Genomic DNA, 72,089 nt, shown 5'->3' on the forward strand with positions numbered 1-72,089 from the left:
TCTAGAAGCTGTCTGAATAAGCCTATCTACAAATTCAGTGTAAGGTTCATTAGTTCCTTGTATTAACTTAGATAATTGGCCTTGTAAATCTCCATGCCCCTGTAAAGTTTTCCATGCCCTAACTGCATCTACAGCAATTTGTGCGTATACGCCAGGATCATATTCAATTTGTTGTCTTTGACCCTCAGAAGGTTCCTTTCCTAATAACATATCTAGATTTCTTTGAGGGTAACCGGCTTCTGCATTTCGCCTAGCTGTCTCCATGCAAAATTCCTCATTGGCAACCTTCCATAACAAATATTGTCCTCCATTTAGCACAGATCGACACATGTTAGCCCAATCTGCTGGTGTCATGTCCAAGTTGGTAATAGATTCGACCATACTTATGGTAAAGGGTGCTTGCGGACCATAGGTTGTTACAGTCTCTTTTAATTGATTTACTGTTTTGAAATCTAAAGCACTGTGAATTCGTGCCCTCTTGCCTGCTCAAGTACAGGGCATGGTAATCTTTGGGGTCCTGCCTCAGGATTCCATCCATCAACTACGGGAGTTGAGGGCCGCTCAGTGGTAGATGGAGCTGTTGGTTGAATTACGCCCTCTGGTGATAGAACGGAGTTAGTAGCAGCCTCCTGTTGTAATTCTCCACCTGATGGCTGTTTTTCCTCTAAGCTTTCTTTCTTCAAATTTTCCTCTGTCTGACTAGCTCGAGAGACCTTCTCTTTTGCTTGACCTAACATGTTTTCTACAATAGTCTGGACCTCTAACAATTTACTTAACAGTCTTTCGGTTTGTTTTTTACTAGATTCTAATCTACTATTAAGGTAACACAACCCAATAAGATAGCATAAAACAAAGCCAAAACAGAACGAAACAAAAACGGAACAGAAAACGGTTGTATCAATTTTCTCTTTCTCAGGGCCGAATAACTTCAAACCTTGAACCAACCATTTTTCCCAGTTTGCCTGAGAAAATTCTAGGGCTAGGGAGCTTGAAACAAAAACAAAATAAATCAAAACAAGAACACATTGTTTTTTGAAATGGTCACCCATTCTGTTGCCTTCCCTCAGGGGCGAGCAATTTTACTCACCTCTAAGCTTCAGGTGTCCCCCGCACGGGCCACCAATTGCCGCAGTCTGGCTGGGCACAGAATCACAAGACACTCAAGCAGGAACAAACTTTATTTTTGAAAATGCCACCAATACCCCGTACACGTCTGGGAAGAAGCCGGTCCTTCCACGCGGTGGTGTTCTACCGGAACCCCAGAACAACTTCCTGCCCTGGAATTCCCTCCTACTGTACTTCCCCAACCAATGGGGACTCTCCAGGAGTCCTGTAGCAGGCCGAGGTGAACAGCAGGAGTCCAATATCCATATGAATGCAAATCTTAACATAATCATATCATCTCAATGGCTAGCTGGCATCACCTTACAACCCAAAGTGCCATGCATCATATTACTTGGCTGTGGCTCTTAGCAGTTATAATAGTTCAAATAGAATTAATGTTTTTTTTTTTTTTATTCTAGATTTTTAAGTATCATTATATGATCATGGATTTTCACTGACTCACTGTATTTGAAACAGTGAGTCACACCATTATTATTTTAGATGCTCAGATTTTCTCAGTTTTACCCATTGGGGACTCTACAAGTGGCTGCTAATCTTTTCAATATAATCTCAACATATTTGAAAATTATTTGCTTTGGAACAAAAAAGATATCCTAGGTTCACTATCTTTCAATGTTAGCTTTTTGTCTCTGTGACAAAATAACAGAAAAACAACTTAATGGAGGGAAGATTGAATTTGGCCCATGTTTCAGAGGTCTCCAGAGTAACTTCACCCCAATGCTATGGGCTATGGTGAGGTAGCACATGGTGGAGAGAAGCTAGGGGAACAAAGCTGCTCATTTCACAGTGGCTGCCAAGCAGACAATGAAAGAGCGAAAGAGGGGAGGGGAAGGCATACCCTTGCAAGGCATGTGCCTGGTGACTTACTACCTCCAATTTTAAAGTTTTTTTCTTTTTTCTTTTTTTTTCTAAAGTACTTTTATTATTATTGCATTTAATTATACAGAATAATGGGTTTCATTGTGGGAATATTTGCATATGCATATGACGTCAAAATGCATTCTTCCTTTTTTAACTTAGAGCTTTATAGTTACATGGAAGTTGGGTTCATCCTGACACACTAATACATGCATGGAATTTAATTTCAGTTCATAATCCCACCCTCTTCCCACCCTTCCCCCCATCATCTTCCTCTACTCTCCTAGACTTCCTTTTGCTTGTCTATTTATTTATATTTGATTGGTTCTTTTTACTTACACATAAAGGTGAAATTCCCTGTGATGATTTTATATATTCACATGATATGAGTTTTAAAGATTTTTTTCCAAAGGGCAATGACTTTTTTTTCTATAAATTGAAAATAAAATTCAAGTTTTTTTTTTTTTTTTTTTTACAAAATGTCTCTTCTCTCATAAGCAGTATTGTTATTTGTTTCATACATGGTTTCTATTTTTTAAATGCAAGATTATGTGTGTTTGTGTAAAGAACACACACTTTAATTTCCTTTGTTTCTTACATAAAATAATCATGCTGTATTACTATTTACTTTGCCTTTTAAAATCAATCATGTGTCTTCCATCCATCAATTGATAAAGATCCTCCTCCTCCTCCTCCTCCTCCTCCTCCTCCTCCTCCTCCTCCTCCTCCTCCTCCTCCTTCTTCTTCTTCTTCTTCTTCTTCTTCTTCTTCTTCTTCTTCTTCCTCTTCTTCTTCTTCTTCTTTTCTTTGGCTATATAGTGCATGACTGAGTGTGATTATATTATTTAACAAATCCTTTGGTTTTTGATAGTTGAATTATTTCTATCACATTGTAATTAAAATGATATCATAGCAATGTACAAATATCCATGGAGACTTTCTGTAATGAAAACTTAAATACTGTCCATGTTTACTCTTTTGTACTAAGTGTACTTTGCCCATTCACCAATTTTCTCTTTGTATCTTTCTCATTTTCCATAATATTTACATAAATTGTAGTGTTAGTGGTGAGCATTTTACAATTTTGTTGTTAGCTGATGTGATATTTAAGTCTGAATTGTCATTGAAATAGATGAGGTATTAAATTTATCTACTGATAAATTTGGTGAATAATGGGACTTTGGAGGGTAAATATGTTAATTTTTAATTATAAAGTTTAGTCTCATCATAATAGACAGAATTTGGTCATTACTGTATGTATTGTAGGATACATTATTGATGAAAATAAGTTGATTAATCAAAGAGGTGGGCTATAGTGGCTATTTGTTTGCTCTAAATTCTATTCCTAGACAGCCATAATCTCCTCTCTGTAGTATGCATCTGGAAGCATGCAAACTATATCAACCAAACTCTGTTGCTAACAGAATTTTCATCAAGTTCTCTCAGTGGGAGGCAAAATAAAGAACATGGAAAATCTAACAGAATTTTCATCAAGTTCTGTCAGTAGGAGGCAAAATAAAGATCATGGAAAACAGAAGAATGAAAACGTATTTTCTGACTAGCAGTGCATTTGTTAATATGAATAATGACAAGCAAATGATGAGCTTCCCTTCAAGGAGCAATTGTCTAGTAGTATCTAGATACCTTCAGTGGTTTCAGCTGGAGTATGTTTGTGGGCTTTATCTCCAGTAGCAGCAATAGCAGGTACTGCTAACACTTCAGCAATGGCAGTGATAAACAAATTCAAGCTCGTGGACTTCTGCATCAAAGGGCTTTGGTTTGGGGATGCTTGTATTGCTAACATCATCAGTGCAAGGTGATCATATCTGGTAACACCATTTTCATTTTATGTTCCTGTTATCTGATCCTGATAATGCCTTCGTAAAGTTATTTAGTTTGGAATAATCTCACCTCACCATTTTCTCTCCTCCAACTCTTTCAACAGTTTTCTAATTCCTGGTATTGAGTTTTCTTCCTTTGACAAACCTGAAAATCTTTCTATTTTTCTGTCTGTGAACCTAATCATATATATTAAAATTCAGAGCTTAGTGTTCTTTTCACTCATAGTTACCTGATATATTTTTATCCAGGTTTTTTTTTTCAATGTCTCTGTCTCCACTATGAACCTGTACATATGCCAAGCTTTTATTTTACTGTTTAATTCCTTAGAGTTTCTGTATTTAACTTTATCCCACTTAAATATATTTTAAGTCCCCTGATAGAGTAGGAATAATTTCTGTCACCTTCTTTATATCTTCCTTTTAAAGCATCACATGTTTTTTCCTCCTTTACTTCTTCTTTCCTGGTCCCTACAGGTTTGATGTACTTCTGCTGATTTAAAAGTTACCAGTTCTATTTTTAATTTCTTTTTAGCTTTGCCTAGCTTCTTTCATTTCTGTTATTGTCTCCCTTTCTACCTTGTGATTAATCTTTCTTCTGGTTATCAGCATTATACCAGATTAACTATAAGGCAAACTGAAGTTTCAAAACCAGATTTAGACAAAAGAAATTTGTTTTCAGGGCTGGGGATGTGGCTCAAGCAGTAGCGTGCTCGCCTGGCATGCATGCGGCCCGGGTTTGATCCTCAGCATCATGTACAAACAAAGATGTTGTGTCTGCCAAAAACTAAAAAATAAATATTAAAAAATTCTCTCTCTCTCTCTCTCTAAAAAAATAAAAATAAAAATAAACTGAGATCTTGATCTCAGAGTCCTGCTCATTCATTCTCACTTTCTTTAAAAAAAAAAAGAAATTTGTTTTCAGTTTTTTGATATGCTCAAATTTCAGCAATGCTATTCTCTAAGGCTAGCATAGAGGTTTACAAGCTAAAAATAATATATAGAATAGATATGCATATTTTAAACTGTATTCAATGGTGTTTAATTAAGCGTGTTACTCATTTAGTCTTCTGGTCTCTGTTTGCCCAATTACCAGCATTCAATAAAACCAGCTACCTGGCGTAGATTTTAAAAATTAATAGTATTCCACATATGGACACATGATAGATTCTAGGTAAATGACAGCAGCAATAACTTGTGCTAGTAATGTCAATGAGTATAGCAAGGATTTTTTTTTTCTTAGCTACTGAGTATTCCATGTGATTTGATGTGTTCTCAGTGATAACTAATAAATTAGTCTTGGCGGGGTTAGTACACAGCTTTATTCCTCTCTTAATTCATCTAGAATTAACTGGAAGATCATTCTATTTACAAATTGTATGTCTCTAATATGAATTTTTTAATTAAAAAAACTGTTAGAGACATACAATATTACAGATTTTTTTTCCTCATTCCCCCAACCCTCTTTAGCAAGTTATAGGTGTCTGTGACTGGATATTCTACTTTCATAAATTTTTAGAGATCACTTTATTTGATAGTTTGTTCTTGAAACAGGCTGTAGTTTATCACATTGCAGGCCTCTTTCTGTTATGATGTCTTCACAGCATGTATATTTTTGGAATCCCTGTTCAGAAGTACAAGACAAACAAACTATCATCTAAGACATATAGTGCTTTACATAAGCAGCATAAATCTCTTGTGCTTTCCCATAAATATCCCATTGTGACTGGATCTTGGGATTTCCTAGTGCAAAGTGAGCCTTTCATAATTGATGCTCCTCAGCTAACATCATTAATCAAATGAGTTTGTGAGCAAAAAGCATAAAATGTCCATTGATATCTTTCTCTAACTTGATAAATGGAAAGCAGACTTAAACAAGAACTGCTAGATGACTTCGAGATTTCCAAGGGAATTTCCTGCCCAGATCATCTACCCACCCCAATTCTTATCCCTTTACCCCAATGGCTCCTCTTCCCAGAATAGAAAAAAAATTATATCCATTTTAAAAATATGTTTTTTGAATTTATAGGATGTTTTCAACTATGCTGATGAAGTAGAGAACATAAAATTTGATGTGAGGCAGCAAAGTAGCACAGTGGTTTGTGCATGAGTTCTGAAATCAGACTACCTGACCGAAAATCCCACTTCCAGCCCTTGGTGGCCGTGCATTATTGCACAAATTAAGTAAACTCTGTTCATTGTTTCATGTCTTTAAAAATTAGAATAATATTTAGCAGTTTCACAGGGTTAATTAAAATGCAAATAAGATCATTTATATAATGTTCTTGATTGTGCATCTGGTTTGTAGTAAAACCCTTCAAATTTTAGTTTTTATTCATATTTAAAAGCAAATTTTTATATACTTCAGTGTAAATTCTATTTACCTGCTGAAAATATTTGGTGGCAGTACTTTGATGTGATTAAAGAACCAGATATCAGAACTGAAAATGTCAAAAACTAGACAGAAATGGGAAGGGAAGGAAAGAAACAGCTTTGCATGTTTATAGTACTGAGACAAGACTGTGATCAAAAACTTGTTGGACTTTTCTTAATGCCCTAAACATTTTCTGCTTCATACATATTTTTAAATACATAAAGTACAGTATTATAGAAAAATAAAAAAGTTAAGATAGCCAACTAATTAACTATTTAAGGGTAAAGCACCTCAAAATTCACTACTCAGGAGGAGCAGAGAAAAATTGGGTGAAAATCTTTTAGCCCTAATTGTAGAAAAATATTTTTCATGTAAATTAACATATTATTAAAGTAGTCCACACTACATGCTGAATTGAATTTATCATTTGAAATTCATTAAAGTATTTCCATATTCATAAGACTTAATAGATTCATATCATCATATTCAATGACTGCAGAGGGTATCAGTGTTTTAGATTACATAAATTATTTTCCTAATCCCTTATAATTGGATATTAAAGTTATTTCCAATTTTATGTTAAATTTAACACTGAGCTTCCTGCCAGGCTACATCTAGGGCTTCTTATTTGTAGGTAGAGCAACGTGGATTTATGGAAAGTTGATTGATTTACATGGAACAGATAAAGCCAGTTCGGAGCAATGAGAAGCGACTATATGCTTGCAGGCTAGCTGCCTTTGTATGTTCCCTATGCAGCTGATGCTCATTATTCTCAGATTCCTTATTTACAGATTTGCTAAGAGCCACAGCCAAGTAATATGATGCATGGCACTTTTGGTTGTAAGGTGACGCCAGCTAGCCATTGAGATGATATGATTATGTTAAGATTTGCATTCATTTGGATATTGGACTCCTGCTCTTCACCTTGGCCTGCTACAGGACTCCTGGAGAGTCCCAATTGGTTGGGGAAGTACAGTAGGAGGGAATTCCGGGGCAGGAAGTTGTTCTGGGGTTCCGGTAGAACCGCGTGGGTGGACGGGGTATTGGCGGCATTTTCAAAAATAAAGTTTTGTTCCTGCTTGAGTGGCTCGTGATTCTGTGCCCAGCCAGACTGCGGCACAGATTCAAATGACTCAACAAAATTTACTTTAAATTCCCAAATCAATACTCATGGTGCCTTTGCAGTCATTTCCAGGCATGCACAGAGTGTTTAAAAACATTGAGTCACAAGAATTTCACTTTCTCACCTAAAGCTCAACAAGACAGCTCTTTGCTTCCTGTTTCAGCTCTCATATTGTAAACAAGGATCCTTTTTACTGCTTATTTTGTACAATGTTTTTCGCATATTTTGTGCTTTTTTTGTGGGTAACTTTGCTGTTGAAAATAGCCACCACCCATAGTGTTGAAGTCCCATCTTAGTGATAACAAGTGTAAGAAGGAGGGGCTATGCTTTACAAACAAAGTACATGTGCTAGAGAGCTTTCTTCAGATATGAGTTACAGCTCTGTTGACTGTGAATCCAATGATATTGAGCAAACAATATATACCAAAGTGCTTCTAAACAGAGATACATGTACAATTCCATGTTTTAATCAATTGATGAAAATATTGTGACCAGAGACTTGTAGATTTGAACCTAACCTTATATTTCTCCTCTGAAGATGGTTCCACGTATTCTAATTCAATGCATGTACAACATTAGAAAACTAACTACAGTACACAACAAGAACCTACTGTTTCTGTTCAAGTTCTCCTCTGCATGGATGCCTTCTTTATCTTGTATTTTAAATACCTTCAACATGCTTCTTAATACTTGCTCCAAAACAGAATTTGTAAGTTAATGCCCTTAATTGCTCATGATAACTATTATTAATTTGTTTTTATTATAATGTCATTAATAGAAGGATAGAGTTCTATAACCCTCAGGTAATCTGGGCTTCTATCCTGTTGTATACTGTTATATGAATTCAACCTGTTTTGTTTTTTTTTTTTTTTTTAATCTGAATATTCACATACTACACCTCCATTTTCCACAAATCTTTCTGTTAGACATATTATCCTATATCCACTGGTCACTACATTCTACTTTTACCAATATTATACATAATATTGGAAATCATGCGTAAATTTCATGATATGTCAATATAATTATTTCTACTTCCCTTATATATAAGAGTACAAACCAAATTCTAGGCAGATTTTGTAAAAAGGATACCAGTTCTTGCGCCTGTTCATAGGAGGAAACCAACAAGCTTTCAATTCATAAGTTATCTGTTTCCAAAATCATTTGCTATGGAGCTTCTGTTTTTATTGCTATGTGGGATGAGCAAAATGTGGGACATCTGATGTTTGGAATTACAGAGTTGGTGGCAGCACTTTACCAGTGGTTGCAAAACAAAATTCCTGGTATAAAACCTTCATAAATAGGCAGAGACAGCAAGGATTTATTTATGGTTCATTCAAGTACCAGATTTAATATTTTGCCAGATCTATTGGCTATTTTGGGACTTGGATCTTGGGCAACTTGCTTTACAGTTGTTTTGAGAACTCTCTCAAATTCTGTGAATTGGCATACATCACTTAAATAAATTTCTTCTATATAAAAACAAGTGAGATTATCTTCTCTTGCTCGTAACCATGAGAGTCTTTTTTTTAATTTTTTTTAATATTTATTTTTTAGTTTTCGGTGGACACAACATCATTATTTTATTTATTTATTTATTTATTTTTTATTTTTATTGGTTGTTCACAACATTACAAAGCTCTTGACATATCATATTTCATACATTAGATTGAAGTGGGTTATGAACTCCCAATTTTACCCCAAATGCAGATTGCAGAATCACGTCGGTTACACGTCCACATTTTTACATACTGCCATATTAGTGACTGTTGTATTCTGCTACCTTTCCTATCCTCTACTATCCCCCCTCCCCTCCCCTCCCTTCTTCTCTCTCTACCCCATCTACTGTAATTCATTTCTCTCCTTGTTTATTTTCCCATTCCCCTCACAACCTCTTATATGCAATTTTGTATAGCAATGAGGGTCTCCCTTCATTTCCATGCAATTTTCCTCATCTCTCCCTTTCCCTCCATCTCATGTCACTGATTAATGTTACTCTTTTCTTCCCACTCTTCCTCCCTGCTCTGTTACCATGAGAGTCTTGACTCAGACTATTTTGATTTTCTGCTGTTGCCTTAAAAAAGAGAAAAAAACTTTAGAATCTTAATGGCTTAATAACACACACACATTTATTATTTTAAAATTCTATAGAAGTCTGACACAAAGTCTCATCACCTAAAACCAAGGTGTTGGCAAGTGTACGTTCATTTCTGAAGGCTTTAGCAGAATAATCTTTGTCACGCTTATTTAGGTTGTGAACAGTATTTATTTTCTTGTGGTTATAAGACTGAAGTTCTTTTCTCCTTGCTAGCTATCAGCTGAAGGGAATCCCAGTCCCTATGTGTCACCCACATTTCTTAGTTCTCAGCTCCCTTCCTTTATTAGGACCCAGCAATAGAGGATTGAGACCCTCCCATGTTTTGAATTTCTCGACTATTCTTTCCCTTTATTTATAACAAGGTTGAATGATATAAAGTTAATACAAAATTTTTAATTGTTTTCTTATATACCAGAAATTGTAATTTGAAATTAAAAACACAATACTGTTACTATTAATGAAATAATAAAGAAATAGGCATAAATCTAATAAACTATGTGTAAGAGCTGTATAAGAAGAAAGATAAAACTCCTATGAAAGAAATACAAGGCCCAAATAAATAGATAAATATTTTATATTTATGGATAGGGAGATTCAATATTTTTAAGATATGGGTTGTTTCCAAATTTATATTTAGATTCAATGCAATCTGAAGTAAAATTCCAATATGTTATTCTGTGACTATCAGCAAAATAATCCTAAAGTTTCTAAGTCAAAGCAAAAGATCCAGAACAGTTTGCTGGAAAATGAATGGAACTAGAGACCATTATGATAAATGAAATAAGTTGAATTTGGAAGGTTAAGGATGATGTGTTTTCTCTCATAGTGGAAGCTAGAGAGGAAAAATGAAAAGAAAGATGGGAATAGATCTCATAAAAATCAGAGAAAGAAGAATTAAAGAAAGCTAAAAGGGGATAAGGAGTCGGAAGAGAAGGGGAAGTGCTGGGGAATGATATTTGCTAAGTTATATTGTTAAATTGTATAGTGTGTGCATGCATGTATGAATATGTAAAAACAAAAATATGTACCAATTAAAAATGTGGGAAAATTTTTTTAAAAAATATAAAATATTGGGGGGGGGGGAGATGATCCGGAACAGTAAAGATGATTTTTCCCCCCCTTGGTACCAGGGATTGAACATAGGGGTGCTTAACTACTGAGCCACATCTCTAACCCTTTTATTTATTTATTTATTTATTTATTTATTTATTTATTTATTTATTTATTTAGAGACAGGACCTCATTAATTTGTTGAGGCTGAGTTTGCATTTCTTGATCCTCCAGCCTCAGCCTCTTCAGTCACTGGGATTAGAGGTGTGTGCCACTGTGCCCCTTACTTGGCATAAAGATAATCTTGGTTGGAATAATTAACCACAGTCAACTTTCCAACTTAATCTACAGTAACCAAAACATTATACTATTAGCAAAATAATATAAAAAATAAATAAATGAAACAGAATAAAGAGTAAAAATAAAGTGATGAAATAAAACTAACTCCTCTTTGGCAAAAGAGCAATAGAAATTCACTCAAGAAATAATTGTCTGCTCAATAACCAGGGCTGGAACAACTGAATATACACATATAAATAAAAAAAGAAAGAAAGTAGAAAAGAAAAAAAAGACCTTACAGACTTTACAAACATTAACTCAAGATGGATCACAAACCAAAATGTGAAAAGCAAAACTACAAAGTCCTAGAAAATAAATGAAAACCTACATGAATTTTAGTTTAGTAACAATTTCTTAAATACAACACCGAAAGTACAATCATTGAGAAAAACATATCCATATGATGCACACCATAAAAATTAAACTTGTTTTGCAAAGATACAGTTATGAGAATGAAAAACAAGGCATAGAGTGGGAGAAAATCTTCACATTATACTTATCTAATAAAGGATGGCCTTGCAAAATAAACAAAGAACTCTTAAAACTCAACAATAAGGGAACAAATATCACAGTTGAAACAGACCAAAGTTCTGAACACATGCATCACTAAAGAAGATATTCAGATATTCAGATGGCAAATAAACCTATGTAAAAACACTGATAATACTAAATATTGACAAAGGAGATGTAGCAACAGGGATGTACATTTATTGGCATGGTAGTGCAAAATGGTACAATGGTTTGAAAGTTTGATTTTTTTTTAATTAATGTAGCTAAGCATAGTGTTTTTTTTTTTAAATTAATGTAACTAAGCATTCTTCTGTGCAATCTAACAATTATACTCTTCTGTATTTATCCAGAGGAACTAAAAACTTAAAATCATGCAAAAACCTGAACACAGATGATTACAGCAGCTTTATTATTAACTGCCCAAATTTGGAAGCAGCCAAAGGAATCATTCGAAAGATAACTGAATGGATAAACAAATTAGTATATTTGTACTATGGAATATAATTCAATGGTGATAAATTAACTGTCATCTTATGAATAGTTAAAGACATAAGAGAATTTTAAATACACATTTTTTTTAAAGAAGCCAATGTTAGCACAATATTGATACCAACTACATGACATTGTAGAAAAGGTTCAACTACAAAGACAATGAAAAACAGAAATTGGCAGAGGTATGTGGAAGGGAGTGGTGAATAGACAATGCACTGAAAGTTTTAGGGCACTGAACATAATAATTTGTGTAATATTATAATGACAGATGTATGACATTATTTATATATCAAAATTATTTATTTATCAAATATATAACATTATTTATTTATCAAAATATAACATGATCAACATCAAGAGTGAACCTAAATGTAAATTATGAACTTTTGTTCATTGAAAAAAAATCCCTTACTGGAAGTTATAAACTCTAATAAGAATCCACTTGAAGAGAGACATAGTGAATTTGAAAATAATGTGAACTCAAGCAAGCTTAGTGAAACCAAACAAATAGCAGAGATGAGATCTGGAGGATCAATCTGAAACTTTATCACATGTATTATAAGAAGTCCCCAAAGAAGAAGATGGTTAGAAGGGAGATAAATAGTATTGAAGGTCAACTTGATGAAGTTTGAAATCAAGTACCTTTAAATCAAAATTGCACTCACAGAAGAAAGAGGATGCTGATACACTGAAACAGCAAAACAACAATAAAGAAAAATATAAAAATCCTTCAGAAAGAAAGTAGAGAGTCTATAAAAAAATCATTCTTAGGGAAAAAAAAAAAGTCCCTTCAGTAAAAAAGTACAATAGAGAAGACAATAAAATCTTAATTGGTTTGAGAGAAATAAATCTCAACATCGATTATTACACAAAATAAAATGGAATTTCAATATATGGGCAAAATAGAGATATTTGCATTTATATAAAGACTAACAGAATTTACCATTACTTTTCTTCAACAAAACAAATACTGAACTTAGATTTCAACAATAATAAAAGTAAGATGTTTGAAAGAAAAAAGTTTCAAGAAACTTTAGGTATGATTTGTCCAATTCAGACAATTTAAAACTCAAGGAAAATTTGGATTGGCAAGGCCTAAAGCTGGTGTAAAATCATTGTAAGAGAGAAGTAAAAAGAAGGAGGAGACCAGGCAATAAATATAAAAATCATTTATATATTAGTGTTTTTGTTCTATTTGTTTTTACCATCAGCATTTAAAAAAAATGATTCTTGATTTTGCCCATTGCAAACAACCACTTCTAAAATTGTATATAACTTTGAAATCTCCTGCATTTTCTAAACTAATTACATTAAAATTTTACTCATTAATGTTTAATAAACCCAAGCCATTAAGATCCAGCAGTCCCCAAACACCTTCTAATTCCAGAAGTCATTTACATACTGGGTCAGGCCAATGTCCATCAGCATAACCCTCTGTGGAATCATTTGAAATGGACATTCCATTTCCAAGTATAAGAATAGTTAAGCTGCATTTGAGCATTATACATTTGGCACTTCCTCTTTCTTTCTTGAAAGCTAATCTATAGCATCATTTCCATTTTTTTAGGTTATCCTGCTTGTTTTGAATCCTTTCCTTGTCTCATACTTATTTCAACCTGGTTATAATTGTATTCTGCTCCTCGTCTGTTTAGCCACTAGATATTATTGAGTAGCTATCATTTATAGTTCTCATTTAGCTATGCCACACCTATTGTGGTTTATTTCAATCATTGCCCATAAATCAATCCCTCTCTCCTTAGAAAACTGAATAAAATACTGTGCCACTTGCTTTCTACTTTGATGGTTTTTCTTACAGAGACTGGAATAGCAACTCTTAGTACAAAATTGCAGACCTTACTTCAAAAACTTACCACTGGCTTAAAGGACATGGTAGTTTAACAGCATTGCAGAAAGACCCTTAGTAAGTGACATTTCTACAAATTGTTTGCTGACCTAATAAGCAAATCAGTTCCTGGTGGTTCAAGGGGAGACAGAGGGAAGGATCATTGTGAACGACTGTTACATGGTTTTATACTAGCTGGTAAAATGATGTGCAGAGCTAATGAGAGAAGGATTTACATACTTTTTTCCACTTATTTTTATGCTTATTTTCTGTTAAGTTTTGGTGCCATAACTACATATCAGACACATATTAAGAATTCTAACACTAATGAGTAGCTTATCTTTTCCTAAAGTTTATTTTACCTCTTTAGATGAAGCTCTCTGTTTTATTGTTACGCAAATTAAAGACTTTAATTAGTATATTCAAAACTTTCCTAATAATCATCATGTAGAATTTCTTATTTCACAATCAGAAATTTTCTGTATTTTCATTAAAGATATCCTCAAGAAAATACATGATATTTCAGGAATTCAATAACTAAGTTATTGGATTTAGAATAAAACAATCTTCCATTAGGCAAAGAGCCTGGCATGATGTTGGTGTTTAAGGGATGTGGGAAGATGGTTGGTTCTGTTCTCTACCATCACTTACCTTCCTCTGCTCTGTTTTTGACACTAAGACACCTCATGTACTGCATTCAAACCTTTCCCCACAAAGACTCTCTGGTTCCCCCAAAATAACATTGGTCAATTTCACCTTCTCCCTTCTCCCTATGGTGTTTGCTTATTTACTCTAATATTTACAGGCAGAATCCCGTTTTTTCTCTCTAATTGGAATGCATGATTTATTTTAATCATTTCTCCCCGAACTTGTTTCAACCTGACTAAAATGACATTCTACCTCTGGGATATTCATTCTTTATGTAAATGGAACACCTGTCATGCATAGCTCATTTAGCCAAGCCACACCTATTGTAGGTGTTTTTTGTTTGTTTGTTTGTTTGTTTTTGTTTTTGTAATTTTGGCCCATAAATCAGTATATTTGTCTTTAGGAAACTGAATAAAATAATATATCACTTTCTCTCTGTTTGATTGTTTTTCTTACTGAGAATGGAACAGCAATTCTCAGTTCAGGCAGACTTCCCTTAAAAATTTACCATAACTGCAAAGGAGTGATGCAGAGAGAAACTTGAATCCTTTCCAAGCTACTGTCCCCAGGACCAATACTGTAGGAGAAACAAAGGATCATAGACTAGAGAAGACCAGGGGTATTTTCCTATGCTCTTCTTCTGCTCTTTGCACCCATTTCTTGCCATTCTGGGAAGAATCTCATTACCTAGACTGGAAAGTAAGATGTCAGAATAAGTAATAGTCTTAATGTTGACTTTGGTAATAACCTTGTCCCTGTTTTGAAATGCCAACAAGGCTAAGATTTATAGATGCTTTCTGGTCATACAGCCCTAATCCTCTGAAGGAGAAGAAGCATTAGGCTTCAGGAAGCAAAGTTCTAGAAATCCGACCTGATGTTAAGTTATGGTTTTGCCAGTAAATATACCTGTGTTTTATTTCCGTTTTCCACTTATTTTCTGAAGTTCAGATGTTCCATGTATTACTTCATAGGTTCCAATGTATTGATCAGGAGTTTTCAAGAGTAAGAGGAAGGCAATGGTGTAATTTAAAGTGGTTGGCAAATCCATATATACCCCCAAAGACTTGGGTAAATACCAATAGAGAAAATAACTTGAAAATTCATATATTGATTTAATGAATCATTAAATGTACTCTGTCTATTTTATCCTTGAGTGTTTTCTAAATCTGTATAAACAGAAAATATGTGTAGTGTGGTGGTGCTGACAAAAGAGCCTCTACCTCAGAGCAAAGCCTGTCCAAAGAAGGGTGTGACCCTTGTCCTTGGAAAAACCCACAGAGCACTCCTAGGCACCACCCACCCTGCTGAGTTGTTTATCTACAAATAACAGGAGAGGTCTGAGGTGCCAGGTGTCCCTGACTCAGGCTAGGTGAGACCCATAGCAACCCCCTAGCAACCACCAATCATCATGAGACAGGGAAAATACCTGGGATGCCAGATGACCCTCCCAGTTTATGGTGGTTGATAATATGTTGGGAAACCATGTAGTTCAGCACATCATGTTTTAGAGTTGTTTTATGATTTTCCCACGGTGTGTGATGATTTGCTACCAGATGCTATGATGTATGTGAAGTCCCTGCCTTCCCCAAAAAGTGTATAAAACTGCTGCAAACCCTGGGCTTGGGGCCTCTCAGCATCACCAGTTGCTATGTGCTGCACGGAGGACCTAGCTAGCTCGCAATAAACACTCTTTGCTGCTTACATTGATCTTGGTCTTTGGTGGTCTTTTGGGGGTCCCGAATTTGAGCATAACAGTGCATACCTATAATTCCAAGTAGCTGTGGAGGATGAGGGAGGAGGATCGTGAGTTCAAAGCCAGCCTTAGAAAAAGTGAGTCACTGAGCAGCTTAGTGAGACCCTGTCTCTAAATAAAATACAAAATAGGACTGGGGATGTGGCTCAGTGGTTGAGTGTCCCTGAGTTCAATCCCTGGTACCAAAAAAAAAAGAAAAAGAAAAAGAAATAAAGAAAGAAAATACAACTTTTCTGTTTGATGTTGTTAAAAATTCATTGTTTAATAAATTATATACGTATGTGTGTGTGTGTGTGTGTGTGTGTGTGTGTGTGTGTGTGTGTATACATATATATATCACTATGAATTGAACCTGGGGTGCTTAACCACTGAGCAACATCCCCAGCCTTTTTTGTTTTGTAATTTTGAGACAGGGTCTCACTAAGTTGAGTAGGGATTTAATAAATGGCTGAGGGTGCCTTTGAACTTGCAGTTCTCTTGCCTCAGTCTCCCAAACTTATACAAATTATAAAAATTCCAAATGAGATTTTCTCTATAATGCTTATCAAAAATTGAAAGATTCATGGACACTCAATTGATCAGTTTAGTCAAAGTTGTGAGTTTAATTTATTCTTGAAATCACTAAAACAAATTTGTATTTACTGTAGATCTCATTGTGTTTTCAAACAATACATCCGAATTTTCATTTTCATTTTTTTATGGATATTCTAACAATAAAAATATTACTTATGTATTATAATTTTTTGTATAATGTTTGCTTTGTAAGGCTACCCAGTATTCTATTCAATGTACTTGAAGCATTTCTTTCTTGCCATAATGGTGATGAATTGATACCTAAGCATTAGGTCGCTGAGGTTTGTCTTGCTTTGGACATCCAAACACTTGACTTTTAATTGAGTTCGAATGCAGGAAACATGTGCTCTATCCCTGAGCAACAATATTATTTCAATAGCCGTCACATTAACAGTTATTACAGGGCATCTAAGTGGATGCTGTGCAGTAAACAGAAGAGGATGGACCAGAGCTAGCCAGGCCTTGAAAATAAAATCGGATCAGAACATTGAAAAAACACTTCTGAAGAGCAGGGCACCATCATTTTGACAAGTCTGGAAGCCATAGAAGTCTACAGATTTTCCCAGTCTTTATGATCCCAAGTAAGATGTTTGGGAAGAATTTTGTTTGAAAATTTAGAGAGAATAAAAGTCACTGTAATGTGTTTTACCTTTGTTAATTTATCTGTATTTTTTGAAACAAACAAACACCTACTTTCTACATACTAGTCTATAGTAATACTTTTATTTATAGCAATTCTGTGTGTGTTTATCCACCGTGCACCCATCACTATCTCAGGTATCAACAGGACAACTTATCCCTATATCCCTACATCACTATCACTATAGCAGGCATTAGTATAATATGATAGTATATTAGATCTTTGTATCTCTAAAAAATTTATGATCTACTTGAGAAAATAAAAAATTATCATGGGATATTGCTTGCTGAATGCATCCATGTACTAGAAAGTAACTAAAGAAGGTCTGGAAAGTGCCACCTTTATTCTTGGAAATGACAATATATTAACTCAAATAATGTGACTTAGAATATTTCAAAGAGAGTAAACTGCAAAGATTGACTAAGTTTTTAGCAAAAAAAAAAAAGATAAATAATCTCTAAAGTATTCTCTTATTTACTTTTTTGTTCCTAGCAATTTTTTTTAAATTTTTTTAAAATTTTTTTTCCTTTTTTTATTGGTTGTTCACAACATTACAAAGCTCTTGACATATCATATTTCATACATTATATTGAAGTGGGTTATGAACTCCCAATTTTACCCCAAATGCAGATTGCAGAATCACGTTGGTTACACATCCACAATTTTACATAATGCCCTATTAGTAATTGTTGTATTCTGCTACCTTTCCTATCCCCTACTAGCCCCCTCCCCTTCCCTTACATCTTCTCTCTCTACCCCATCTACCGTAATTCATTTCTCTCCTTGTTTATTTTCCCATTCCCCTCACAACCTCTTATATGTAATTTTGTATAGCAATGAAGGTCTCCCTTCATTTCCATGCAATTTCCCTTTTCTCTCTCTTTCCCTCCCATCTCATGTCTCTGTTTAAAGTTAATCTTTTCTTCCTGCTCTTCCTCCCTACTCTGTTCATAGTTTCTCTCATTATATCAAAGAAGACATTTGGTATTTGTTTTTTAGGGATTGGCTAGCTTCACTAAGCATAATCTGCTCTAGTGCCATCCATTTCCCTGCAAATTCCATGATTTTGTCATTTGTTAGTGTTGCGTAATATTCCATGGTGTATAAATGCCACATTTTTTTTATCCATTCATCTATTGAAGGGCATCTGGGTTGGTTCCACAGTCTAGCTATTGTGAATTGTGCTGCTATGAACATCGATGTGGCAGTATCCCTGTAGCATGCTCTTTTAAGGTCTTCAGGGAATAGTCCGAGAAGGACAATAGCAGGGTCAAATGGTGGTTCCATTCCCAGCTTTCCCAGGAATCTCCATACTGCTTTCCAAATTGGCCGCACCAATTTGCAGTCCCACTAGCAATGTACAAGTATACCTTTTTCTCCACATCCTCGCCAGCACTTGTTGTTGTTTGACTTCATAGTGGCTGCCAATCTTACTGGAGTGAGATGGTATCTTAGGGTGGTTTTGATTTGCATTTCTCTGACTGCTAGAGATGGTGAGCATTTTTTCATGTACTTGTTGATTGATTGTATATCCTCTTCTGAGAAGTGTCTGTTCAGGTCCTTGGCCCATTTGTTGATTGGGTTATTTGTTATCTTATTGTCTAATTTTTTGAATTCTTTGTATACTCTGGATATTAGGGCTCTATCTGAAGTGTGAGGAGTAAAAATTTGTTCCCAGGATGTAGGTTCCCTATTTACCTCTCTTATTGTTTCTCTTGCTGAGAAAAAACTTTTTAGTTTAAGTAAGTCCCATTTGTTGATTCTTTTTATTAACTCTTGTGCTATGGGTGTCCTATTAAGGAATTTGGAGCCCGACCCCACAATATGTAGATCATAGCCAACTTTTTCTTCTATCAGACGCAGAGTCTCTGATTTGATATCAAGCTCCTTGATCCATTTTGAGTTAACTTTTGTGCATGGTGAGAGAAAGGGATTCAGTTTCATTTTGTTGCATATGGATTTCCAGTTTTCCCAACACCATTTGTTGAAGATGCTATCCTTCCTCCATTGCATGCTTTTAGCCCCTTTATCAAATATAAGATAGTTGTAACTTTGTGGATTAGTCTCTGTGTCCTCTATTCTATACCATTGGTCCACCCGTCTGTTTTGGTACCAGTACCATGCTGTTTTTGTCACTATTGCTCTGTAATATAGTTTGAAGTCTGGTATCCCTATACCGCCTGATTCACACTTCCTGCTTAGAATTGCTTTTGCTATTCTGGGTCTTTTATTTTTCCATATGAATTTCATGATTGCTTTATCTATTTCTACAAGAAATGCCATTGGGATTTTGATTGGCATTGCATTAAACCTATAGAGAACTTTTGGTAATATCGCCATTTTGATGATGTTAGTTCTGCCTATCCATGAACAGGGTATATTTTTCCATCTTCTAAGATCTTCTTCTACTTCTCTCTTTAGGGTTCTGTAGTTTTCATTGTATAAATCTTTCACCTCTTTTGTTAGGTTGATTCCCAAGTATTTTATTTTTTTTGAGTATATTGTGAATGGAATGTTTTTCCTCATTTCCGTTTCAGAAGTTTTGTCGCTGATATACAGAAATGCCTTTGATTTATGTGTGTTGATTTTATATCCTGCCACTTTGCTGAATTCATTTATTAGTTCTAGTAGTTTCTTTGTAGACCCTTTTGGGTCTTCTAGGTATAGAATCATGTCTTCCGCAAATAGTGATAATTTAAGTTCTTCTTTTCCTATTTTTATGCCTTTAATTTCTTTTGTCTGTCTAATTGCTCTGGCTAGTATTTCAAGGACTAAATTAAATAGAAGTGGTGAGAGAGGGCATCCCTGTCTTGTTCCAGATTTTAGAGGGAATGCCTTAAACTTTTGTCCATTCAGAATGATCGTAGCCTGAGGCTTAGCATAGATAGCTTTTACAATGTCAAGGTAAGTTCCTGTTATCCCTAGTTTTTCTAATGTTTTGAACATAAAGGGATGCTGTACTTTGTCGAATGCTTTCTCTGAGTCTATCGAGATGATCATATGGTTCTTATCTTTAAGTCTATTGATGTGGTGGATAACATTTATTGATTTCCGTATATTGAACCAGCCTTGCATCCCAGGGATGAATCCTACTTGATCATGGTGCACAATTTTTTTGATGTGTTTTTGAATTCGATTTGCCAGAATTTTATTGAGGATTTTTGCATCTAGGTTCATTCGAGATATTGGTCTGTAGTTTTCTTTTTTTGAGGTGTCTTTCTCTGGTTTCGGAATAGGCAATTTTTTTTTTTTTGATAAGAGAAACAGTGTTGATTAGAGATATTTTTCTTATAAAAGATTTGGAAAAAAGCAGTGATGAAACTCAAACAAGTTGTTTTATTAATATCCTTGTGTGTTCAATAGATAGCATATTAATTAAATATTTAGCATTAATGATACTGCTGGGTGATGAGTTCTGCTCCCTCACCTGTCAAACTTTGAACATTAGAGAATCATGCTGAGGCAGGCATATAAAACAGGGTTTATTTAAAAAGGGGTAACATAGACTTCTCCCAGGAGGGAGAAGGGGGCCATAACTGGTATCCCAAAAAGCCAGGTGTTCGCCCTTTTTATGTGTCCTAGGCTTCCTTTGTTCTCCTGCCCTCTTCCCCTTTTCTTTCTCTTTCCTGCATCCAGGACTAAGCATTGGACTAGGCTCAGGAATGCTCAGTGGGATGCCCAAAAGTTGGGAAACAGGTGGGCTGAAGGGGGAAGGGCTGGATGGAGCAGCCAAGGACATATTAATTAACAACTTTGTAGCTCCCTGTAGGGAGTGGCAATTCCTGCAACCTGCTACCTTAGCAACTGGTTGGAGCAGGGGGAGGTTCTTGATAAGGGTGGAGGAAGGGCTCTAAAGAAATTTACATTTCAATCCTTCAGGGGACAGTCTCCAACTTGCAGGATTCACTCCAAACTGGCCTTCTTGATCAGACCTGACTGGATTTACCTATCTATACTGACTGCCTATCTAATTCTGGCTTCATTAAGAGATGAGAAATTTTAACTGTAATAAATTATTTATTTATGTATTCTTCCTGAATATTGGCATTAGTTTGAGATACTTTGCAATACAGGGTTAGTCACTATGTGTCTCTGTCTATCTCTTTCTCTCTTTCATTCATTAGGTGCTATAAATAGTAAGTAGAGAAAAATTAATTTAAAATCATCAATATTCCCAAACTAATAAGACAAAAACACCTGCTATTTTTAAGGACAAAAATTTAAAAGTGGCATGCTGGTTAAGAATGGAAATATGCAAATAATTACTACCAAATCACTACATAATAACATGGTAAGAGGTTGGGTGTTGTAGATGGGGACCATGGCCCAGAATTCAGTCACAAAGTCATTTTTGCAGTGGAAAAATATTATGATTTGGCACTAAATAAATAAGCAACCATGTGAGTCCCTGGAAATGCTCAGAAAACCAAAGGGCATGAGGAGTGACCACCGTGAGCACAGAGGCCCACCTGGCTAGCCAGCTGCTCATGCACAGTGCTGCAAAAGGAGGGAGTGTCCCCTTTTCTGGAAACCTGAACCAATCACTCTGGTTTCCAGGGAAAGGCAAGGAGTCTTCTGGGTTGTGACAGCAGCATGGGGGTTTAACATTTTCGCAGTCCAGAAAAACTTCTTGTGAAGCTTGTGAAAAAAGAAAAATATGGCAATATTCTACACGTCAGTCTGTCCCCTAAACCCACTTCAGATTTTATGATTCTCACTTGAAGGAAGACTCCCAGGACTCAGGCTATGTTTTACTACAGCAAAAAACGATGCAGAGCAAAACCAGCAAAGGCAAAAGGCTCACAGAGCGAAGGCCAGAAGAAACCAAGCACAAGTTCTCATAAGCATAAGTGGTCTCACACATGATGTGTTTAATCCCAACAAGCTGTGACAACACACGTGAAATGCTCTCTCACAAGAAAGGTTGTTAGAAATTCAGTATCCATGCTCTTTATTGTGGGCTATCTTCATAGGCACCTCTGTTTAGCACATATCCAATAGCTAGCCTGGCAGAAAGTGTTATGCTTGAATTCGAATTCGGGACCCCCAAAGACTACCAGAGACCCAAGATCGATGTAAGCAGCAAAGAGGTGTTTATTGGGATCTAGCTCGGTCCTCCGCACACACACACACAGCAACTGGTGACGCTGAGAGGCCCCGAGCCCAGGGTTTGCAGCAGTTTTATACATTCTTTGGAGAGGGCAGGGACTTCACATACATCATAGCAAATCATCACACACCGCGGGAAAATCAAATAACAACTCTAAAACATGATTAGCACATTCACTGGCGGGACCAAGTTGGGTAGGGGTGATTGGTCAGTACAAAAGGGGTATTCGTTTGAACTGATTGGTTTGATCCGAGAGGGGTGTACGTGCTGAACTACATGGTTTCCCAACATGTTATCAACCACCATAAACTACTGGGAGGGTCATCTGGCATCCCAGGTATTTCCCTGACTCATGCTGATTGGTGGCTGCTAGGGGGCTGCTATGGGTCCCTACCTAGCCTGACTGAGTCAGGGACACCTGGCACAGCAGATCTTTCTGTTATTTGTAGATAAATAACTTAGCAGGGTGGGAATGTGCTTAGGAGTGCTCTGTGGGTTTTTCCAAGGACAAAGGCCATGTCCCTTCCTTGGACAGGCTTTGCTCTGAGATAGAGGCTGGTTTTTCAAAAGAAAGCATTTATTCAGTATAACCCATGTTATTCACACAGTTTAGGCACAATGGACCGCTTCTGTAACGCTGGGAATGGTACAACCCTTCTGAAATCCAAGTTCCCAGATGCCAGGTGAAGGTCATCTTTGTAAACAGAAGCTTACAAAGAGGACCTTCTGGAACTATTTCAAAGATAGTAGTCAGGGTTGCTATGCTGACTTTTTCAGTATACCCATTACTAGAAATTCTATTTTTATCTACGCAAGTTAAACAAGTTTTTCCCCAATATCCTCTCATCTTGGAAAAAAAAACCAAACAAACGTAGAAATGGATGATAGTTTAATATCCCCTAGTCTTATTCAAAGAGGTAGGAAGACTGGACTCCCTTCTCTTTTGCCACCAGCTCCTCAAAGGCCTGAATGTATAACCACATTGGCACACACAAAATCTATTTGTGTTACACTGGTATAGTCTCTGCCTGGAAGAAAATATTGAATTTGAGCACAAGAAGACTATCTAGAAAAGAGTTCTTTGCAATCTCATTTTCAACATTGAAAAATCATAGGCCTTAAAGTATATAAACAAAGGAATAAATTAGTATTTTATATTAAAACATTATGACACATTTCCAAAAATGAAAATAAATGGTCAAAAGGAGCATATATTGAGATAACTTTTATAAATATAAGATTAAACGAGAAGTATTAGGTTGCAGACCATTACTGTAGGCAAAGCTACAATCCTGCCAACAAAATAAAATATCTGAGTGCTTGCTTATAGAAGTTGGAAAAAAATACATGGAAAAATTAAACAACAAATCCAGCTAGCTTTTCATTTTGGGATGAGAGAAGAATAAAATTGGAGAAAGGAAAATAAAGAATTGCAACTGTTTCTCTAATGTTTTGTTCTTTAAAAAATTCTGAACAACTATGGAGAAAGGCTAATATTTGATAAAGTTGGGGGGTAGTCACATACATATCTATGATTTTGTTTTCTAAACTGAAATGTCTAAAAATGTCTTTTGAAATCAATTCAAAATAAACATTAGCACCTATATGTCCATTTAAAAACATTTTAGCCTCTCTTACAATAATTTAAAAGACTAGTTGAAGCACTGTTCATTGGTTTTTGGCACAAAGTGGTTCACATTTCTAAGCATTATGATGGTATTAGAAAGATTCCAGGTGAGTTAGAAAACTATATTCTATGAAGTCTAAATCTAGAAATGGTATTGATTATGTAGGGAAAAAAGACCGTAGATGGTCTTTAAAGTAGAACATTTAATCAAAATACATGTATTGCTTTGAGAAGTTAAAAATAGCTTTTATTAATTCTAATTTTAATTCTAGTGAGGCAGGCAAAGAATGGATGAAGGAAACCTCTAAAGACCCATGTTCTGTCCTTCACAAATACTATTCCTGCAAATGCCGTATGCTGCCACTTCTATATATAATTTTGTCTAGAATAATTTCAGCTCTCTGTACTGTGACTCTATTGTCATCTTACATTTTCAGTGCATGTATCACTTTCTCTGTCAATATTCTATCAGATGACAGGGCACATAGCAATAGAAATACTATGCTTCCTTTAGTTTTTACTGTATGCAAAATCTAATTTCAAGATATTCACAATTATTAGAATATTTTAAATCTTCCCTTTGATGTTAAGAAATCAACTCCAACAGAACCCTTGATGCAATGTGACTCTTTTCTCCCTTCTAACATTGCCATTTATTCCAAGGCAAAAACTTCAGATTTGCATTTCTTTCACACTTCACACATAGCCTATTCAGAAGACTCTAATCTTCCACTTCCAGATGACTTCTACATTTCTGCCCCAGATTTTGACCCAGTCTCTAAAATGTACCACTCAGACTTTGGAATATTTCCCTGTCCCTACCTTTGACCTTCCTATGTTCAACTGTCCAAATCAGGTGAAGAAAAAAGTCTTATTATATGACCTGATCATGGAGATAGATCTTCTCACTATGCTGAGAGTGAAAGCTGAGGTTCTTTCAAGGCACTAAGTCATCTATCCTCTGACCCTTTCTAATCACAGATTCTTTTACCTTCCTCCTGGCTCATTTCATGTCAGCAGCATTGGTATTTCTGCAGATCCTTTAACAGATCATTTCAAAACCTTTATACCTTATTTTTCCTCTGCTGGAATCAAACTTTTCCCTAAGGCATCCATGGCTTGCAACTTCAGAGGTGACTTTCCTTACAAATCCTTTTCCTTTTATTGTTTTTGTTATTAGTACTTTCACTGATATGTACCTATCTGTTTGTTCCCAATGTCCTCTGCTAGAATACAGTGAATGAAGACAGGTTAGAGATTGTTCAGCATTATATTTTAGAGCCTACAAGGTATCTAATACCGTTTATTATTAATACCGGTTTAATAGCAGGGACTTAATATTTGATGAATACACAAATTTATGAGGAATTCATTTTTATAATCTAAAGTTCACAGGTCAGAAAAAAGCACAAAAAGATTAAGTAAAATATCTAGCAAAGAAAGAGAAGATTCAAGATTTAAACCTTCATTCTGAGCATATACTAGAGCTGCTTATAAAAAAGAAATTCATGCATAGAATTATTTTTTGGCAGGGATTTAGGATCCTGAAAACTCAAACATGCAATAATTGATCTCCTGTAGTAACAAGCTACAAGACAGTTTATACTAATACAAGTGTCTTCTCAGTTCTGTGTTTAAAATTTAATGCAATTTCTTTGTGTACCAGGCTGATCTCTGCAGGGCAGCAAAAACTCCTTTCACTGAAACTAGGCAGACAAACTCCAGCAACTAAATAGGGCAAGAAATTCACTTAGGCTCTTTCCCCCTAATCTTATTTCCAGACCACAAACCTCAAAACATTAGTACTCCACTGAGAAGATGTAAGGATAATGAAGTAAAGAAAAAAAATCTTTCTTTTGGAAAAATAATAGAAGTAGATGAATCTACTACTCTAGGTCTTCTCAGAGATGTGTTCCTTCATATTTGAGTAGGTTCTCATTTTGCACTAATTCCTTGGATGCCCAAGGCTCCAGTGTAATGAATTCCAAGAAAGTCTGCCACAGAAGAGGATGAAGAGTCCTAAGAAATACAAACTCAGTCCTAGAACCTGGGCCCTGCCCTGTTCTTTGACTTCCCCCATCCCAGAAGCAGGTACAACGGTGAAGGAACCTGGGGCTCCTCCTTGTGGTAGCCGCCTGCCATGAAGGATCCTCTTCAAGTTTTTGAGGAGATGGGTAAATGAAGGGTTTGAATTATCTTTGACTTAGACAACAATTAAGCATTCAGACTGTAAAATGAAAGCCCAACTGGCCTTATCAGCCTGAGCAATTTAGTTAATTTTTTATTCAAGCATCTAGCAGAATGTAATAATCTCAGGAAATCCAGACTTATAAACCCAAATCAATAATTAGCACTTGATAAAATATCGATCCTGTCTTTGAATTATCATGTATGTTATTTCTGATTTCTATTCTCATCAAGTAATTTGAGCATTATCTTTTACACTAGAGGAACTGAATGTAAAGGTTTTTAAACAACAATTTGGAGGTCATCGAAAGAGTAAGGATCAAAATCAGGATTTAAATCGTGGCTTGTCTGATTTCAAAGCCCTGTGTTCCTTTCTACTATGCCATGCAGCTTCCCTACATTAGGACAAAAATGTCCCAATGTTGAGAAAATTAAAAATGTATCATTGATGTTTCATATTTCCGCATAGTTATTATTGTTGATGCTGTTGCTATTTATGTGAGGATGGCTGAAAGGGGAAAAATATGAGTCACTGTATATACATCATGTTACTAATGTAGTCACCGTCTCCAGAGCCTGTCACTGCTTGTAGCTCTGCCACTTTCCTTCACCAGCTGTCCAGAGCTTTTGCACAAAATGAGCTATTCCATATCTGATCGCTAAATTCCCAAGTTCCTTGGCTGCTCTTCCCCTTCAAGATTCTGCAGTTTCTACTTAGTGCTTCAGGGTACCCACTGAATGCACTGTAGATCTATTTTGCATACCCAGCGCTATACCCAGCTCTTACACAGCAAGTTGGGCAGTGGAATCAATGCTACCTGAAAGATTTAATGCTCTTCCAAAGCTGCCTAAAATTATTTGCCGGAAAAAAATTTGGCATGCCCTGCGAGAAATCAATCCATGTATTATGATACAGAAAATGCTTTAGATACTTAAAACCAATCCTTTAATCCTTAAAAAGTATTTTCCCCCAGAGTGAGTTTAACAAATAGTGGGAGAATCACAAATACCACATGTATGACATGACAAGTGGCTGCTGCGTCGAAGGCTTTACTAATTTACTCTTGGTCATGTCCAAAGGTCATTCATTTGATTCTCACAGAGTGAGAGAGGGGTAATGTGCCCTTGTGACAGTGCTGGAGGTGGGAAGAGGATTATTTCTCCCAAATGACCCAGCTCTGTGATTTTTTGAAATTTGAAGAGCAAACTCCAGAAAATTGATTCATTTGCATCGTTGCACACTGTTTCAACAAGACACAAGCTTGTCCTGTTCACTTGCAGAATCTCTCGAAGTAGAGGTCACGTGTTGTCCTTTCTTCATGCATTCCTTGCTCAAGTGAGGTCAGGGAGCAGCAGGGCAAAGAGACGTCAGAGAGCTTGGCAAGTCATGCCACACCTGCGTGCCTCTGGTGGCAGTTGGGGTTCATCTGAAGCATCTGAGCTGGAATTAAAGCAGCCTCGCTGCTGAGACTGGGCAACTTGTAATCCTTGCTGTGAGATAGCACAAACTAATTTAACTCCACGGTTGGTCACAAAGGCCGCAGTTTGCCTGAGTTATAAAAAGAATTGTATTGAGCCTTTTCAGATGCTGACTTTTGTGTGGATTCCTAAGCATCAGGATTTTGTCAGTCTATCAACAGAGTTCATCAAATGCTTTCTTTCTGGGACTTGCTTTGCCCAGTGCTGGATGGAAAGATGTGGAGATTAATTTGAACTCTAATGAAAATTAGCTGTGCTGTTTGGTTTCATGTTGTGATTGTCATCATGGAGGTCAGTGCTAATGATGTGTCAGGCTCTCTTCGACAGTGTGCATACAGTTACGGTTTACTCAGAGCTCAGGAATGCCATTCTCAGAAGATGAGCAGGTATTGAACTGTCAAATGAGGACTACACAGGTGACAGCTGATGCATTTTAGATCACCTCCCTAACAAAGTGAGCAGGCTTTTCCTTCTCTCCTCCTTCTAAGAGTAAAATAATTTGTGTTATCAAAGTCACTGTGTGTTTATGGTAAAAATTGTCATACCAGAACTTTAAAAAAATCTTATGAAAAGAAAGGGAAATATAATCATTGGCAAACTTTTTAGAAATTTTAATTGATAAATGATGGATACAATACTACATTGCAACTTCATTATATTAATGCTGCTTGAGAATGTAATTTATTTCTGTGGACACAAATGTTTTAGTTACAAAAATACAGGTACATACCTATATTTATAAGAGTGTATGTGTATTTGGTAATGAGATAATTCCATGTTAATGGATTTTATAATTTGATGTGATTCAAATAAACTTATATTCATTTCAATATTCAATAATTTGAAAACAAATACTACTTATGAAATAGAATTGGATTTTAGGTCAATTCTTACTCCAGATTACCAAGAAAAAGAGATGAAACAATCAAGAAACATCAGATACAAACATTTATCTTTCATGTAACAAACAATCCAGATGGCAACCATTCCTGTTTTGTGCACCGTATTTTTTAACCCCTATGCATGAATCTCCAGGAACTCTATGTATTGAGTGACAAAACTTTTTATGTACTGATTTCTAATTTAGGGTGTCATCTGAAAAATACTCTTGTGTCCTTTGGAAAATGCTGGTTTGCTTTTGGATTTTAATAAGTAACATTCCATTAGAGAAAATACAAAGTCATATTCAAAATGTAAACTATTGTCTTTTATAATATTTTAATAAGTGTTCATGTGCATGCATAAAACTATTTTATGAATTCTATGTGATTTAAGTTGTAAAAGATTTATTCCATTTTTATACATAAATTTACTTTATTAATCTACACATTTATTTTTGGAATTATTGGAACTAGATTTGTGACTTTACAAATTTTATATTAACTAAATTATGTGAGACAATACATTTCCATTTGGACATAAATGAACATAATAGAATTTTTGCTGAAGTCACTTCAATGGTATTCTCTTTATCTGCAGGGCAGTAGGGAATGCAATACAACTAGAGATGATTGACGTTTTTCCTAACCTTTCTGTCCTTTCCTCATGAAAATGCTTAGCTACTCTTGGGAAGCACAGCTGTTGAACAAAGAACAGGGTCCAAGGCTATGCCTTTGGGAGGGCTAACAGAGAAATTCAGCCAATCGAGTGGCAGGCTGAAAAATGTCAGATCAGATATGCCAATCACCATAAAAAAGGTGATGACCTGAAGAGGTGATAGTGCCAACTTGATGCTGAACTCAATCTATAAAGCACAATCCTCTAGCTACTGATTTCATTTATTTCTTTATTTTTGGTATTAACAGGAATATTTGCAGAAAATATAAGATGATATATAGAATTTATGCCTCAAAAAATGTTGAAAACATTTCTCTTGTAAAGAAAACTGAACTTTCTTTTATCAAAAGAAAAACCTTAGTGCATATATATGTAAAAAAAAAACAAACTCAACCTTTTTTTTAAAAAACTAAGTAAAAGAAAAAAGTATGCATGTCATCTCCTGCCTTTAATGCAGCAGTTACATTATCAGGACATAAAAAAATCTTTAACAAAAAGAGGATAGGACTTCTAAAAATATTAGAACATTGCCTTTTAGCCTAGAAATGGTCACCAATTAATTCCAAATAAGCATTACTATGCAATACGGATAAAAATTAAAACACACATAGACACAAGGCAGGATGATTATTGGATTAAAGAATCAATGTCCAATTGGAAAGTAGATGAGTTTACTCTATACTGAATTGTTTGAATTTCCTTTTTCACTTTGATTTTCTTTTTTATTTGATAAAAATACTAGAACTCACTGCTACCTACTTATACTTGCTACTGAATTTACATTTCAATTACATCTTTGCTTCTGTTTTTTTTTATTTTTTTATTTATTTTCAATTACATCTTAACATTAGAAGCAAAGCATACTGAATTGTAGTGTCACCAATTACATTGTTAGTAGGTTATGTAATCTGCCAATTACAACCAGAAATAAATGCCAGGTGTTTCGATCCCAAGTCATTAAAATTGTAGGATGGGCTGGCACTTACCCTGGGGCTCTCTTACTGGCATATAACATAAAACTCCCAAAAGGAAGGAACCAAAAAAAATAAGCACACGGACTGAAAGGTGGGGAATAGAGGGTAGGAGAGAGAAAAATGTCTTCAATCTGTGGTTGGTGTTTTCCCCTGCTTGTCTGTCTCTCCATGTACTCTTATTTATTTATTTATTTATTTGGTAGGTGTGGACAGACAGCATGCCTTTATTTTATTTGTTTTATTTTTATGTGGTGCTAAGGATGGAACCCAGTGCCTCACACATGCTAGGCAAGTGCTCTGCCACTGAGCTACAGCCCCAGCCCTCCGTATACTCTTCTTGGCTTTTCTTTTGTAGTTGTACTATGACCAGTAGTAGAACATGTTTTCCAAACCTATATATGGTGATACAAATATTGGAATGTGTATCTTCTATCCAAAAAGGGACAACTGAATATCATAAGATATTAGAACATTTTCTTCTAAATATAAGAAGGAAAACTATGGGTAGAAAATCCAGAATGCGTCTCAGGGCATATCTATCAATTCAGAGTGTGAGAAATTAAATAATTCAAATTTGCAGATGAATTTTGAGTGAGTTTATGCTAACCATATATTTTTTGAATTCTCTCTTTTTTTTAAGAGAGAGTGAGAGAGAGGGGGACAGAGAGAGAGAGAGAGAAAATTTTAATATTTATTTATTTTTTCTTAGTTCTCGGCGGACACAACATCTTTGTTGGTATGTGGTGCTGAGGATCGAACCCGGGCCGCACGCGCGCTCGCACGCCAGGCGAGCGCGCTACCGCTTGAGCCACATCCCCAGCCCCATTTTTTGAATTCTCAATTGTCTTTCAGGAAATTTAGAATCAGCAATTTTTTAAAAATTTTAATTTTTAATATACTGTAATTTTTGTTAAGGGGTGTTCTCTTTAGTGGCTTATATGAGAACGACAAATTTTATTTTATTTTATTATTATTATTTTTAAAAATATTTATTTATTTATTTATTTTTAGTTTTCGGTGGACACAACATCTTTGTTTGTATGTGGTGCTGAGGATCGAACCCAGGCTGCGGCAGCACACATGCCAGGTGAGCGAGCTATCGGTTGAGCCACATCCCCAGCCCTAGAGAATGCCAAATTTTAAAATGCTCAGCATATGGCTGCTAAACAGAATGGATAAATGTGGGAATAAGCTCAACCTTGCTAGATATGTGGTATATAGTTCAAATCCATATCAGTACTCCTTAATTTGCCTTGCAAGATTATACGTGATCCTGGCTCTAGCTATCATATAATTTTGTTACCCTCACCTATTCAAGGAAAGCACTCCGGCAACTATAGTCCCATTGCATCATCAATTGTTTCATCTTTACTGTACTTCTCCAAGATCATACAAACATACCATAGAATATCTTACTTCAATAAAAATGGACCTCATATTTCTTTATAGCTACTGTGTCGTTTCCCTGCTCCCATTTACTGTAAAAATACCCAACAAATGTACTTTGTTTCTACTTATTATCTCTTAAACTCACACCAGTTAAGCTTTTTGCCCCCAAACCAGCCACTGGGAAAGTGCCCATCAAACCAGTCATTGTGAAAGTCACAAAAGTATCTTTCAGATTTGGTAAGTGCAATTTTCAGTGTTTAAGTAATATCTGACTCAAGTAAGCAAAAGCTATTGGCATAGCTACTTTACCTTCCTCTTGATGTATTTGCCCACTTACTGCTCTTTATTTGTCCTCTTTTCACTGTTCGGTTGCTTTTCTTACCCTTCATTCTTGGTTCCTTCTTCTCCCAGTCCTCCGAACTGGTCTTTTATACACATTCCTATCCTAGGTAACAGTGTGACCTCTCTTGACTATGTAACATTTTATTTTTATTTATTTATTTTTTTAATTTGATGACAGCTAAATATAGATCTTCAATCCAGAGCTCTCACCAAAGGGCGTTACCATGGCAAAATTAAGGCAGTTTTATTCTTTGGTTAATCAGGCCAAAAAAAACCCATGCAATCATCTGTAACATTCATCTTGCTCTTGTACTCTACTTTCTAATGTTCATCTTCCTCTCCTATCAATTGCAATCCATGAGATCTAACCCTCTTTAAACTCTTAACCTGGGCATTTGTTCTTTATCTGATTTCCCTATTGCTACCTTGTCCCGTCCTCTCCATTCTCTTCAAGAGAGCCAGAATTATTCTCTTTAATGAATAAGTCCAATCATATAGCAATTCTACTCGCCCTCTCCACTGACTCCTACCTCAAGTAATTCGGGAATCTTGTAATGACTTACAAGGTTCTTCAGGATGTGAGGACTCGCAGAAACCATCTCAGCTACTAATTCTTTACTCATGTTGCTCCAGCCATGAGGCCGGATTTTATATTCAGCAAACACGCTGAATCTACTTCTGACTCAGCGCCTTTGCACTTGCTGTTCCCTTTGCTATAACACTCTTTTGCAAAAGTGTTTGTTTTTTCTGTCACTTCCTTTCTGTCACTGTTTCTGAACAAATGTGACTTTATCTTATTGTATCTTACTGTACCACCCTAGAGTAATATGCTATAGTTTTCTCCTCTCCTTTACCATTGCTTGTTTCTTTTCACAGCATTGATGACACCTCACCTATCACATATTCATTTGTTTACCCCTTCTGTCTTCCTCCCTAACATACAAACGTGTAGGCTGATGACTTTGTTCATACTTTCTTTCTTTGCTGTGTGCTCAGGGCCTGGAAGAGTGAATAGTGCACACTAAATGTTCATTAAAGACACTGGAATGTTGAATGTTCTGAAAGAGTGAAATGAAAAAAGACTTTTTGGCACACTGGAAGAGCTATCAGTCAATATTAAATAGTTCTATAATGGATGTTTTTGTGATGCAGATTTTCTACCAGCAATATAGCAATGCAACAACATGTCTATTAAAAAGTTCACATCTCTCTACCTTGTCTAGGAGGACCGCAAACCTTGCTGAGATTTTGGGATGTGTGTGTGTGTGTGTGTGTGTGTGTGTTTGCTGTGGGACTTTCCATTTGGAGCTGGTATTAATGACATTTTTCCCTTCCAGCATTTCCAAACAATATGTTTAATAACTCAAGCTTGGTTTTATTAATGTCTTTTTATTATCAACCTTCAATATGGAACACGATTAATCAGTGCCCTTTGAATAATGGTGTATTATCCACCATGTCTCTCTACACAATTCTCTGATTCTAAAACCAGTATTAATTACAGCAGTGTCTCCATGACAATCAACATGGTTTTTCAGTAGTTGGAATTTATGAATGTGAAGAAAAAAGAATTAACTGGAAATCGCTAAGAATTCAGTTACTGTGTAGACATTGGTTTTGAATCCTCTCCTACTTTCTTGTGTTTGTGATTTTACTCTTGTGCACTCATGTTTGCTGGAACCTCCCCTGCAGAGAGACAAGGGCTCCAAAATGACCTCCAACCTTCCACCTAGGTGATGTCATTCACCTTTGTGTCTATATTAGGGTATGTTTATCCCAGAAGACTCTGATTTTTCCTGGAACTCTTGGAAGTATCTCAAAAGGATAGTTTGCCGGGCTGGGGTTGTGGCTCAGTGGTAGAGCGCATGCCTGGGTTCGATCCTCAGCACCACATAAACATAAAATAAAGGTATTGTGTCCATCTTCAACTTAAAAATATTTAAAAAAAGGATAGTTTGGGATGCAAACATTTATGCCCAAGCACACATCGGGGTGTAAATACCTCTGAAATACTAGACCTTATCTGTTTATTAATCCCCTATCTGGTGCCCACAAGACTTTGTCTATCCTTTCAGTTAATGACTTTCCTAAAGATATTTCTGATTCCCAGATTTTAGTGGAGCAGGTTCTTTTCTGGTTTACCACGGCACAATCGAAGATTTAACCCATAGCACCCCTCTCTACCTCTTTCTGCACATTCTATCCACAGAAATGCTAAGCCCTCAGACCTACTTCTATCAGGGTATTTTGGCAATCCCTCTGCTCTCACTTTCCTGGGCAGATGTACTTCATGGCTAGTCTCAATGATTTTCCTACTTTTTTTTTTTTTTTTTTTTTTGCAGTCCCCTTCACTTATTTAGAATGGTATTTTAACATATTTTTAATTTTTGTTTTGAAATTTAAATTCTATCTTCTTAAACATTCATCATTTCTTTAAGGTGAAAATATTCAAAATCCTTCATCCTACGCTTTTTGAAATGTACAGTACATTATTGTCACGAATGGTCACCCTATTGTGCAATGCAATTACACACCAGAAATCCCTACCCCCTATCTAACAACAATTTAATACCCATTCATCAACCTTTCCTCTCCCTCTCTCAAACCCACTCTCAACACTTCTGGTGATCACAATTCTGCCCTTGACTTTTGTGGAATCGACTTTTTGCATTTCATGTATGAGTGAAATCATTCACTGTTTGTCTTTCTGTGCCCAGCTTATTTCACTTAACAGTAATCTCCATTGCCATCTATGTTGCAGAAGGCAGGATTTCATTATTTTTATGGCTGGATAATATTCCATTATGCATGGATGCCCTATTTTTTATCCTTTTAGAAGTTTTTGGACACTTTGATTGTTTCTCCTTTTTGGCTGTTATAAAAGCTGAGTGCTGTGGTAGCATGGAACAGCAGGTATCACTTTGACATTTAATTTCATTTCCATCTGATATATAATGAGTAGTGGTATTGCTGGATCATATGGTAGTTCTATTTATAATTTCCCCATATTTTATTGGTGTATCATAATCATACATAATGGTTGAATTTTTTGTTACAAGTTTGCACATGTACATGATATAGTAATATTATTTGGCCAATATCATTCCCAGTGTTTCCCATTTTCTTCCCCTCTTGGCTTTCCCTGGTCTTTCCCTTTAATCTACTAATATCCCCTTAATTTTCATGAGATATCCCCATTTTTCTTTTCCTTTTTCCTCTCTAGCTCCCACAGATGACAGAAAAAATATGACCCTTGACTTTATGAGTTTGGCTTATTTCACTTAAACATAATATTCTCAAGCCCCATTCATTTTTCTGCAAATGACATAATTTCATTCTTCTTTATGGATGCATAAAATTTCGTTATGTATATATACCACATGTTCTTTAACCATTCATCCTTTGACAGACTCCTACCCTGGTTCCATAGTTTGGCTATTTTAAATCATGCTGCTATAAACACAGTTGGACATATCACACTGTGTTGTGCTGACTTTGAGTCTTTAGGATAAATACTGAAAAGTGGTATAGCTGGGTCATACGATGATTCCATTTCTAGTCTTTTGGGGAACCCGCTGCCAGAATGATTGTACTACTTAACAATCCCATCAGTAGTGTAAAAGTGTTCCTTTTTCTCCATGTCCGCTCCAGCTTTTATTACTGTTTTTATGCTTGATGGCTGCCATTGTAAGTGGCATGAGACAAAAATCTCAATATACTTTTGATTTGCATTTCCCTAATCATGAGAGTTGTCAAAATTTTTTAGTATATTTGTTGTCCATTTGATTTCTTCTTTTGAGAAATATCTATTTAGTTCATTTGCCCATTTACTATCGAATTATTTCTATTTTCTGGTGTTAAGGTTTTTGAATTCTTTACATGCTCTGGATATCAGTCCTCTGTCAGAAGAGTAGCTAACAAAGATTTTCTCCCATTCTGTAGGTTCTTTCTGCACATTCTTAATTGTTTCCTTTGCTATGCAGAAGCTTTTAAATTCAGTGCTATTCCATGTATTAATTCTTCATATTATTTCTTGAGTTTGAGGAAATTGTTATCTGCACCTATAAACTGGAATGTTGATTCTGTTTTCTTCTTGAGTTGCATAGTTTCTGGTCTAATTTCTAGGTCTTTGATTAGTTTTTAATTAACTTTTTTTTCAGGGTGAGAGATAATTATATATGTTTTCCCCCACCATTTGTTAAAGAGGCTGTCTTTTCTGCAATGTATGTTTTTGGCACCTTTGTCAAGGACCAGCTGACCATAGATGTGTGGATTTGTGCCTGTGTCTTCTGTCCTGTTGATCTATGTATGTGTTTTTGTGCCAGTACCATACAGTTTTTGTTACTATGTCTGTGGAGTGTACTTTTAAGTAAGGTATTGTGATGCCTCCATCATTGCTTTTTTTGGCTTAGAATTGTTTTGGCTTTTCTGGGTCTTTTGTTTTTCCAAATGAATCCAAGACTGCATTTTTTCTAGTTCTGTGAATAACATAATTGGTATTTTGACAGAGATTGCACTGAATTTGTATACTGCAGTAGGTAATATGGCCTTTTAACACTATTTCTAATTTTAGTTATTAAAGAAAACAGCATACCTTTTTTCATAATGGGTATACTAATTTAGATTTTTGTCAACAGTATGCAAGGACTCCCCTTTTTCTTCACATCTTTACCAGCACTGGTTGTATTCTGTCCTTTGATAATAGCCATTTTTACTGGAGTGAGATAATAAATCTTTGTAGTTCTGATTTGCATTTCTCTGGTATTTAGTGACATTGAGTATTTTTTTTCACTGGCCTGTTGACCACTTTTATGTTTTCTTAGAGAGATATATATTTAAGTCTATTGGCCCCTTTTAAACAGTTATTTATTTATTTATTTTTATTGAGATTTTAGTGTTTTACCTATTCTGGATTTTAACCTCTTGGTGTGTGTGTGTGTGTGTGTGTGTGGTTTTTATTTTGCAAATATTTTCTCTCATTGTTTAGTTTGTCTCTTTGCAGTGTTGATTGTTTCTTTTACTGTGTAGAAACTTTTTGGTTCAACACAATCCCGTTTGTCTATTTTTGCTTTTGTTTCCTGTGCTTTTGGGATTTTTCCAAAAATTTCCTTGCTCATTCTAGTGTCCTGAAATAGTTCCCCATTTTTTCTAGTAGTTTTATAGTTTGAAGAGTTGTGTTTAAGATTTTAATCTGATTTGTGGTGATTTTTGTAACCAGTGAGAGATAGAAATGGATTCATTCTTTTGCACATGGATGCTCAACTTTCCCAGCACCTTTTATTTAAAAGACTAGTCTTTTTCCAATGCATCAACTGATTGTTGAAAATCAGTTATTGGTAGATGGTTGGATTTATTTTTAGCATCTATTTTGTTCCATTGGTCTATATGTCTGATTTTTTGCCAAGACCGTGTAGTTTTGATTACTTCTTCTTTGAGGAATATTTTGAAGTCAAGTAGTGTAAACCTCTTTGATGAACATTAAGGAATATGTTTTGCACTTACGTTTTGCTTTGTTCTTTCTTTCAAGATAGTTTTGGCTAGTCAGAGTTCTTCCTGATTTCATATATATTTTGTGATTTTGTTTTAATTATGGGATGAATATCATTGATATTTTGATAGAAAGGACATTGAATTTTTATATTACTTTGGGTAGAATAGAGATTTTAAAATGTCAGTACTTCCAATCCATATAAATGGGATACCTATATATTTTTTCTTTCTTTTCAATTTCTTTTATTAACAATTTATAGTTTTTATTGTGAACATCTTTTAGATGTTTGGCTAAATTTATTTCTAGGAATTTTGTTTTACTTAATGTGTTGTAGCTATTATAAATGATGTTCTCTTGACTTCTACTTCATATAATTCGATATTGGCATGTCTCAGTGTTAATCATTCTTGTATGTTAATATTGTGTATGCAAGTGTACAAAATTCATATATTGATTCTAAAATAGTTTTAGAGTGGTGGAGTGGTGGAGTCTTTGGGGTATTCTAAATATAAAATCTGCAAACAATGATAATGTGATTAACTCTTCTTGGATGCCATTCATTTTTTTCTCTCTTGCCTAATTGCTTTGGATAGGACTTTCAGTAATATGTTGAATAAAAGTGTTGAAAGTGTTCATGTTGTCTTCTTCCAGGTCTTAGAAAACTTTTAGGATTACCCTATAGACTTTAGTGCTATATGTAGGTTAATTTGGCCTTTATGATGTTGAGGTACTTTCTCTCTATACCTAATTTGTTTAGTATTTTTATGAAGAGGGAATGCTTAATTTTATCAAATGCTTTTTTTGCAGCTATTAAGTTGATCATGATTTTTTTTTGTCCTTCATTCTATTGATGTGTTGCATGGCATCTATTGATTTAAATAAACTTAAGAGTCATCAAATCACTGGAATGAATTCCACTTGATCACAGTTAGCAAGCTTTTTAAATATATTGTTGCATTTTGTCTGTTAGTATTTTGTTGAGGATTTTTGCACTTATGTCCACCAAATTTATCTTTATTTTGTTGCTTTTGCGTCCTTGTCTTGTTTTATGTATTTGTTTTTTAATAAGGATAATGGTGACCTCATAGAATGAGTTTGGAAGAATCCCCTTCTTTTTCTTCTTCATTTTTGAATATTTTAAAAAATAACTGGTATTAGTTATTCTTTAAGTGCTTGGGACATCTCAGCAATGAAGACCTCTTATCCTTGGTTTTTCTTGGATGTACAACTTTTTAAATTACTGATTCAATCTTGTCACTTATTATTTGTCTGTTTGTATTTTCTATTTTATCATAATTTAATCTTGGTAAGATGTATTTGTCCAAGAATCTGTCCATTTCTAGGTTGTCAAATTTATTGCTGTATAGTTGTTCAGAATGATCTCTGACCTATTTTTATTTTTGTGTTGTCAGCATGATCTCTCCCCTTTCAACTATGATTTTGTTTATGAGTTTTTTTTCTTGTCTAAGTTTCTGTCAATTTTATCTTTTCAAAGAATCACCTCTTCATTTTTATGTTTTTTTTGTCATTTGCATAGATGATCTTTTTCTACCTCTTCATTTTCAATTTGTGCATACCCTTCAAGGTGAAACATATGGAGTTGAGACTTACTTTTTTATATATTCATTCACATTATGTCTTTTAATTGAAGAACTAAATCCATTTACATTCAAGGTAATTATCAAGATGTAAAGTCTTGCTACAGCTATTTTGTAACTTGATTTCTAGTTTATTATAGTTCTTTTTTTGTTGTTGTTCCTTTCTCACTATCTTATAGTCCTACTTTGTGGTTAAATGATTTACTCTGGCCATGAATTTTTATTCATTGCTTATTATTTTTGATTTGTCTATTATAGATTTTTTCTTGGTGGTTACTATAAAGCTAACAAAAATATCTTTTGATTTTAACAAGCTGTTTTGAAGTGATAGAAATATAGCAAGGCCATAAAGGTAAGAAAAAAAAGAATTTACACTAATAAAAACTCTGTAGTTACACTGCATTTCTCCCCATATTTTGATTTTTTTGATGTTATATTTTGTTACATTGCTTATCTTGTACTATATAAACATAGTCATTATTTTTAGTTCTTGGTGTTTTTAGTCTTTTCTTAAACATATAAATGGTTTATATACCACATTTACGTATGAGAGCTTCTGAGTTTTTATTGAGTTTTATGCCATCCAATAGTTTCTTGCTCAGTAATGTTTCTCTCTCTCTCTCTCTCTCTCTCTCTCTCTTTCTCTCTCTCTTTCTCTTTAGTTTAAAGAAGTCCCTTTAATATTTGTGTGTGTGTGTGTGTGTGTGTGTGTGTGTGTGTGTGTGTGTGTGTTTATGTCTGTGTCTAAACAGGTCTGGTGAAAATACATTCTCCCAGTTCTTGTTTGTCTGGGAATGTCTCTTTTACTTCTTCATTTTTAAAGGCTAGCTTTTCTCAGTATAGTACTATTAGTTGGCCAGGTTTTTCCCTTCCAGTGTTTGAAATCTCTCATGCCACTCTATTCTGGCTTATGAGCTTTGTTGAGACGTCTACTGTCAGGAAAATTGGGAATTATTATTATTATTATTTGTTTTTTAAAGAGAGAGAGAGAATTTTTTAATATTTTATTTTTTAGTTTTCGGTGAACACAACATCTTTATTTTATTTTTATGTGGTGCTGAGGATAGAACCCAGCGCCCTGTGCATGCCAGGTGATCGCGCTACCGCTTGGGCCACATCCCCAGTCCGGGAATTATTTTTATTTGTTATTTTTATCTTGTAGCCTTTTCTACAAGTTAGTTTTGCATTGCTATGGCTAAAATATCTGAGAGAAATAACTTAAATGGGAAAAGATTTATTATGATTCACAGTTTTGGAGGTTTCTGTCAATGTTCAGTTGGCTCCATTGCTTTGAGCCTGTGACTTAGCAGAACATCATGGTGGAAGTATGTGGTAGAGCAAAGCTGCTCACCTCATGGCAACTAGGAAGCAGAGAGGGAAAGGCCTGAGAGAAAATACACCTTTCCAACAAATATCCCCAGTGATCCACTTCTTTTAACTTGTCCCCATCTCCTATCATTTCCACCATCTATCAGTAATGTCATTAAATTATGTATCTGTTAATGTATTAACCCACTGATGAGGTTAAAGTCCTCATGATCTAATCCTTTCATATACTCTGAACATTAGTGCATGGGTTGGGGGGGACCACACAAGTCTTGGGGTCACATTTCAGATCCAAATCATAACACCTTGAGAATCTTCTCTTTCACGTGTACAATCTTGATTACAAGGTGTATCCGTGGTTGAGGTAAATCAAACTGGTGACCTTGTATCTTTATATACCTGGATATCTGTATTGTTCTTTAGGTTTAGGGAGTTTTCTGTGGTTATCACTTTGCAGAAGCTGTGAATCCCTTTGGCATGCACCAGTCTCTTTTGAACCCCAATAATCTGAATATTTGCTTTTTAAATTCTGCTCTGAAGTTCTCATAAACTGTCTTCATTCTTGTTCATTTCTCTATTTTTTTCCTCTGCATATTTTTACTAGCCTGCCTTCAAGCGCACTAATTCTCTCATTTGTTTAGTCTTCTCTGTTATTCTATTTTGTCTATTCTGCTATTCTGTTTCTAATTTTGGTAAGTGTATTTCTTACTTTCAGGATATCTGTATTTCAAGATGGTTCTAATCTTTTCTTTAGTTTCCCCATTAGAGTATGGGATCATTTCTCTGTGTTTTCTTTAAGCTCACTGAGTTTCCTTTAAAAAAAAAGTATTAAATTCTCTACTCGATTTCATCCCTGTCAGTTACTATTATATGGCTGGTTTTGGTGGTTTATTTGACTGTTATATGGTTCCTTGAAAGTTCTTGATACTTATTGGTGTTTTACTTCATCTGAGCATTGAGGGATTGGGTATTTAGTCCAGTCGGTATAGCCTCAGTTTGTTTGTACCTGTCTTTCCACAAATTCTAAGCCAAATGCTGTTTTTCTCTGAGCCTGTAGTTACTTCCACTATTGAAGCACTAGATGGTGGCCTAAGTCTGCATTTTCTGAAAGTCTGCTGTTCCTATATTTTTGCTGTTTCAGCACTAGATGGCAATCCAAGCCCAGGTTTTTCCCAAAGCTGTAGTTGTCATATTGTTGAGCACAAACTAGGGAAATACCTAAAAGTGTAGTCTGACCTTATAAGCCTCTCTCTCTGAAACTAAGTATGCCTCATCCATAGTCACCAGCTTGTGATGTGACACAAGAATTCTGTCCAGCCATGGGAAAAATCAATTTGAAATAACCAGCCCCAAGCTCCTATGCCATTCCTTTGACTCAAATCACAATAATGTCAAGTCAGATCTTGAGTTCATCTCTCCAATGAAGCATTGGCATAGCACTAAGGCCCACACTGCTATGAACTATCCACCCCTGAATTTAACTTGTTGCCCAAGACTGATATAACTTGCCACAGGTGATACTGTCTCTGAATCTGACTGTTCCATAGGCTTCATTCCTGAGAACTGGCCGGGGATAGAGAGCTATTAGAACTTTCCAATACTAAGTTTCAGCATTATAGCACTGAGTGCCAAATCAAAGTAATACACTTACTACTTTGTATCTTACCCTCAGAAAATCGTGGTTTGCTCTGCACTATGCTGCCAACTTTTGGGAAGTATTGGTGAAGACAGTCCCTTGGCCACCAACAGTGATGATCTAGTGGGATTACATCCGAGTCTCAAGAAGTGGACAGCCAACAAAGTGCAACAAGAAAAACTTGGCAGCTCTCTGTGTTGCAGGCTAAAATCCAAATCCATCTCACCAGCATGCAAGTGTCTGCCTGATGCCAGAGGAAGTCTAGAGGTTCCATGTCCAAACATTGGCCTGGGTATAGGGACCTTTGGTTTCTGCATGATGCTGTGTCTCACTGTAGTGAATCTGACATTGAGTTCCCTGTGGCACTGTATTAACATCCCTGCCCTGGTCTCCAGTGGGTGGAATCTTATTTCCTCTTCTGTTGCCCAAGATTGGAAGAGGAGTGGTAAAGGTAGTCCTTTCTATGCCTAACTAAGGTAGTTCTAGCAGGTCAATCTGTGAATAGTAACACTGGGACAGAAGCTGTGGAGCTGTGCCCAGCTTGGGGTTTCACTTTGTAAGACCTAGTGCTGAATTTCAACTGTGAGGCCTCAATTTGCTCCCTTCTCTCTCCTTCGAGGAGGGGACCTCTCTCTCCACAACACCTGGAATAAGAGTATTGATACAGACAATTCTTTCCTTTCTGTCTTCTTCAATGCATCTTTTCTTCTTATTTTACTAAAACCAGGCATGAAGGTATCTTACCTGGTTTTCTTAACTCATGGTAATGTAGACTCATGTGTGAGTAAATGTTTAAATTGGTGTGTCTATGGGGAGACAGTTACTGAATGATCTTCAACTGATCATGTTCTTCCTCCACCACTTATTCTGTTTCTATATGTCTTATATCCAGCAGGTTTGGAGGTTTCCAATCCAAGATACTATTATAAATGCAAATTATTTTTAATTTTTTATTAAAATATTTTTTACTTTTGCATTAGCACATTCTTATTATTGATGAAATAAATTGAAGTCAAAGAAAACTGGGATATTTTGGTTTTGAGTTCATTTTTTAGTGTTTTTTATTATATATATATATATATATATATATATATATATATATATATATATATAAATATTGAAGTTCATTTTGACATAATTATACAAGCATGGAATATAATTTGCTTTAATTCAGTCCCATGTACCTCCCCTCTTTTCTCTCCTTCTTTCTTTTTCTTTACTTGACTGATCTTTCTTCTATTTATTTGTGTTTTGCTTTTAAATTAGCTTGACTCATTTTAAAAAATATAACATGGTTCTTTTTTAATGTATAGAGAATGTTTTGAATAGCATGTTATACTATATGACTAAAATTGTAGGAAATATCAAGAAAAATACAATTTTTTTCAGTGATATTGATGACCATTTTATTGAGAAAATTTATGTGACTGAGGACAAACTAAAATTCCAGAATAAACTGGGAGAATTTTAATGTGACTTTCCAGTCAATTATTCATTACAACTAGAGGCTCTCTAAAACCTTGGATTACATGGTAGAACATTCTCATATACCAGACATCACAAGGTAATGTGATCACTAAAGTTATATATTGATAAGAAAATGAATCATCTCTCTTTTTTTTTTTAAGAGAGAGTGAGAGAGGAGAGAGAGTGAGAGAGGAGAGAGAGAGAGAATTTTTAATATTTATTTTTTAGTTCTCGGCGGACACAACATCTTTGTTGGTATGTGGTGCTGAGGATCGAACCCGGGCCGCACGCATGCGAGGCGAGCGCGCTACCGCCTGAGCCACATCCCCAGCCCCATCTCTCTTACTATACATTTACCATTAATCAACAATATAGTTACAAGTGTTCAAGTTTCCACACTAGTAACAATTGCATCTCATTAATTTTGGAAATTAAGTAAAATTAGCTTTCCTTGGATATTTTTACAGCCTTTGAAATGTACTAATTTTATTCTTTTAGTGAACCAAAAGTCTCAGATATTGACCCCTTGTAGTTCTCATTTAACATTTTTGCTGCACAAAAAAACATTAATCTACAAGAAAAAAGTTACAACTTTCATTAAAGTATATTGTTAAGTTAAAAGCACAGTTGATGCCAGAATGGTGTTAACCCATGACCTTTAAAATAACTGAAAAAAATAATGAAACTATAAATTCCTGAGAAAATTCCAAAGGGTACAATGCAATTTTAGTATATCCTAACTATTTGGTGTTATACTCTATTAGTAAATCATTTACTATATACATTATTTAAATTTTCTTAGATCAATGAATATATTTTCTAAAGAGAAATGCTTTGCTTTTTCATAAGATTATTTTTCCTTCAAATATGATGCAGAATAATGTTTGTAACTATGAATCATGTATAATATGCATCTCACTATTTATCTCTATATCACTATACAATTTTAGAAATATTTATTTTAGGAAATAAACAGATATTTCAAGGACAAATTTCATTAGGCAAACATTATTATTTGAATTTTAAAATTAATTGCAAAATCTTGTCCAAATTATTTAGAATTAAATTTTATGAGGTCTTTAAATTTATGTTATTAATGTACTCTATAGATGGTTTCCCAAATATGGTGAAAGGTAGGTTAATTGATATGGTTCACTTTTTCCCCCAGGAAAGGAAAATTTAGCTATATAATCATTTATATTTGATTTGGTATCATATTTAAGAATTATTTGTCTATCCCAAGGTCATAAAGATTTTCTTCTATATTGCATGTTGGTTTGCATGGACTGATTTTAAAACATTGAACTATCCTTGAATTCCTGAAAGAATCCTCATTGCTCAAGTCTACATGATGGCATTTTGCTGAAGATTTTTGTGCCTATGTTCATGAGGAATATTAGTCTATTTTGTTTTCTCTCTCTGTATCTGTCTGCTATTGGTGAAAACTTGCCTAAAAATGGCTTATAAAACATTTCCTTTCCTTTCTGTTTTGGAGTAGAGTTGGTGTAGAATTCATGTTATTTCTTATTTAAATGGATAATGAAATTTTCCATTGAAACCATCTAAGCCAAGAGTTATTTTTCCAGGAATTATTAAAATAGTAGCTTATTCTTTTCAGTAGTTATACATATTCTGGACTTTAGCTATTCTACCTTGGGGAAATTTGGAAGTTTGTTGCTTTGGATAAGTTAGTTAATTTCATATAATCTGTCAAATTTATGTATGTAGAGTTTTTGTGATATTCATAATTATATTTTTTTTGTATCAGAAATTGAACCCAGTGGTATTTCTTAACTACTGAGCTACAACTCCAGACCATATTAGTGTTTATTTTGAAACAGGGTCTCACTAAGTTGCTTAGGGCTTACACTAAGTTGCTGAGGCTGGTGTTTAACTTCCAATCCTCCTGCCTTTGTCTCCCAAATTGCTGGGACTACAGGTGTGCACCACCACACTCAGAACCTTTCATAATTTTAATATCTTTTTTATCTGTAGTAATAGATCTCTTTCATTTCTGATTTTAGCAATTTGTGTCTTCACTTTTTTTTGGTCAGGTTTATTTTTTCTATGTTTTCAGTCTTTTGTTTCCTCTTTCTTGATTTCTTTTGGCCTTATTTCGATTGAATTTTCCATTGTATTTTTTTTACTATATTTGTATGGTTGTTTCTCCTTCTGGTTGCTCTGGGAATTGCAGCATATGTAATCAAATTCCCACTATCTACCTAAAACAATTTCTCAACAAAAAAGTTAGAAAACTTATTGCAACCTAGAATCCTTTATTTTTTTTCTTTACATACTATAGTTTTCTTATAAAGTACCTCTCCATATAATAAAAAAAAACTGTAAAACAAATATGCATAATTGAAATTATATTTTTTAAATATAAATTTTAATAAAATTTATTTTAAGCAAATCAGAAAGAGTAAGCTGTTAAATTTACTAGAAATTTACCATTTGATTATTATTATTTATTTTCTGATGTTCCAATTTCTCTTCTGTTCTCATTTCCCTTCTGTCTAAAGTTGTTTCTGAAAATAATTTAGAGCAGATCTATAAATTAATAATTCTCTTAAGTATCTCTTATTTGAAAATGTCATTATTTTACCTTAAGTCCAAAATTACATTGCTCTTTTTGTGGATATTGATTGTTCCCTAACAATGATGTTTTAACAGTTGCTGGAGTGGCATTATTCAAAGTTGTGCAGTTGAGAGGTGGCGTCTAATGGGAGGTTCTTAGATAATGCTAGTGTTTATATGTAAGGTATTCCCCAAAAGTTCATGTGTGAAACAATGCTAGAACATTCAGAGGTTAAATAAATTTGATTGTGAGAGCTTTAACCCAATTAGTGAATTAATCCCCTAGTGGGGATTAACTAAATGGTAACTGAAGGCAGATAGGGGGAAATTGGGAGCGTGCCTTTGGGGTGTGCAATTTGTATCTGGCGAGTGGAGTCTCTCTTTCTGCTCTCTGATTATCATGAAAGCTGTTTCCACCACACTCTTCCACCATTGCTCACCTCATGCCCTGAGGAACTGAGTCAGATGTCTATGGACTGAGTCCTCTGAAACCATGAGCTTTCAAATAAACTTTTCCTCCTTTAAATTGTTCTTGTCAAGTCTTTCAGTCACAGCAGCAGAAAAGCTAACTAAAACAGGTAGTTCTAGTGTTTACTGAGGGAGACTGTGAAACCCCTGCCACTTCCTCTTGATCTTGGCCATTTGGCTCCAAATGTGAGTGGTTTTACTTTGTCATGCATTCTTGCCATGATGTGCTATTCCCATATTAGTCCAAAGCAACTGATCATGGACTGAAACTTCTAAACAGTAAACCAAAATAAGTCTTTTCTCTTTAAAAGGTAGTTATCTCAGGTATTATATTAAATAGAAAGCTGACACAGTTATTTTTAATTATTATAATAATACTTGGACATTACATTTCTTTGAACACTAGAAAAAAAGTGTTATACAATTTTCTTTTCATTTCCATGATTTATTTTGACAAATATGTGGTGATTTGAATTATTGACGGTAAGGTACTTTTTATTCAGCTAATATGAATATTTTTTCCTGTGTCTACAGTTTTCAGTAGTTTAATTTGATGTGATACAGAATGAATTTCTTTGGATCACCAGATTCCTTAAATTAATTGGTTTATTTTATTTTATTTTTGCCAGAATTGGATGGTTTTCAGCCACTATTTCTTCAAATAATTTCTCTACTTCATATTCCTTTTTCCCTTTCAGAACTTCAGTGTTTTTTTGTTTTTTTTTTTTTGTTATTTATTGCACAAATCTCTTAGGCTCTCTGTTAATAATTTCTTAAATAATTTTTGTATCCCTTTTGTTTAGTTTAGATAACTTTCTGGATTTATCTTTTAATTCCCTCATTTACTTTAGTTCTCTGCCACCTCCGATGTGCTATTAAGTCCATCTACTGAGTTTCTAAATTTCACTTGCATTTTTGAGTTCTAATTTTTCCCATAGTTGTTTGTAACAATTAGTTCTTTGCTTAGACTTTCTATGTTTCCGTTCGCCTTAAGAGTATGATTACTTTCTGGGTTATTTTTGAAATAACAGCTTTAAAATCTTTGTAAAATAATTTCAATATCTGTGCCATCACAATATTCACATCTATTGATTATCCTACCTCATGTAAACTGAGGATATTCTCATTCTTTCAGTTTTTTCCATGTAGTTTCCAATATTCAATATGAGTAATTATTATATTGTAATATTGGAAAGTAATATGAGTAATTATCATATTGTAATATTGGAAACTACATGTTTCCAGTATTCCAAGTTACAGACTTAACTCATTGGTTAAGTCTGTAAAGTGTGACAGTTTTCTTTTAAGGGATACTTAAGCACTTCTTAGTCTTTGTTATTTCATTTATTATTAGGCTTATGCACACTAATTGCAGGGATGAATCCAGGAGTTCATAAATAACTTTACAAAATAGTTTTATGGGTCCTTTCCTTTCTATAGACTCCTTAGAACTTTATAGTCTCCAGGAGTCTCCATTTGGTTCCCTGTTTAGAAATATAGGGCTTTTATAATCCCACTCCACTGTACATTTCTGCAAATTTTCTGTACACAAAGATAAGCAGCAAGAGGTCAGAAAGCAAAACAAAATAATAAGCTGCCTGTTTGGTCCTACAGCTCAACCAATCAGAGAAAATGAGTGTCTTCCCTGGTGTTTCGGTTCCAGTAGGGCCTATTGGAGTCTTTGCCACTGGCTGCCACAAGATTGCCCAGAGTGAATGTGTGGAGGAAGACAGTGAAATAGAAAAAGAATTCCTGCACTCTCTCTATTACTAGTTATTCTTCTCCTGCTTCTCAAACCAAAGTTAAGAGGACTCTTTTCTGGGTCTATACCAGTGTCTATTGTTTTTCAGGCTGTATTAAAATCAGGGCACAGAATACAGAAGAAAGAAAAACAAAAAGATGATATTTCAAACACTGTTCCCCCCGCAATATATTTATATTGTTTACTTTCCATTTCATCAAATTTCTATTCCCTACATTTTATCAAGGATTTATAGCTTCATTCAGAAAGAAGGAATACTTGGTGTTGCAATTTTGCTCCTCTTAGTATGCTTCTGACTTCAGTAACTTGTCCCTTTTCTGTGAAAAATTCATATCCTACACTACTCCTTTGCTTCCTTTTTTTCCCTATGGGAAAACAAAACGAACATACTTAACAATTACTCTTTTCTTATTCTGAAAGATTTTTCTCAAGATTTGTGTTTATTTAATGTGCCATGTTATCATAGTTAAGTATTTATTGACCTTTGAGAAAAGGAGCACACAGCAACTGAAATCACCCTGAGCTTTTCATTTGCATTTTATTTCTCCTTTTCTGCTGTGATTAGACTGGATGATTTTATTAGTTCTCTTTTATCAAACTTTGCATACTCTCTGGACCCAAGGTGTCAATTACAAAGCTTGTTCCTATATTTCAAACCCATATTAATAACTGTCTACTTGTAATCCCGACTTGACTATTTAATAGTCATCAATTAAACATACTTTAAAGAAAGATCATCTCTTAAATTCCCCAATTTACCTTAATCCTGAAAATGCTTTCCAAACTTTCCCATTTTAGCAATAGGTACCATGCTTCACTTACCTGCTCAGGCCTCAAAACGATAAACAAACCTTGATTTAATACATCAGTAAGATGGTTTGAACTCTTTCACTATGTATCTATCTGTGCTGCTCTCACCATTTTCACTAAGACATACCGTTAACCACAATTATCTCTGCATTCAAATGTTCAGGAAATTGATAAAATAATTATGGATATTCTAGCTCTATCTGGAGAAGGTGAAAGCCTAAAAACTAAAGTTCCAACAAGTGATAGGGACAACTTGTGGTAATACGCATGTTGTTTAAACAAGTTCTAGGTATTATCAGGATATATCTTTGTATGAATGCTTGTGTTAGTCAGTTGTGAAAAAATACCCAGCATACAGAAATTAAGGGAGAAATGGTTAAATTTGACTCACAGTCTCGGAGGCCTTAGAATTTGGCTATGCCATTTTGGGGCCTGTAGCCGCATAGTATATCATGATGGGAGAACATATAGGAGGCTACTTGCCTCATGGCAGGGCAGGAATAAAAAGACACAAAAGGAACTGGCATTCCAAGGTCCCTTTTAAGGGCAGGCAGATATGACTCAGATTCTTGTCATTAGACCCTACCTCTTAAAGAATCCACCACCTCTAATAATACCACAGATGGGATCTAAGCCTTCAACATATGAACATTTGGGTGGACATTTCTGATTCAAACTATAACACTTTGCCCTTGGTCCCCAAAGACTTCCATCTATCTCACAATTCAAAATCCATTTAGTGTGTGCAATGAGTTAAAATTCATTCTGTTGTTATGTATAACTAATTAGAACAAATTAAAAAAAAATTTAAAAAATCTATTTAGTCCATAGCCAAGAATCCCTGAAGTCTTAACAGTCCTAACATTGTTCAAAAGTACAAGTTAGAAGACTTCTCTGAGACTCAAGGCAGGTTTAGCTCATGAGTCTCTATAAAAATTGAAGAATAAATTGTATACAACAAAATATAATGGTACGGTACATACAATCCCATTACAAAATGGAAGAATAGGAGAATAATAAGGAGAAACCAGACCACAGCAAAACTAATACTCAACAGTGCAAACATTAAATCTTACAGGTCCTTGTCTGACATATGAGGCACACAGTGGCATGATATGAGCTCCAAAGGGTCTGGGCAGTCCTACCCAGATGGCTTGTTGGCGTCAGCCCACATGGCCTATCTCCCAAACTGGTTCTGCTCAGCATCTGTGACTTCCCTTGGCAGGTATCCCATGTTCCTGACATCTCCAACTTGCTGCAGCATCCATTGTAGCTATGATTTCACTCTCAGCTCATACATCATCCTGTAAGTGATTGCCTATAGGAACTTCAAACCTGCTACATACTGGGTGGACCCAAGATTTCCCTTGAAATCTTGTTGGAAGTCTCCATGACCCATAAATATGACACTTTCCCCACCTGAAAAATGAGCTCCATGTGGACAACTTCAATGTCTGCCTCAAGCTGTAGGTATCTGAGCCCACTTGAGGCTGTACCAGCTTCTGAATATCTTCATGGGCTGAAAATGGGGGTAAATCACAAGGAAACAACTTCTTATGTGGCCTTAAGAGTATCCTATGGGCTCTCTTCTCAAATTAAAGTCTTTGAAATGAGTTCCTAAGTTGGAAACGTTGATTCTGTACTATGTGGAGTCATCCTGATTTCTGATATGCCCTTAGGGTATCTGTCTAATTGTCCTGATGCAAAGCATTGGATTCTTTTTAAGGGCAGCATTATTGTCTTTAGTGTGGTCTTCTTTCTGGCAGAATTGCAAATTTTTTCCAATATTCTGCTCTGATTTTTTTTCTATTATTCAGTTTAAATATTATTAAAAACAACTGTTAATACCCATGCACTGCGTGAATGCTTTGCTGCCTTGAAATTTTCCTATCCATATTAATTTGTCCATCATCTATTAGGCATCCCACAGGTCTTAGGGCATGGACAAAATGTAGACAAGTTATTTGCCATAACGTAACATAAACAGCCTTGTATTAGTCAGATTTCCATCACTGTGACTAAAATGCCTGGCACAAATAACTTAAATTAGGAAAGTTTCATTTGGCTCATGGTTGTGGAAATACTGTCAGCTAGCTCCATCACTTTGGGTCATAGGTGAGATAGAACATCTTGTTAGAGAAACAGGGCCAAGAAAAGCTGTTCATCTTAAGGTAGGACACAGGGAGAGAGAAAGAAGCTAGGGTCAAGATATAGTATCCAAAAGTGTGTCCCCAAGGACCTACTCCCTTATACTAGGTTCTACCTCCAACATTTTTGACTCCTTCCCAATAGCCTATTCAAATTTTGAATGCTTCAATGGATTAATCTTCTGATTAGATCATAGCTGCCATGACCAAATTACTTCCCAGAAGACTCACCTCTGAATATTGTAGCATTGAGGACAAGGACTTCTACAAAGGAGACTTTGAAGGACATTCCAGATGAAAATCATAATAAGCCTTTAGTCCAATTCCCAATAGTCTTCACTTCCATCTGAAAATTCATCAGGACAGCCCTTTCTGTCCACATGCCAGCATGGTGATCTTCTGAGCCCTTACCAGATGGCCCATTAAGCTTTACTTATAGAATTCTAGGCTTTTATTTCTAGCATGTGTCTCCAAACTTCTTCAAATTCCATCTGCAAAACAAGTCCAGAAGCTCCTGAACCACATAGGTATAGTCACATCAATGATTCTACTTCTTGTTACAAATATTCTATGTTAGTCAGCTTAATATGACTGCAATAAAACCTGCAAAATAAGCAACTTTAAAGAGAAAAGGTTTATATTATTTCATGATTTCATAGGTTTCAGCCCATGGTTCCTTGGCTATGTTGCATTTGAGCCTGTGTTGAATAGTATGCCATGGTGGGAGCACCTGGTAAAGGATGCTGCTAATAAACTCATGGGGCCATGAAGCAAAAACAGACAGAAAAAAAAACAGCACTTTAAAGGGACATTATCTGACTTTCTTTACTAGGCACCATTTCTTAAATGTTCAGGTACTTCCCCTAGTGACAGGGGGGAAGACCTAAAGATTCAATATATGTGCCTCTGGTGAATATTTCAAATCAGAATGATGGCAATGGTCAAATCTATTTGCTGAAAACTTTTAAAGTCTTCACTTGCAAAGGCTGGTTACACTTCTGTCACTTATGAAATTAGTTTCAATATTCTACTTGGTGAAAATTCCACAGAGTATCCATATATATATATATATATATATATATATATATATATATATATATATAAATCTGTCTATCTATCTATCATCATCTATCTATCTATCTATCTATCACTTCCTCCCTTGAGTAATATATTACATATTTAAAATCTGGGTTCCTATCACATTGCTTTCCTATCATGTGTGATTGTTCTAAGGAAGATAGTTTTTCAAATAAATGAAAAGATTTCTAGGCCTTGGAGAATCTTACTAGGCACTAGTACCTCTAAAGATGTTAATCACAATGTCTTATTAATGGCTGTCTTTTCAACTGAAGCTCAGTATTCTTTTTTCTACAATCCCTGGTATAATTTTATTAGAGTGGGAATGAATTAGCTTGCATAATGGTACAAAGGATAATTGATTGAAATTTAATTTCTCTGTAGTTTCCAACTGTGTTTAATAGAGCTAGGTAGAATTCATAGATAAATTTAGGCAGAATTCTACTTTATCTAGTCATCCCCCCAAAATAAGGGGGTAACAATGCTTATGAAATCCAATGAGCTCAGAAGTTGGGTTAAAATCTAATTTTCAATTCATAAATTCACAGTTTTAGCACAAGATATTCAAATTTTCCCAATTTAAAGAATTCATAGTATGCCATACAAGTCTGTGTCACTGAGCCTTGAAGAGATGATACTCTTTTACAATTATTGTTACTATTATGACACTATTCCCAAGGTATCATTTGTTTAGAATCATGCCCACATTAGATCACCAATATAAAGTTAGTGTAGTTGTTATGAAAATGAAATGTTGTTGCAGAATAATATATTTAATAGCACATCTAACTAGGTACTATCCCACTGATAAAAATGTATTAAAATGACTCTAATATATAATCAGAATATAAGCCTAACTTGGGAATGATGTTACAATCAAAGAAATACGCACAACAAAATAGTACATTAAAAGTAATTTTACAATTACTTGCATTGCTTGAAGAATGTTAAATAAATAATTAGGAAAAAAATTCTTATAGATTTTGTCTCCCCAGCATTTTCAAAAAAATACAAACTACCAGGTTGCACAATACTTAATGTATGCTATCTCCTTCCACCTCTTTCCCAGGACTTTGTCCATTAATTATATATCCTACAGTTTCACTCAGAACTATTAGTGAGGTCACTGGAAAATTTGAGAGGAACTTAAAAAGGGACAAAATTTCTTGTCATTCCTTTGGATTCCATTTCTTTAGGTAAATGTGAAATTATTACAGCAGAAATTTATATCACTGGAAAGTATTATTCCTTTAGTTCTTTTGAGAACTGATTTTACAAAGGGTTGAAATATCTATTGAAAATCTTTTCTACTTATTGGTGAAATTACATTTGGAAACATTGCTCCTTTCTTATTTGATGGTGATGATAGAAAATCTATTTAATTAAGCCTTTTGAGATTTTACAGGGAATGAAAAATTTCTCCTAACTAGCTAGTAGACTTCTAACTAATAAATAATGAACATTTTGCAACTCATTATGCTTTCATTTATGCTTGCAACTCTAGAAAATGCAGAATTAACTTTTGTGCTTAATTGCAGTGATTATGCTTAACCTACATTTTCTTATAATACTATTGTCCTTCTAAAAAGACTTGCTTTATAAAATGTGACACTTATTACAGTATGATTTAATTAATGGAATTAGCATAATATGAATATAAGTGTGTGTTTTAAGAGTGAGTGAAAACAAATAACTAATTTGTTTGTTAAATTTTTATATGAAGTAGATATTAAAAAAAACTTTGCAATTTTTTGTCCATGATCTACATGGTAATTTTTTTTTCTGTTCACATATTTTTTTCTTGGCTCGCTTCCTCTAAACTCCTTAGATCTGAAATAGAATGACATTTACTGAGAATGTTAAATTATCATTTTTAGTACACATTTTGTATATACTTTATGACTAAATCTGAGTACATTAAATAGTTAAGTGATGCAAGTGGCTTTGTAGCACAACTAGAAATAGTCATTGGAATAGGTAATTGCTAAAATATTAAGGATCAGAAAAAAAAATATCAAACAAAATCTTGCAGACTGATGGTGAATGAGGAGTTTCAGATATGCCACTAAAATTGTGATTCATTTTTTTAAAAAGTATAAGTTGGACTCAATCAAAATTAAAAACTTTTGTGTTATGGAAAACCCTTTCAAGGGAATAAAAAGGCAAGATGTATACTTAAATACAACATTACAAAGCACATCCAAAAAGGTATCACATATAGACTATAGAAAAAAATTCAATGGTGAAAAAACATCTAACTATAAAGTGGAAAAAAATTATGGTCTGATAATTCACCATAAAATAGATATGAAAAAGAAGTAAGTCTATGAAATATGCTTAGCACCATCAGCTATTAAATAATGTAAATTAAAATCATAATAATTTATCACTAAATACCCTTTAGAACAATAAAAAGAAAAGAAAAATTAATTTATTAATTGAAATTTAAATTAAGAAATAACAATAATACCAAATGGTAGCAAAGATGAACAGAACCTACATCTTGTGTACATTGCTGGTGTGAATGTAAGATGGTATACTCATTCTGGAAAGTAATTCAAAAGTTTTTTTTATAAAACTAAATATGCATTTGCCATATGACTCAACAGTCACACTCTTAGGTACTTTTGCCCAGATGAATGAATTTATGTCAGCACAAAATCCTTACTCAAATATTCATAGTAGTATATTTATAAAATCTAGATCTAGAAACAACCCAAATATCCTTTAATAGGTGAATTGTTAAACCAGCCTACTATGGTAGAACATCATGAAGTAGAATACTACTGAGTATTAAAATGTCGTGAACTATTGATGCGTTCTATTCATCAATCTGAATGGATCTTATGAGCATTGCTCAAAAGGTTATTAATGATATAATCCTTTTATAAAAACAAGTTTTCAAAATGACAGAATTGTACAAATGATGAACAGATTAATGCTTAGCAAGGGGATAGAACGGGAGCTGGATAAGTGAGTGGTATGAATATAAGCATCACACAAGGTTATGTCTTTGTGGTTGTGATGGTTAATTTATATCCCAACTTGACTGTGTCCCAGTTTACCCAGATATTTGGTCAAATATCATCATGATCAAATTATTATTTGGTCAAAAATTATTATATCTGTGAGGGTGTCTTGGATGAGATTAATATTTAAATTGGTAGAATGAGTAAAAAAGATTTCCCTCCCTAATATGGATGGACCTCATAAAATTAGCTTAGGGCCTGATCCGAAAAAAGGCTGACAGTGCCAAGTGAGAAGGAATTTTTCATTTCCTGAATATCCTTACACTAGAACGCCCATTTATTTTTCTAACTTGAGATTGAAACATCTGAAATCCCCAGGTCTTGAACACACTAGCCTTTACAGAGATCTCTCAGCTCTCTTGGTTCTCAGGCTCCAGACTAGAGCTAAAGTATCAGCTGTACTGGGTCCCCAGCTTGTTAATTCATACTATAGATATTGAAATTTTTCCACTTCCATAATTATAGTTTTTCCACTTCCATAATCACATGAGCTATTTCTTATAATAAAGCTCTTTTAAATAGAAATGTATTCTTCTCTCATCTGTAGAACCCTTACTAATACAGTGGGGGTACTAAACACATGCACATATACTTTCACATACATATGAAAGATGTAAAAATGGCAAAAACTGAGTAGATCTATAATTTACTTAATGATGTTGCATTGATGTTATTTTCCTGGTTTTAATACTTTATTATGTAATAAAAGATATAACCTTTGGAGGAAACTGGGTGAATGACACTCAAGGCAACATACTAGCTTTGTAGTTTACCATTGCAAGATGAAAAGTTAAAGAAAAGACAAAAATTTTCCAAAATGCTCTGTTTTTTTTAATACTTGGATATTACATTAATATATAAGCATGTTAGTATAGTTCACTAGACTAAAATGACATTGCAGAGAATACTTTTGCAGGTAATGGATATGGGATTATTTGATACTTAAGATAATAGTAAATATTTGTGAATTTCTACATAATATAGCTATGGTTTTTCAGTGTATATTATTTGTCAGTGCCCAGATGTTTTAATTTCATGATCTGATTTTTTCCTCCCAGGTAGTAATAGATAGTATTAACATGTTGATGTCAAAGATGAGAAAATTGAGTCTTACAGGTATTGAGTTATGTGACTGAGTCACTCATCTAACCATGGGATTTAAACTTAGCTATTAAAATTGGCCGTTATTGATCTCAGCAACATCTTTCTAAAATTGCCTAGAGGCATATCCAACAGTAAGCAATATTTTTATGTTGTTCATTACAACAAATGTATTACTCCCGATATATTTTCTTTTGATGTACTAAAAACTACAAGACTAAGGGACACTCACCTTCATAAAGCTTTATCAATGTTGATTAAAACTATCAAGTTAAATAACTGGAAAAATATATCAAATGTAAGAATTTGGTTCTTTTTGAGATATTCATTTTTGTTTTAGTTTCTTTAGATGGATAACATAATGATTCAGAATGGGGATAGATGATGATTTTTTGGGGGGGGCTCTGTTTGAATATATTTTTAAGACTTAATTAACTACTCCCTATTTTCTATTGCCCACATCACAGTTCTCTCTGCCATCAACAAAGGGGAACAAATTAACCAAATCATCTATTTCCTAATCTCCACATGCAGACATGGGTCACTTTCAATAATGTCCCCAAAAGACTTATTTCAATCCTATTCTTCTGTTAGGCACAGTTTCAGTTTGGATCTTAAAAACTGTTGCAAGAACTCATGTGTTGAAGGCTCAGTCCCCGAAACAGCACTTTGAGAAGTGACTGGAACATGAGGGCTTTGACCTCATGAATGCATAAATCCATGTATTGATTCATAGTTGAATGGATTTGGGAGGAAAGCTTGGTTATAAAAGCTCTCTCTGTGTGTCTTTGTTCCTGGTCACAGTGAGGTGAGCAGCTTTGGTCTGCCAAAGTGACCTGTAGGCTCAAAGTGACAGGGCCTACCAGCCATGGACTGAAACCTTTAAACTTTGAGTCAAAATAAATCTTTCTTCCTTTTAAGCTTATTTTCTCAAGTGTTAGATACTATTGAATTTGTATAAACTTGGGTTTCAAATTTAACTTGCTTAGTTAACCATATATAAAATGTTCATTTTTATAGATCATCACCTACTATCTCTTAGAATACAGTCTTTTTGTCTTGTCAGAAAAGTTAGAAATTTCATGTTTTAATAATGGTTTTATATGTGTAATCTATTATTTTTTAAAAGTTTTTAAGATATATTCAAAAGTAAAGACTTTTAAAGTACATTCACGTTGCTATTTTCTTATAGAGAAATATTTTTTTAAATAAATCATATATAATGCCCATAGTGACTATCTTTTAATGAAATAGAAAAATTTCAAATACATAAATTCAAAAAAGGGTTTATTGATAGAATGTATTGCAAACGTTTGTGGCCAATACAAATATAAATTAATCATGAAATTTATTTAGTAGGACTAGGAGGCAAAAAATATCTGAACTATCTAAATCAGTCATTGGTGAAAATTGCTTTAATGATAGAAGTTGTTAACATACACTGGTCAGGTTAAAGCCTTATAATCTAAGGAGAACAACCCAGAGAGCTTATTTTGAAAAATTTTCATTTCCTTCTGAAGGAAACTTTATATATATAATTTAATTTAATTTAGGGTCACTTAAAGCTACATGTATATTTGAAACCAATCTGTGCATATTTTAAAACTAACAACAATTTCTTTTAATTTGACTAAAATGTTAAATTTGATGGCTTACTACTCTGCCATAGTATATTCAAAATAAAGTGATTCACGACTGGAATCACTTAAACAGCTTTGCGATGTAAAAGTAAGTTTTTACTTATTGTACTCTTTGATAATGTGAACAATATTCATAAGACTACTGTTAGGGTAATGGGAAGAATAGGGGAAAGATGAAAAAAAACAAGTAAAACTTTGCCATTTTTTAAAAAAAAATATTGAATACATTACCCTTACTACCTATAACAGTACAAAAGAGATATTCTGTAAATGCCTTTAACATATCAGCAAATACATTTTCTATTTTCAGTTACCTTATATGACTTTCATCACATTGAAATACCATTACCCCATACCAATTTGAAAGTCTTTGTACCTGTGACTTCAATAACTCATTACTTTTCTGTTTGTTCTTTTAAAATATTCTTTATAGTATGTTTCACTTTTCTGTACTTAACCAATAAGGGTTGGTACCCTCAAGAGTCAGGTTAAAATTATTTTCTTACTCAAATATCTCTTCACTAGTTCTCCATTCATCTTCAACCATTCAAGTCCGACCCTCACATAGAAGGCAGCCTAGGCATGTCCTGGGTAAGAAAATCAGGATATAAAATCATTTGACTACTATCTTGATGTTCAGGATGAATTATTCAAATAATTCATTCTAAAAGAGTAAAATTGTTCCCTTTTTGGGTTTTATAACTTTCGTATCTATAGCTCTTCCTCTGATAATTTTCTTTTTCTGATATCCAATCTCCACTCTCAGCTACTTTATATAATTTTCTCTGTAATTGTACTTTAGCATCCCTCCATTAGGTCACCCTAATCTCGATGTTTCTCAACATGCATTTCTCTTTCTGATTTTACTCTTTTTGTTGTTTTCATTTTCTCTTCTAGTCATTCAAAGTGACAACGTAGACTCAGCTTTTATTCAGTTGTCTTCTTTATCTCTTTAGCTAATTTTCATGTACCACTCTTATGGGTACTTTTTTTTCTATCCCAGTGCACATAAAAAACATTTTATTCCTGGAAGTTAAGCTATAATTATTTTCTATTGTCCCAGTGTCCTTTAATTTTCCCATTTCTTCTTCTTTTTACCCATAGTTCATCTTGGACATTCTTGCTGGATATCTTTTTCTTAACTACAACATTTAATTTACTCTGACAATCTAAAACAATGACTCACCTGGAGGGTTGCCTAATGAGTGTGTGACCTGTGCATTCCATAAGACCTCTTGCTTTGAAAGGACCCATCCTTGGTTTATTATCTTGCAGTAGCTATCTTGAAATTCTCTTAATTTTTGAACAAGGAGCTCCACATTCTTGTTTTGCATTGACCCCTGAGAATTATGTAGCCCATCTTGCTTACAATGGCAATGAATAAATTAATACTAACCCCCTGTTTAAAACATAAATCTTTCATATCACAGGTACCCTGCTCTAATTACTGATCCTCCCTTACTCTTCCATGAAACTCTACCGCTTGCTGCATTCCAGAAATGCACATATTCCCTGCCTCTGTGCTTCTATTGCCTCTTGATGTACACTGAATTTAGTCCATCAGAATTTTACTTAAATTCTCTTCTTATTTTTATTCTCTGAGTCACCATACAGTTGAGAATCTCCCTGAAAATCTACACTGTTGTATTTATTTCTTTTAAGACCAACTATTTATCACTTTTCATGTAATTATTTTTTGGGGGTAAATATCTTAGTGTCCCTATTAATCAGAAAATTCCACAAAAATAATAGTAACATCTTTTATTTGGAATCATGTAGTATTTAATATATCACATACATGTAAAATGAGTGATATGTGATAAGTGATCCTTTCATACATTTATTTAAAAAAATTATTAATGAATTATTTTAAATTATTTTATGGTGAAAAGAAAAGAAATTTCCTAGTTTGGTAGACAAGACTCTATCACATGTTATGAATGAAAATGTGCGTGTGCATGTGCATTTGTCTTTTCTGATTGACCAGCTGTACGGTTCTTGCTTCGGAAAGGAATAAAGAACAGAAATCGGACCATAATATATTCAGTGATAAGCAAATCTGAAATACACAGGAGAACAAGGATTAAAAAGACAAGAAGAAAGGAAAACAAGTGAGACTATAGACAAAAATATAGCAATTCCATTGTTTAACATGTTCAGTTGTAGAAATCACTGCTTGACATTCTAGAAAGGTAATACATCTTTTGATGTGTTGGTCTAGAACAGTGAAGGAGAATTTAGGAAGCAAAGCTGGAAATGATGTAGTTAGCAGGACTGTGTTTATCAGGGCATCCATTCCTGTCTGCTTGGGCTTGCTGAATATCATGCATTCCCTCCTTGAGGCATAGATCAGGTAATGAGGTTTTGTTACATTAGTCCTTTCAGGTTTTCCACTGAATTTAGAATATTTGGGAATGTGTTAGTACAAAGATATTATATTTGTTTAAATTTTGTTAGGTATATCAATGATCTATTATTTTGACATCTTTTTTTTTTTAAAAAAAACAATGCGGTGTGAAAGCTACATAATGAAAAAATACAATAAATTAAGAAAATACATTTTTCTATTTGAAATGGAATGCAAATATTATTAAAACCTGCTTCATTATTTAATTTTGCAACTGTCTTATTTCATTATCCTCTACTTTTCACAGTCTGAGTGTATAAATAAATGAGTATTTAATTATTATAGAGGTAATACAAAAACTAAGCTTAAATTTTATTGTTATTTTGTGACCTTCTTCTACCAGTAGAAAACAATATTAGTATGTTCCTAGAACATAGTATCAAAAGTAAACAGTTAAGAAGATTATTTATGAAGAAGGTTAATGTAGGTATATACAAATATCCTAAATAATAAGAAGTGTTTTTGATTCTTTCAGTCAATGGATATTCTGTTGGTGATGCAAAATTAGGAAGCAAAATTCAGTCTTTTTTTTCAGGAATATTTACAGTGGCCCTCTTGGAAATCATACAGAAGAGATATTGAGGCATTAGAAGGTTAACTAAATGAGACCAGGAAAATCACTTAATTAATCCTCCAAAATTGCCAATTAATGTCAAAATTAAACAAACGCTTTAAATAATTATATCTTCTTCTTTAATACATATATTCTATTTTTTTTCTAATTGCCTCAGCTAGGATACTTAAAAGAAAGCTAAATAATAATGGTAGGCACATAAATTAATATGATTTCTATAAGTGAATATAAATACATATCTATATTACATATCCATTTTTTAAGTTTGTTAATCATTCTATTGAATAGTACTATAATGTCTACTGAGATATTTTTACCTTTTGCTCTATTAAAAACATTAATTGTACAAAGTTGATTTAGCAAGTTTTTTATATGTCTAGGTCTGCCTTGTTCTTATTTGTCTTTTCTTATGTAACTAATATAGTCAATAGCCTAGGTAATTTTCAGCCCATAATTACCATTCCTGAACTGTTATGATTATTTTCTATTGTCAAAGCCTAGGAGGATACACTAACCAACTCTGGTGGTCTCTAATCCCTCTATTGCCTAAGTTTTCAATGGTATTTTTATCTATTAATTCTTAGTCATGACCTGCAAATTAATCATCATCAAAAACAGGATATTTAGGGGCTGGGGTTGTGGCTCAGAGGTAGAGCACTTACCTAGCATGTGCAAGGCCCTTGGTTTGATCCTCAGCACCACATAAAAATAAATAAACGAAATAAAGGTATTGTGTTTAACTAGAACTAAAAAATAAAACATTAAAAAATAAATAAAAAAATAAAACATTAAAAAACAAACAAACCCATGTTTTTTAACCAATTTATTCTTTGCCCACACTTGAACATCCTATGTTCTAAGATTTTTTTTCATGACCCAGCTTACATTCCATAATCCATTTTTTTGCAATAAGAATTTTAGAAATGCCATTAACTCCTTTATATTTCTATATTTTTTTCCAAGGAAATTAGCAGTTCTTAAAAAACAAACACCAAAACAAACAAACAAACAAACAAACAAACAAAATACTATCCAATTAGATGTCCTCAAAAGCAGTTGAACATGTTAGAGGACAACATGGTGATTTACCTCACTTTAAGTGTGAAACCACACATTTCATGTGGGCATTATTAGTCTTATAATTATCTTGAGCTTCACCTTCCCTAACATTTTTATTCATTCATTATTGTACAAAATTTTTTGAAAGATTTGTCTGAGCTGATTTTGTCTAATCTCTGATTCTTTTTCATGGTGACTCATTTCCTGTTTTATCAATTTCTTGAAATTATTCAGGTTAATCTCACCAATATCTTCCCTCTTCCCAAGTCCACTGATCTGAAAGTGACTGCTTCTCTCTATGAAGCATTTGGCACTTTTGATCAATCCTTTTTTTGTTGTTGTTTTTTCGATAGACTTTCTTCATTTGATTTTACAACAGTGTCCCCTGATTTCTTTTTCTTCTCCGTCATTTGTTATCATCCTCATTGACCATTTATCATTTTCTCAATCTCTGAAAGTAGTGTTCCTTAGGTGTTGTTTTCAGTTTTTTTTTCTCCTCCCTCTTTGCACATCTCTCTAGGAAAACGTACTCTAATCTCTGGATATTAAATTCTAGGCATATGGGAATGACAACAAAATATAAACATTTAGAGTCTCTTTTCCCTGAGTTTCAGTTTTGCTTATTCTGCTTACAATTTGTTAGTTTAAGATGAACAAGTCAACAAAAAATAGCTGTTCTTCCAGTTCAGAAAGCTGCTCCTATTAAAGTTTCCTTAGAGTCAATGTTTATTTCTATTGAAGTTCACTTAAGTTCACTTCTTTATAATCAGTAAAAGACATGAGAACCTTACAATATTGGTGTGTTCTGAATGATTCTTCCTGTAGACTGCATTCAAACTTTGTTAGATATAATCAAGATGTACCATTGAATAGTATATAGTTCTCATAACAGTCATATAATCAATGAGATCTTCAATTTAATTTTAACTGAACTATTTTTATATTTACTCCACAAAACCTAGTAAACTTATAAACGTTAACAAATGTAAAATCTAATAAACTTGAATAGATTATTTTCCTACCACAAAATTCACCCAGGCTGTAGTCAAGATGGTGCATCAGAAATATCCCATTTAAGGAAGAATAAATAGGAAATGGTGCACTTAACGACCTACTAAGATAGAAAATACTGAAAAGAGACATATAAAGTCATGGAGTTCAGCAGTGAGATTCTTCCAAGGGCATGACAATTACTTATCCCTTCACTTCCTTAACAAATGTTTACTGAATTTCTACTATTTGCATTGGAGTGTGCTACTAAAGTTGCTCTACCAAAGACTGGATTGATGTTTGGCAAATTCACATATAGATTTCAAAGAAAGTAGTTGGAACTAAAATATGCTAGATGAATCCCTTTATAGTTAAAGCTACGAGAGGACACTTAGCTGGGGGTGGAGGGGTGTTCAGTGTGCAGGGAATCTTATTTTTCCCCAGTTTCCTAAATAGAGTTGTGCCGGGGTTGGTGGTGATGAAATTCTTCCTCCCAGGGTAAGATCTTGCCAGGCTGTAGGAAGGAGAGAATGGGGGCTTTTAGCAAGGAGCTTCTTTTATCCCAGCTGTATCTTACTAACACTGTAGCAAAACTACAGTTTGAATTTTTAAAATATTTTTTACAAAAACTGTCCTTTTTAAGGTAGATCACTAGACCTAATTTTTGGATATCAAATACAATTTATTATGCTATCAGATTTATTTTGTTACATTGCTCAGTGGTTATATAATAATGACTAAGTATCCCATATACAAAGTTGCATCAGGAATCTGTAAAGATGATCTTTCTGTAGGCTTGCATAAGCAGTTATTTACAACACCTAGAATCAATTGATCATGGCAGGTCTTGGCAGGGCTTCCCATAGCTAAGCATTTTAGAAATACACAAATAAGCAATTAGAATACAGGTACTAAATTAATGCTCAGTAAAGATTGAAAAAAAAGCATTTATAGGAAACAAACATTTGTTTCTAGTGAAGCAGATATATTCAAAGCATGTTTATTTTCTTAATGTGATATTATGGTATTTAGGAACACAGGTTGTATTTTAGAGTAAAAGGGAAAATTTTATCTCTTAAAAGGTAGGAAGTAGCAACACAAGTTTTGAGACTAGAGCTGTTTGTTTAAATTTAAACATATTTCATGTCCTGTGTATCTACCAGTCTGAATTAGAAACTCTCATTGAACCTAGATTGCATGACTATAAAACTGATTTATGATTAGACATAAGAATCAATAACTCCTTTTTACATAAGAACAAATAAATACATGTGAATAGCTGAGTGCTATACTTTATGTTTGGCAGTCTATCTCTCTGCAAACAGTCATACATCTAGACAGTACTGCTAAGTGCTGGGATTTGCCATTCAGTTATGGAATTAGTTGATGCTATGAAAGATCTAAGATGAAAGAGAATTCTCACTTGAAAATAATCTAAATAGTTTCTTCTGTATTTTTATACAATGAAAAATGTGAGGTAGCAACAATTTGCAAAACACCATTTTGAATGGCAAAAAAGATAACAAAAGAAATTGTAATAGATATCATTGGTGCCGTCAATATCAAATATTTCCATTTTACTTGTTAAAGAAGATTTCAGGTAAATTTTTATTTGCACACACATATACACACACCAAAAAAAAAAAAAAAAAAAACAACCAACCCCCCCCCCCACACACACACACACAAAAACTGTCTCCATATCTCAGAGACTCTGGCATTTGCATCCTGGTAGATGGAGCCAAATGCTGTTATACTGTGGACCCAAAATGATCGCTTAAGATTTTCTTTCTTGATAAACATGGTATTCAAGGATATTAATTGGTTTGTGTAGAGTCAGAATTTTAACACACATTCAAGAGCTTCAAAAATTTAAAATATTTAAAATGTAAACATACTTATTATCTAGCCCAAGTTGCAGAAGACAATAACTGAGGGCATGTAGAAATCAGAATTCAGAAAGAATCTCAGAGTTTGAATGGTAGTCACATTGTTCGGGTCACTTTGGGACTTTATATTTAAGAAGAAAATAAATGCTTTCTTTCTAAGCTACTTTGCTTTGAGTCCCTTTTTTAAAATAGAAACCTACATAAGAACCTTCATTCTAAGTAGGCTAAGCATATGAAGAAGTACCGATTGTTAGGTAGAGAGTAGAAAATGGAACAGACTGAGAGAGAAGCAGAAGCCAGACATTATCTGCAGCCTAAGAGACAGTCCAGCTCTGTGCATGACACAGCTTTCCTACTCAGTCTTCTTGGTTTATACTGAGTTCTTCTTTCACATTTAAGCTGCATTGAGTTATCCTTCCAAACAAAACTTAAGAGTTTTTTTTTTTTTCCTCCAAAGTCTGAGATTGCAAGTAACATGCTCCAGAAAGATGCCTGGATGGGGAGAAGAGAGAGTGAAAATTCCTCTATGTGGGCCCGTGAAGCTGACTTGGTATATGCATTAACTAAATGATTTAGTCCTTTTCAGCATCCAAGGATATGCTTACATAAAGCAACATTTGAGGGGATTTAGAAGCCAAAGGTAATCAAAATATTTCTAAAATACCTGGGACTGGTATCTCAATGATGAATGAGTAGTGGTTAAAATTTTGCAGATTATTTGGCTTATTTTGGTAGAATACTAAACCATATTTCTTAATGTCCCACAAAAGTCCCAGAGGGTTTGAGCTTTTATTGTCTACAGTGATCATATGTTTGAGGATGTGCTTTTTATCCTCTTTCTCTTTACTTTTTTTAATGCTTCTACATTCTCTTCTTCTATTCTCTGCCAAACCTATTTTCCACAGGCATTTATTTCTACCATTCCACCAAAATTAGTATTTTATGTTCAGCAATTATTTCGGTATTGTTAGAACTGATGGTTGGTCAACCTTTTACTCGGGTGACCATAAATTTCAGTTATGTACTTTACTTGAAGTTTACTTTACCAGAGTTGTCGGTTTTCTTTCTCCAATACTAGTTTCTCCTTCTCAATCTCTTTTACTTGTTCTTGTGTCATCTTCTTAATCTTCTAATTTATAATGGCTTTAAGCTCAGTTCCTGGACTTTATCGTTCTCTCTCTATATTTACTTGTTGGTCACTTCCTGTCTCAGGGCTTTTAATATCACCTACATGATTTTTCCCAAAATGTATATCTTAATTTCAAATCTTTTCCTGAATTTCATCCATGTACACGACTCCTTCACATTTCCACTTGGATGACTAATGGGAATCTCATATTTAATATATACTATCAAACATCTGATGCTTCCACAGTCCTCACCACCTCAATAATAGGAACCGCTATTATAGCTGTTTATACTACAAATCACAGTATCATTTTTTAACTTTAATCTTTGTATTAAGGATTCTCAAACTGTGCAGATACTTAGTTGACTTTACCTTCAAAATAGATCCTATATCTGGCTGCTTGTCATCACTTCTAGTGCAACCATTTTGTTCTAAATCACCATCATCTCTCAACTGGTCATCTGCAATGGTTTCTTGACTAGTATCCTTGTTTTCTTCCTTATGTTTCTCCCACTAAGTCTCTGTACAACAGAAGTCTGAATGATCTTTTTAAAACTTAATTCAGATTATGACCTAGCTCTGCTTAGATCTTCCTAGAGTTTCCTTTTCCAGAATAAAATGTGAAATGCCCTTTAGCTATCCAAGGCAATAAGTGACCTATATATTCCAACATGGTCTCACTTCCCATTACCTCTGATTTTATTTCCAATTATCGTCTTTTAAATCATTCATGTCCAGACATCCTGGAGTTTTGGCTGTTTCCTGAACATACTAAACATGTTCTCTGTTTCACCTTTGCCTAGACCATTTCCTTTCCCTTTAATGTTTCTCCTCTAGATAACCTCAAACCATTTCATTACCTCCTTTAACATTATGCTTAAACATTGTCCTCTCATTGAAGCTTATTCTCACCACCCAATATATCACTACATTCAAGTACTATAATTTCTGAAAATCCCAATTGCCTTATTCTATTGTCCATTATTAGTTGAGTTCAAAACTGTTATACATTTTATGTATTTGTTTCCTATATTATTTATTATCTGTTCACATTTATTAGATTGTAACCTCCAAAACAGGGATAGCCATCTACTTTGTCCCCTATTATATCCACAGTGTGTATAATAGTGCTTGCCAATATTGATGTTTAATAAACATCTGAAACATAAATTAAATCCAGGATGATTTTCCTTAAAAATCTTCTACACAGGAACATTTCTGTATCACTTAGTTTACAGTAAGAAAAATTGAAAATGATTCTAGATGTTTCAAACAAATGAACTTTAATGCAAGAAATTAATTTAAAGGTGACAAAAGAACTTAGAAGAAAAGATGATATTGCATCTTGGAAGTTAGAAACAGCCAGAAACTCAAGAGGAAATTAAAAAGGTAGATTAGGGCTAGGATCATAGTTCAGTGGTAAAGCACTTGCCTAGCATGCACAAGAACCTGAGCTCCATCCCCAGGATCACAAATAAACAAGCAAAAAGGAAGAAGAAGAAGAAGGAGAAGAAGAAGGAGGAGAAGGAGGAGAAGGAGAAGGAGAAGGAGAAGGAGTAGATGGAAACAATGGATAGGTTATAAAATTCTGGAGGCTAGTTTCTCTCAAGTGAGCTGGAACCCCAGTGGCAGAAAAGCCCATAGCTAATGGATTTAACAGAAAACCAGCAGTCTTGAAAAAGCTGGGTCCCTGGAGAAGGTACAACTTATGCTGTAAACTCCCTCTAAATCACTGCAAGAGAGAGAGAGAAGGAGACATGCTACCACCTCTCTCCCTTCTTCCTACTTCAGTTCTTTTGTGAGCACCTATGTGCAGGTGAAACCACCAAAAGGAATTTAACAAGAAGTCTGGAAAATGAAGTTCTCAAAGCAAAGCAATGCATCTCAGAGCAAAGAGGACAATAAAGTATATTCCTTAGGTCTTTGATTAGAGGGAAAGCAACTGATAGAAGACTCTAGCTTCTGTGCTCACAAATAAACTACCATGTTCACATAGAGTCCACACTTCATGTGAGCTGCCCCCAGCAAATGATAGCATACAGTTATTACAGGCCTATTTCTGGGGGATGAATAACTCCTTGAATTGGCAGCTTTGGCTTGTAGAGATCTCATTGGTTTTGACAAAAATTTCTAAAAACTGTATTATTATAGTCAAAGACTATAGACTTTCCAGATTTAAGCATAAAAATCATGGCAAGGAAAGATTTTTCTTGATTATATGGGTTGTCCCAATGCGTCACTTGGATTCTTTAAAAACAGAGAAACTTACCCATTGCAGAGATCAGAGATATGGGAGAATTATTAGAATTCTGCTCACTGTTAGTGGATTTAAAGAAGGAAGAAGGGTGCATGAGCTGAGGAATATGCACAGCCTCTAAAATCTAGAAAAGCTAATGAAACAGATTCTTCTCCAGACCCTCCAGAAAGGAATTCAACCCTGAAAACATTTTATTTTATACCGAATGAGACCAGTGTCAGTCATCTCACCTGCATACCTATAAGACAATAAAGTCCTATCAGTTAAGAACAATTAAGAAGAGGGAGAATACTTCTTAAGCCAACCTAGATGCCCTTTAGTGGGAGAATGAATAAAAAAAATGTGGCATATATACACAATGGAATTTTACTCAGCAATAAAAGAGAATAAAATCATGGCATTTGTAGGTAAATAGATGGCATTGGAGAAGATAATGCTAAGTGAAGTTAGCCAATCCCCCCAAAAACAAATGCCGAATGTTTTCTCTGATATAAAGAGGCTGACTCATCGTGGTGTAGGGAGGGGGCACATTGGAGAAATAGATGAATTCTAGATAGGGAAGAGGGGTGGGAGGGAAAGGCAGGGGTCAGGAGATTAGAAAGGATAGTGGAATGTGATAGACATCATTATCCAAAGTGCATGTATGAAGACACGAATTGGGTGTCAAAATACTTTATATATAAACAGATATGAAAAATTATGGTATATATGTGTAATAAGAATTGTAATACATTCTGCTGCCATTTATTTATTTATTTTAAATCAATTAAAAAAAGAATTAAGAATACAATTAAGAAGAGGCAGAATACCAAGTATGTGGTATTCTGTTAGAGTAGCAATAAAAAGAAAGTTAATGAAAGGGTCAATGAAAGAGTCCCAGGATTTGCTATACATTATATTAAAACTGTAGAGGTAATTTTGGTAGCAGCCTAATTTCATTCTTTATATTTTATAAACCTTTCAAGACCCACCCCCTCCCATATCTTATTATTTAGAAAACCAGTACCTATAGGAAGAGCAAGGTTGCAGATACAAAGAATACAAACACAGTATATGGTGGAAAATATATATTTTTTAACTTGGATCTTCCAGTAGTTAAAGAACTCACATATTTAAACTTCAAATATGGGAACATTTCATCAGGAGGGAGTCAAATGGGAAAATGCCCTAGATTTAAAAATGGAACATGGCCCAGATGGATTCATTGAAAGGTTGCTCTTCTCCTCTAAAAGTGCAGATGCAGATTGTTAACTAGATATGAGGGAGCCATTCAATAGAAGCTCAGAAATGCAAAAAAATAACAGTTTCAGTCCAATTCTCTTGTGAGCAGAAAATTGTTCTTTAAGTAACTGAAGCAATATGAGCTTAGGGAGAGAAAAATTAATTGTGCAGCTGCATTTACAATGAATATAATACTGAAAAGAACAGAAACAAATGAATGAAAGACAGCTCCATAATAATTAGGGATCAGAAGACTGAAGGAAATCAACATAGGGCTGTATCTGTTAAAGTTTCATGTATAGATATATTAATTAAATGAACTAAGAAAAGTAAATGAACAAGATTAGCAAAGTATGAAAATAAGGCTTTATTTTTATAGAGAAAATATTTAAGAGAATATTAGTTGTGATTGCAATAATGATGATAATGAAAATCACTGTCTACATCATTCCATATATCATAATCAGCTTACACAAAATTTAAAAAATCACATATCTGTTACTAAAAAAGAAGCATGATTAATTGGTAAAATGAATGTTTAAAATATATGCATAATACAAGCAGTTGTTTTCTTTCAATTTTGCTTAAAATATTAGTTTTATGTCTTTTAAATATAAGAAATACCTTACCTTTGTTATTAGTTATTACTTTAAATTATGCTACTTTGTATGTTGATAGTAATTAATTATTGTTTATTTTATATTTTCATTACATATCATAGAGCTTCAGAAAAATATATCCTATTATTATCAGCCTAAGGTCATAGGCCTTATCTTCAATGCACTGAATGGTAACTCATAGCTTTCTTTTATGCTCCATTCTTTTTTTTTTTTTTTTTTTTTTTTTTTTTTTTAAAGAGGAGAGAGAGAGAGAGAGAGAGAGAGAGAGAGAGAGAGAGAGAATTTTTTTAATATTTATTATTTTTTAGTTCTCGGCGGACACAACATCTTTGTTGGTATGTGGTGCTGAGGATCGAACCCGGGCTGCACGCTTGCAAGGCGAGCGTGCTACCGCTTGAGCCACATCCCCAGCCCTATGCTCCATTCTTTCTCCAGTTTTTGTTATGAGTTTTGTACACATAATCTCAACCACTTCTTGTACTCTTTTTCTTCAGAGGTTGGTTGATGGCTTTCATCCTTCCTCTCTCCCCTGCTTCTTCCTGTCTTCCTGTACTTTGCCTCCTCTGTATTTGAGCATGTGTAAGATATTATCTCCAGGGTACACAATAACTAACAGTCTCAGTGAATTAACATCATCTACATAAGACAGGATAAGAAAACCAAAAGTTATACCAAAGGATCAAAGTATTATAAGAGAAAATAGTCCAGGAAAGCAGAGGAGAGACAGTACTCATGGGTGTCGGAAGATGTTTGTCAGAGGAGATGATGCTTGAACTGGATTTTTATAAGTAAGAAACTTTGCCAGATTAATGAAAGAGAAATAAGGCTCTGCCTTTTCATGTACTTTTTGCGTTGAGAGGGAGGTGTTTGGTTTGTTGCTGTTTTGTTTTACTTTTTTGTTATCCCAGATTTCTGAAGAACATAACACACACACACACACACACACACACACACACACACACACACAGGAGATTGCATCCAGATAACTATAAAAATCAAGAGTTTGATATTCATTCAAAATGTAATGGGGTAAGTAAAGGATTTTAAGAAAGTTATAGAAAATCTTTTGTCTTAATAACTATTTTTTTTTCTGGTCTTTTTCTTCCAGTAGATCATGGATTCTAGACGCTGACTTCATGGTTGTCAACTGGCCTTGTCTCTATCTTAAAAAAATGCATCTAACTTAAGGCAGTTTACAGTTACCAAATAAATAAGATAGCTTCGAATTAGATGATGCATGTAAAACACTTAGTATATAGTGCTTTACAAATGTGCATGCACTCTTAATTCACAAAACAATCTACTTTAGGTGCAGAAATTTTAAAGCTGGAAATACAAAGGAAATGATGATTTAAACTTTTTATTTTTGAACACAAAGCTTCACCACTTAGCTGATTTTATACCAACAAGAACTTTTATATTGTTAAAATATACATGTTTGTCCTTTTGATATAAAAGCTTAAAGTCCTATTTCAAAGACTTTAGTTCCAGAAGAAAGCAAGGAGATAAGAGGTACCTGAGAACTGAGTTGGTCAGGTGAAGATGAGAATTCAGGAGAAATAAAATAAAGAAAATAAAAATAAAGAAAAAAAATATTTGTGGAACAAAGGGAGAAAAAAATCAAGTCTCTTAAGATTTTTGATAAATAGAAACCAAAAAATATAATTGTCAGGAAACCAAGAGGAGACATTAGGAGGTGTGGTTCAGGATGCAATCTATGAAAAGGCCCAAGCTATTTCATAGATGAAAGGAAATCTGCTTACCTCATCACGTAGGGGATTCACCCAGGAAGGTTCACTGCACTCCTACTGTGGGGGAGACACCTATTTCATCTGGGGCTGAGATTTTATGCTATAAGTTTCACTTTATACAGGATTATTTTGAA

The sequence above is a fragment of the Spermophilus citellus genome (assembly GCF_964194105.1).
Source record: "Spermophilus citellus genome assembly, chromosome: 9".
Classification (NCBI taxonomy): Eukaryota; Metazoa; Chordata; class Mammalia; order Rodentia; family Sciuridae; genus Spermophilus; species Spermophilus citellus.